This window comes from Artemia sp. Qi Xiang Cuo, unplaced genomic scaffold (assembly GCF_049724085.1).
Source record: "Artemia sp. Qi Xiang Cuo unplaced genomic scaffold, ASM4972408v1 HiC_scaffold_3078, whole genome shotgun sequence".
In the NCBI taxonomy this organism is placed as follows: Eukaryota; Metazoa; Arthropoda; class Branchiopoda; order Anostraca; family Artemiidae; genus Artemia; species Artemia sp. Qi Xiang Cuo.
In genome coordinates, this window is record NW_028300473.1 from 77,694 (window position 1) to 149,782 (window position 72,089).

At 33.4% G+C, this 72,089-nt stretch overlaps 1 protein-coding gene across 1 annotated transcript; it reads right to left on the reverse strand.

Annotated features, from left to right (window-relative positions):
* Window positions 1-13,224: 13,224 nt before the first annotated feature.
* Window positions 13,225-48,864, reverse strand: LOC148938617 (uncharacterized). The gene is made up of 3 exons (XM_089107660.1): window positions 48,743-48,864; window positions 43,782-43,943; window positions 13,225-13,493 (listed from the first exon to the last, which is right to left on the reverse strand). Exons 1-3 carry the CDS (start codon window positions 48,789-48,791, stop codon window positions 13,327-13,329), a joined length of 378 nt encoding a protein of 125 aa, XP_088963786.1. The 5' UTR covers window positions 48,792-48,864; the 3' UTR covers window positions 13,225-13,326.
* Between the last annotated feature and the right edge of the window lie 23,225 nt (window positions 48,865-72,089).

Consider the following 72,089-nt stretch of genomic DNA (forward strand, 5'->3'; position numbering starts at 1 on the left):
TTCAAATGGCATTTCAGAACCAGTTCCTTTCTTAGTAACCGTCCTAAATCCATTTTACAAGTTGAAGTTCCCATCCTTTTCACCCACAACTTTACTTTACTTCTTTTTGAATGCCACAACACCACTAACTTAAATGCAAAAGGCTTTTCAGAACAAGCTCGTTTATTTATATCCATTCATAAAACGGTTTCAAAAATGTCGTACCTATTCTTCTTAAACGCGACTTTACCTCACAATTATTTAATGATCTAATATCGAGACATGATGTTCAAAGGACATTTCAGAACCAGTTCTTTTCATAATGTCCATCCTAAACCCATTTTACAAGTTGAAGTCCCCATCATTTTCACCCACAACTTTACTTTACAGCTTTTTTAATGCCCAACACCAAGCAATACTTTTCAAAAGACATTTCAGAGCAAGTTCTTTTCTTAGTGACCGTCCTAAACCCATTTTCCAACTTGAAGTACCCATCCGTTTCACCCACAACCTAACCTGACATCTTTTTGGATACCTCAACACCAAGTAATAACTTTTAAAAAGATATTTCAGAGAAAGTTCCTTTCTTAATGTCCCTTCTAAATCCATTTTCCAACTTGAATTACCCATTCGTTTCACCCACAACTTTACTTTACAGCTTTTTGTATACCTCAGCACCAAGAAATACTTTTCAAAAGACATTTCAGATCAAGTTCCTTACTGAATGTCCCTGCTAAACCCATTTTACAACTTGAAGTACCCATCCTTTTCACCCACAACTTTACTTTACAGCTTTTTTGATACCTCAACACCAAGAAATACTTTTCAAAAGACATTTCAGAGCAAGTACCTTTCTTAATACCTCTTCTAAACCCATTTTCCAAGTTGAAGCATCAATACGTTTCACCCACAAAACTATACTTTACACCATTTTGGTTGCCTCAACACCAAGAAATACCTTTCAAAAGACATTTCAGAGCAAGTTCCTTTCTTAATGACCCTTCTAAACCCATTTTCCAAGTTGAAGCATACATCCTTTTCACCCACAAATTTACATTACAGCTTTTTGGATACCTCAACACCAAGAAATACTTTTCAAAAGACATTTCAGAGCAAGTTCCTTTCTTAATGACCCTTCTAAACCCATTTTCCAAGTTGAAGCATCCATCCTTTTCACCCACAACTTTACATTACAGCTTTTTGAATATCTCAACACCAAGCAATACTTTTCAAATGTCATTTCAGAGCACGTTCCTTTCTTAATGTCTCTTCTAAACCCATTTTACAAGTTAAAGTACACCTCCTCTTCACCCCCCCAACTTTACATTACAGCTTTTTGGATACCTCAACACCAAGAAATAATTTTGAAAAGGCATTTCAGAACAAGTTCCTTTCTTAATGTCCCTTCTAAACCCATTTTACAAGTTGAAGCATTCATCCTTTTCACCCACAACTTTACTTTACAGCTTTTTGGATACCTCAACACCAAGAAATAATTTTCAAAAGGCATTTCAGAGCAAGTTCCTTTCTTAATGTCCCTTCTAAACCCATTTTACAAGTTGAAATCCTTATCTTTTTCACCACAACTTTACATTACAGCTTTTTTGGATACCTCAACACAAAAAAATACTTTTCAAAGGCATTTCAGAGCAACTTTTTTTTCTTAATGTCCTTCCTAAACCAATTTTACAAGTTGAAGTACTTATCTTTTTCAACACAACTTTACATTACAGCTTTTGGATACCTCAACACCAAGAAACACTTTTCAAAAGGCATTTCAGAGCAAGGAATTTTCATTAGATCCCTCCTAAACACCATTCACAAATAGACTACGCCATCATTTCCACCCCCAACTATAATTTACTCATTTTAGTGTAACTAAACACAAGCCCATAAATTTCAAAGACAAATTCAGAATACGATCTTTTATTAATGCCCCTCCAAAACCCGTTTTCAAACTTGACTGCCTTATATTTTTCACACACAACTATAAATTACAGCTTTTACGATAGCTCAACACCTATGAAATACTGTTCATAAACCTTTTCAGAACAGGTTAATTTCTTAATGTCCCCCCTAAACTCATTTTCCAAGTTGAAGTACTTATCTTTTTCACCCACAACTATACTTTACAGCTTTTAGGATACCACAACACCAAGAAATACATTAAAAAGACCATTTCAGATCTAGTTACTATCTTATGGTAAATAAAAATCAAATTTAGAGGTTGACTAAAAAAAATATTTAACAACCAAATATACTGAACAGAAAAAGTGATAAAAAAAAAAACTTAACTAATTTAAAAAGACCAGTTCAGAGCAAGTTACTTTCTTAATGTCCCTCCTAAATCCATTTTGCAAGTTAAAGTACTAATCTTTTTCATCCAAAATCATACTTAACAGCTTTTAGGATACCTCAACATCAAAAAATATTTTTCAAAGCCAATTTCAGAACAAGTTACTTTCTTATTGTCCCTCCTAAACCCATTTTACAAGTTGAAGTACTTATCTTTTTCACCCAAAACTATACTTTACAGCTTTTAGGATACCCCAACACCAAGAAATACTTTTCAAAGACCATTTCAGAGTAAGTTATGTTCTTATTGTCCCTCCTAAACCCATTTTACAAGTTGAAGTACCCATCTTTTTCACACACAACTTTACTTTACAGCTTTTTGAATGCGCCAACATCAAGAAATACTTTTCAAAAGGCATTTCAGAGCAAGTTACCTTCTTAAAATCCCGTCTAAACCCATTTTCCAAGTTTAATTACCCATCACTTAAACCCACACCTTTACTTTACAGCTTTTTTGATACCTCAACAAAACTAAATACAGATCAAAAGGCATTTCAGAACAATTTATTTTCTTAATATCCCTCCTAAACACATTTTACAAGTTGAAGAAGTCCTCCTTTTCAACCACACCTTTACTTTGCAGCTTTTTGTATAAATCAACCCCAAGAAATACCTTTCAAAAGTCATTTCAGAGCAAGCTACTTTCTTATAGACCCTTCTATACCCTTTTTATAAGTTAAAGTAGCCATCCGTTTCACCCGCAACTTTACTTTAAAGCTTTTTGGATACCTCAACACCAAGAAATACCTTTCAAAAGGCATTTCAGAGCAAGTTCCTTTCTTAATGTCCCTTCTAAACCCATTTTCCAACTTGAAGTACCCATCCTTTTCACCCACAACTTTACATTACAGTTTTTTGGACACCTCAAAACCAAGAAATAGTTTAAAAAGACATTTCAGAGCAAGTTACTTCTTAATGATCCTTCTAAACCCATTTTACAAGTTGATGTACTTATCTTTTTCACCCACAACTATTCTTTACAGCTTTTAGGTTACCTCAACACCAAGAAATACTTTTCAAAGACAATTTCAGAGCAAGTTACTTTCTTAATGTCCCTCCTAAACTCATTTTACAAGTTGAAGTACTTATCTTTTTCACCCACAACTATACTTTACAGCTTTTAGGATACCTCAACACCAAGAAATAATTTTAAAAGACCATTTCAGATAATGTTACTTTCTTATTGTCCCTCCTAAACCCATTTTACAAGTTGAAGTACTTATATTTTTCACCCAAAACTATACTTTACAGATTTTAGGATACCCCAACACCAAGAAGTACTTTTCAAAGACCATTTAAGAGTAAGGTACTGTCTTAATGTCCCTCCTAAACCCATTTTACAAGTTAAAGTACTTATCTTTTTCACCAAAAACTATACTTTACAGCGTTTAGGATACCTCAACACCGAGAAATACTTTTCAAAGTCCATTTCAGAGTAAGTTGCTTTCTGAATGTCCCTCCTAAACCCATTTTATAACTTGAAGTACATATTTTTTTCACCAACAACTATACTTTACAGCTTTTAGGATACCTCAACACCGAGAAATACTTTCCAAAGACCATTTAAGAGCAAGTTGTTTTATTAATAACCCTCCTAAACCCATATTCCAACATGAATTACATATATCTCTCACCAACAACTATACTTTACAGCTTTTAGCATACCTCAACACCAAGAAATACTTTTCAAAGACCATGTAAGAGCAAGTTGTTTTCTTAATATCCCTCCTAAACCCATTGTAAAACGTGAAGTACATATCTTTCTCACACACAACTAAACATTACAGGTTTTAGGATACCTCAACACCAATAAATACTTTTAAAAGACCATTTCAGAGCAACTTATTTTATTACTGTCACTACACCGCCAATTTTACAAGCGGAATTACATATCAATTTAACCCAAAACTATGCCTAAAAGCTTATTCGATACAGCAACACCAATGAAATATTCTTAAAAGACCATTTCACGTGAAAGTACATTCCCTATATTCCTCATAAAACCTTTTAACCCTTATTTGTACTTATTTTTTTAACCAACAACATTAAATTAAATCTTTTAGTAAAAATCAACAAAAAGACCTACATTTCATAGACCAAATAATAGCACATTAAATTCTTATTGTCCCATCAAAGCCCATTTTAAAAGTTGAAGTACTTATCTTTTTTCATCAGAAAATATACTTTACAGCTTTGGTAATACCTAAACACCAAGAAATACTTCTCAAAGATTATTTCAAAGCAAGTTACTTTCTTAATGTTCCCTCCTAAACCCATTTTCCAACTTGAAGTACCTATCTTTTTCACCCACAACTATACTTTACAGCTTTTAGGATACCTCAACACCAAGAAATACTTAGGTTAGGATATGTTAAGTTAGTGTGGATTAGGTTAGGTTATCCTACGTACGCTTCACTTAGGTTAGGTTAGGTGAAAGTCAGGTAAAAAGTTAGGTGAATGGTTAGGTTAGGATAGACTAGATTAAGTTAGGTTAGGTTAAGTTAGGTTAGGCTAGGTTAGCCTACGTACGGATGCGTACGTAGTCATTCACCTAACTTTGTGTCTGTCTTTCACCTAACCTAACCTAGGGTAAGCGTAGTTCGAACAACATGAGCTAATCGCAACTAACTTAATATAGCCTAATCTAAGAATTTATTAGTGTCGAGATTACCAAAAAGCTGTCCAGGATAGTGGTGGGTGAAAAAGATAGGTACTTCAAGTTGGAAAATGGCTTTAGGAGGATCATTAAGAAGTAACTTGCTCTGAAATGTCTTTTGAAAGTATTTCTTGGTGTTGAGGTATCCAAAAAGCTGTAATGTAAAGTTGTGGGTGAAAAGGATGGATGCTTCAACTTGTAAAATGAGTTTAGGAGGGACATTAAGAAAAAATTGCTCTGAAATGCCTTTTGAAAGGTATTTCATGGTGTTGAGGCATCCAAAAAGGTGTAAAGTAAAGTTGGGGGGTGAAAAGGATTGATACTTCAACTTGTAAAATGGGTTTAGAAGAGGTATTAATAAAGGAACTTGCTCTGAAATGTCTTTTGAAAAGTATTTCTTGGTGTTGAGGTATCCAAAAAGCTGTAAAGTAAAGTTGTGGGTGAGAAGGAAGGGTACTTCAAGTTGGAAAATGAGTTTAGAAGGGACATTAAGAAAGGAACTTGCTCTGAAATGTCTTTTGAAAAGTATTTCTTGGTGTTGAGGTATACAAAAAGCTGTAAAGTAAAGTTGTGGGTGAAAAGAATGGGTACTTCAAGTTGGAAAATAGGCTTAGAAGGGACATTAAGAAAATAACTTGTTCTGAAATGCCTTTTTAAAAGTATTGCTTGGTGTTGGCCATTCAAAAATCTGTAAAATAAAGTTGTGGGTGAAAAGGATGGGAACTTCAACTTGTAAAATGGGTTTAGGATGGATATTAAGAGAGGAACTTGTTCTGAAATGCCATTTGAAAAGTATTGCTTGGTGTTGGAGCATTCAAAAAGCTGTAAAGTAAAGTGGTGGGTGTAAAGGATGGGTACTTCAATTTGTAAAATGGTTTTAGTAGGTAAATTAATAAATTAAAACTTGTTCTTAAATGCCTTTGAAAAGTATTTCCTGGTTTTTGAGCATTCAAAAATCAGTATAGTAAAGTTGTGGGTGAAAAGGATGGGTACTTTAACATGTAAAATGGGTTTAGGATGTACATTAAGAAAATAACTTGTTCTGAAAAGATATAATAAAGCCCTAAAAAAGTATTAAAAAATGGGGGCTCAGGGGCCTTTGGGGCGCCGGGGGTCCTTTGGGGGCCCTGTGGACCCTTGGGGACTGGGGGAGAGCCTTTGGGGGCCCGGGAAGGGCCTTTGGGGGTCTGAGGAGGGCCTTTGGGGGGCTGGGGGGCACTTGAGGGCCGATTGGTCCTTTGGGAGCCCAGTGGAACTTTGGGGACCGGGGGAGGGCCGTTGGGGGTCCGGGGGGCCCTTTGGGAGCTCGGTGGTCTTTTGGGAGCCCGGTGGGCCTTTAGGGGCCCGGGGAGGGCCTTTGGGGGTCTGGGGGCCCTTTGGGAGCTTGGGGGACCTTTGAGTACCGGGGGCTTCCTTCGGGGTTGGGGTAGGGGGATTGAAACCCTTTGGGGTTGGGGTCGGGGGATCGTAACCCTTTGGGGTTGGGGTTGGGGACCTCACGACGCTGTTAAAATACAACTGGTGTATTATAACGACCACAGAGTTTCACCCTTAAATTCTCTTCTAAAATCATATTTTAAATCATCTTTTAAAATGTCTCTAACTGTTTCGCCGAAATAATTCCATAAAATGGCTAAAACGGCTTCGCCCAAATAATCCCTAAACGTAATTTCAGCGTGTTCCTTTTGTTTGGCATCTCTGTGCTGACTCATTTCAAATTATTTGGAAACCCTTTCGCGCGCGAAGATCAAAATATTCGCTCGGAAACGATTCTCTTTAGAAACAACAAATTAATTCCCCTTTCATGCCAATCAATCAATCATGACATCATCTGTCATGTGTGATCTAAACTTTGCCTCGGAAATATTTTCTTGGTAGAACTCCTAAGACATTAATTAACTTGACTTCATCTGTCAGACATTAATTAACTTCCTCGGAGACAATTTGATAAATGACTCAATAATCCATGAAAGTGAAAAAGTTCCTGTTTTTTCATTCTCACTGACAAAAACAATAAATTACTGTTGAAATCCATGAAAAACATCAAATAAATAGACCAACACACATAACCATCCAAGAAAACAGTCATCAATGTGACAAAGTTCCTGTTTTTTCATTCTCACTGACAACAAACAGACATAAATTATGTAAAAAAAAGTTGTAGGTTGCAGCAGGGGTGCGTGATTGGACCTCCTGAGGCATCTCTACTCATTTTGTCCTTTTAATAATAAATGAGATATTTTTGTTTCCTTTACCAAGCAAAATATTTAAACAAGCATACACTATTATGTTTGAAGACACTAATTTGTATGTTATTTATTTGAAATTGTCCATGCGTCTACTGCTAGTGGCTGAACTTTGCGAACTTTCTTGAAAAAATTAAACAAAGTTCCTTTTTTTCCCGACAGCAATAAAGTCAACAAAGTTATCCGAGGAAACCCGTTTATTAACTTTATGGACTGCTTTATTAACTTTATTGACGAGATGAGGGTACAAAATAGGGTGAGGGCATACATTGAGGGGGAAGGGCAATGGTGCCCCTCGTATAAAGAACCATTTACGTTCATTTTGAGTTTTAATGTCAATCTTTATAATAATTTTAATTTTTTTAGTGATTTAAATGTTCTCTTTTAAGCAAGACAAGAAAAAGCTAAAGGCAAAAGAGACGCTACCGACAGAAGCAAGACTGAAAGGGGTGACGAAGAAAGCAACATTGATGCTGCACAATCAGAAAACAAATGAACACACATAAGAACTTGGCGTCAGAGACCTTCAGACCAAAAATAACAAAACAAATCACACGATTATATTGTAATATTTCCTAAGTTATTTTCTTAGTCTATGTCTTAATCAAGAAAAAAACAGGCTGTTCGTTTTAGAACCTGACTGGTTTAGTAACTTTACAGCAACGTATATAACCTTTGTATTCACATTTCCAGTGTAGGACTCAAAATGAGTTGTAGCTGGTATAAGCAAACTTTTAGCAAATCTTGGAAAAGTTGTATTAAATTTTAATTTATTAGTAAAATTTGGGTAATAATTATTACATGTTGTAAATAGGATAATTTATAGATCAGAGTATCATTTTAGTTTTGAGCCAAGGCCCAAGAAGGCTAATTAGCATAGGAGAGGGGCAATTAATGCTCTTTCCCAAAGGATTTGTGCCCTGATTATCTTGAATTTTATTGTTTTACACCCCCCCGTCCCCACCAGGATTTCACTTTGTCTTCATGCATAAAAAAAAACATGCCACACTCCCTACTTTTTTGCGCCACCGTTCGTATAGGATGGAAATCGGTAAAAAAAAAATCGGTATTTAAAAACGAAATTGGTATCAAAGAATACCGATTCTCAGAATATTCTTATCAGAGAATACCAACAGAGGCTAATCCAAACATACGTCATACTTCATTGCAAAGGAACTAGCCTAATGTTAAACGGCTAGTTTTAAATTGCTTATATGTGTCATCAGAGCCAACACACCAGCGCTGACTTATTAATGAACGAACTAGTGACTTCTTACAGAAATAGTAATCTTATACGTCTGTCTATATTAATTAAAAAAACTTTTCCCACAAAATAAGTTTTTCAAAGAAAAGTAAAGAACTCCATTAAACAAAAAATGAGCAAAAATAAAATCAAATAATCTACCAAGCGTGAAACTACCACAAATCAGCATCGATAAATAAATGAAACCAAAAACGACCAGAAATTACAGCAAATAACCGAGTCAAACTCAAAACGAGCAGAAATTAACATAAGTTGGGTGCAAAACCCCTATACTTGCCCAAGGCCAGAACAAAATTTGCACTTTACTGAAAAAATATAAATGTTTTTACTTTTATAACTTCAATAAATCAAATAATATTAACATTTTGATTACTAAATATTAGTATTTGTATATTAAACTGTCAATGCACATTCATTTGTATTTTTTCACTAAAATTTGAATGTTTGGGGGAATAATGGGCGTGAGGAGGGGGGCTAGTTGCCCTCCAATCACTTTTGACTATTAAAAATGGCACTAGCCACTCTAATTTCCAATCGAATGAGCCCTATTCGAAGTTTCTACTACAACTCCTTCGATACGAAGTGACCTGGTATGAAAAAAATATATTGTGCCAACATCGTTCTTTACTTAGGCCTATGATTTATACAACAACTTTCTATATAAACCTTATATGCCCCCAGGGCATAACTTACAACCCTTGCACTGAGGGCTCTGAGGGGGTTATCATACTAAAAGACCTAATTTCCAGAACTTTCAACTGCATTGAACAAAATAGATATGTCAAAATTTTGATTAGATGTGTTTGGGAAAATGGTTGTCGTGTGAGGGCCGTTAGTTGCTATCCAATCAGTTTCAACTATTAAGAAAGGCACTAGGCCTTTCAATTTTCAGTTGAATGAGCCCTTTTGAAGTTTCTACGACAGCGCTTTCAATAAAAACTTCATTTTCCCCCCGGGCATAACTTACAACCCTTGCCCTGAGGGCTGTGGGGGAGGGGCTGTCATCCTTAAAGACATAATTTCCAAAGTTTTCAACTACGTTGAAAAAAAATGACTATCTAAAAATTTGAATTGGATGTGTTTGGGGAAAAGGTGAGCGTGAGAGGGGGGTTAGTTGCCCTCAAATCACTTTCAACTCTTAAAACGGGTACTAGCCCTTTGAATTTTAAATCAAATGAGCCCTTTTTCAAGATTCTAAGACAAAGATTTCAATAAAAACCTTATATGCTCCAAGGATATAACTTATAACCCTTGCCCTGAAGACTGTGGGGGGAGTGTTCTGCTCAAAGGTATAATTTCCCGAACTTTGAATGTCGTGGGAAAAATTGGCAATCTCAAAATTTTAATTGGATGTGTTTGGGGAAATGGTGGGCGCGAAGGGGTGTTAGTTGCCTTTCAATCACTTTCGACTATTAAAAAGGGCACTAGCCATTTCAATTTCCAATCGAGTGAGCCCTTTTTGAAGTATCTACGACAAAACATTCTATAAAAACCTTATATGCTCCCAGGGCATAACTTATAACCCTTGCCCCCAAGGTTGTGGGGGAGTGTCCTCCTCAGAAACGTATTTTCTATTCGGAAATCAACTACGCTGAACAAAATGGCTATCTCAAAAATTTGATTGGATGTGCTTGGGCGATTGAAGGGCGTGGGAGGGGGGGGGGGCTAGTTGCCCTCCAATCACTTTCGACTATTAAAAAGGGCACTAGCCCTTTGAATTTCCAATCGAATGTGCCTTTTTTGAAGTTCCTACGATAACGCCATTTATAAAAACATTACATACCGCCAGGGCATAACTTAAAAACATTGCCCTGAGGGGTGTGGGGGAGTCTGATTGTCAGAAATATAATTTACATACGGAAATCAAACATGTTGAGCATAATGGCTATCTAAAAGTTTTTTTTTAATATGTTTTGGGAAATGGTGGGCGTAAAAGGGGTGTTATTTGCCTTCCAATCACTTTCGACTATTAAAAAGGGCACAAGCCACTCCAATTTATAATTGAATGAACCCTTTTTGAAGTTTCTACGACAACTTCTTCGATAAGAAGTGCCCTGCTAAAGGAAAAGAATAATAAATAATACATTGTGCCAACATCGTTCTTATATACCCTCAGGGCAGAACTTAAAACCCTTGCCCCGAGAGTTGTGGGGGAGTGCCCTCCTCAAAAATATATTTTCTATCTGGAAATCAAATACGCTGAACAGTATGTTTGGGGAATGATGGGCGTGGGGGGGGGGCTAGTTGCCGTCCAATCACTTTCGACTATTAAAAAGGGTACTAGCCACTCCAATTTCCAATCGAGTGAGCCCTTTTCGAAGTTTCTACGACAACTTCTTCGATACGAAGTGCCCGGTTATGGAGAAAAAAAAATTACACATTGTGCCAACATTGCTCTTTACTTAGGCAGCGCTATTGTGCTGCATATGATACACATTCATAGCAAATAGTCTTCCTCTTAATTCTATGTATGACTTTGGAGTCGTCAACATAAATAGAGGTTAACTCATATAATTTGAAAATATTAGTGCAAATAGTCCCATATATGCAGACATTAATTTGTTTAAACAAAGTGTGTAAGTTGATTTTTTTAGGACAGACCTTCTAGAGCTTTGAGGGGTCCATTATTAGAACTATTGGGTATTAAATTTAAATTTACTAGATATTATAAAGCAATGAAATAATTTTATTGGAAAATATCTTAAAATGGACACTTTCGAACGGGAGTTGCTGCATATAAAATTATTCATAGTAGCCGTGTTTTATACTTACATCAACATTTTGGGCATTGAAATACATTTAAACAGGAACTAATTAATGGGCGTGACCGAGGAGAAAATATCTCTCTGTGACCTAACAATCTTCCTCTTTTTATTTTGGTTATTTACTGTCACGTCTTTTGCTTTAGTCCTGGGAAAAGACTGACGAGTGAATGACTACAATGTTCCCATTTCAAACCTTATCCACTTAGACACGAACGTTCAACGTTCTTGTTTAACTTTTTTTTGACAAAAGACGTTTTGAGGGCGGATGGACGAGTCAAAGATCCCAAACTAAGTGGAGCAATAGCAACCACGATGGCGCCAACTCGAAAAGAGACCGAGAAATGCACTCTGGTGCGTGCACAACAGTGATCTTCGATATGCACATACATCAATAGGACCCCAATAGGAGGATTTCCCAGCCAGTGCAACTATGGAAGATGTCCACCAAAGCTTCGTTTATACCCAATTCACCACAGAGGGTCTAGGAAGAACTAAATTACTTCAAGTTTTAATGGAGTTGCTATACATTACAAAAAAAAATATTAGAACATTTTTGTATTTGTAACCGCTGAAAATATGGTCCTTGACAGTTTTCATACTCTTTCCAATACATGATGCTAGAAAATTAAGCTGTGATTATGTACATAAAAGACAAAACTTTCTATTATATCCACTCAAATTAAGATATTTTTCATGAGCTGGACTGTGAAATAGACTGATTTTTATTGTTTGCCTCCGTCATTTGAAACTAGCGAAAAACTACTAGATTGGCCTAATTTGGAAAGTAAATTCCCCCACTAGTAACTGTTCCTGGCTAGTTGTTTTTGGCGATAAATTTAAATACGCATATAACTTTAGTAAAACTTTGGGTTTTGGCTTTTTCTTAAATTTACTGTCAAATATTTTGTGAAATAAAAACCATTTTTGAAAATCTGGTCAAATAATGACTTAGACCCATTGTTAACACTGGCCTATGCATTAAAATTGATTATGAAAATGGAAGCGTTGTCAAATTTTAAATAACTTCCTTTTCCACTGCTTACGGAAAAGCATTATTCGATACGTTTTATTCTTTTCCAGAAAAAACGCATATATTTTTTTTTTTAATCATAGGCACAAGAAAGAAAAATCACACCGACCTAAATTCTTTTAGATATGACTCTATCTTACAGATATGGGTTTCAATCCACCTTCAAAATTTAGTACAGCTTTAAAGAGTTACAGAAATTTCATTCCTGGCACGCCATGCTAGTCAATTTTTAATCCCAAGATAAAGATTGCATTATTTCAAAAACCTGCTCAATGTTATTAAATTCTTTTGACTGTGAATTCAATTGGGCAAGGCCGTATCCAGAGGAGGGATTTGGGGGGTTTGAACCCCACCCGAATTTTTTTTACCCGTAAAAACGTAACTAAAATGGATATAAACAAATTTTGTATGCGTTTTTTTTAGATTTTTTTGTGTAACCCCCCCCCCTCCGAAAACAATCTTTAAGTAAAACCCCCTCAGAAAAAAAATACTGGGGACAGCCTGGCAATTGGGTAACAGTATGCTGGCAACAATATGTTTGATTGTGCATACGCTACATTGTTAGTGTTACAATGCAAAACGAAAATTACCAAAGATGCATGTTTTCATGTGATTTACTGAGCAATTTAAATGTCGGAATAGAGACAACCTTAATAGAGACAACCGCATAAGCAAAAATTTTTTGGTTAACTTAATCTGCTCTATATTAACACAAATACTAAAAAATTAACTTAATAATAGTTAAGAATTATCACTAAAAAACTATATGATAACAATAGAATAAACATTAACCAATATTTTTGTTTTAGATAAAAAATACCGTTGCTTAAAGACGAAAAAATATAAATATGCTAAGATGAAAACAAAATAAACTACTTCATTGACTTTCTTCATCAGCTATATAAGACAAATACTTTCCAAGATTGATATAAAAATCATTTTCTTTTATTGAAAAAATGTTATAAGTGAAGTTTGAATACATGTTTCATATTTTTAGTGAAAATTCAAAATACGAAATCAGAAAATGCAGGCTAACGACCAAATCCATAGCCCGGCCGACCTCCATTATTATATCCATAGGATGGGCTTCCATTACTATTGCCGTTATAGCCATAATTTCCTTGTGGCCGTTGGCCTGTTGGCCTGTTACTTTGTGGCCGTTGGCCTGATGGCCTGTTACGACGTTGATTTTTTTTTCCTGAAAAATAGAAAACATGAGAGAAAACAATCGTTTTGCGCCAATATTTTTTGCAAAAGTAAAAATATTATAATTGCACAGGAATATTTGAGAAGCAAAGAAGAACCACATGGAAGTGCACTAGCTAAAATGCGTACGTCTTTACTATTTTTACTGTTTATCATTTATTCCAATAACCCAGATTCTATTTTTCATTCCAGAAAATTGAGAAATTATTTACGGATTGCTTTGGGTACCCGACTGACTGACCGTATTTAAAACAGTAGGCTGTACAAAAAGTGCGGTTCAATCCTGCTTTCTAGGGCTGTAATGAGGAAAAGGTCAAGATGGTTAGAGCACGTTCTCCGGATGATGGATGACAGTTTGCCGAAGCTTTTCTTTTTTGGGCAACCATATATGGCTAATCAGAAAGCAGGTCGTTTTCAGTGTTAATTTTTTTCTGAACGTTCATTTAATGCTTATTCTTTCTTTAGAAACCGTTGTCCTACAACTATTTCCAACACTTATGGGCTATAATGAATTTGCTTTATGTTTGGGGGGATCATACACCAGCTTAAAAATCCTTTTTTACAAAAGGCTCTTCTTGACTCAGGGATTTAAGGATGCATGAATCAAACCGATAAAACAAAGTTTTTTAGTCCTTTTTGGGCCCCCTTTTCTGATTAACAATATTTTTTCTCGTGAAGTTTGGGCTCTCATATTTTTATTTTTCTTGTAGGACGTCTTTTAAGTTGTTTTATTTTCTAATTAGGGTGTCTTACGTTTACAGACTGATGGGTATAAATTTTGAACTGATCAGTGCCTGGGAAATTTAGTTACTTGATTTGATAGATGGAACTGCTACTAGCCTCCCTCCCCAAAAATTATAAAGGTTCTATTGAGCCAGATACCAACCTATTAAAATTTCAAGCTGATTGGACATTATGTCTTCCCAGCATATTTTTAGCCCCATTTATGGGGGCCTATACCTCCAAACCTATCGTTTTCACACTAGCGTTTTCTTAGGCCAGTTATTTAGGTGTGTAGTGTTCAAGCCATTAAAAAGCAATTGACTTTCGAGTCCATAAAAAGCTATTCGGCCAATTTTTGGGTCCTGTTTTCAGGGGATCTCCAACATTTTTTTTGTGTATTAGGTTATCTTTGCTCTAGAACTTACGGAAGGCAATAGGAAATGAAAGTTCTAGTTTATTTTTCAAGAGTCAAGAGATTTAAGGGCAACTAGCCCCCCACCGCACCCTTTTTTCCCAAACCCATCCGCTACAAATTCTGAGATAGCCAGGTTTTTAAAAATTTGTTCAAAAATTAGGTAACAATATTTCCGGTATCAACACAACCCCCCAGGGTCCGGGGGGTTGGCGTTGTAAGTGTTGTCCTGGGGGGAAACATAGTTTCACTACAAACAAGAGTTTGGATACTGTCCCTTTCCTTAACTGTAAAAACCAAAAAACTACTGCGTCGTTGGAGCTTCACTGAAAATGAATTATATCACAAATATTTTCTTTTCCAGTTCTTACAACTTTGAAAATAAAAATAAAATAACAGTAAAATAAATTCTTGAGTAGAGTAGTACCTTCCATTTTGCGCACTTTATGTTCCATCCTGTTTATTGCGGCCTTTACGTTCCTTCCGGTTTTTCTGGTAATTCTATTCTATAGAAGCTCTACACCTTTTCAAAGAGTGTGAGTAGCCCCTCGCATCTAGGTAATACTTCTATAGAAGCTCTACACCTTTTCAAAGAGATTCAAGTTTCAAAGTTCACTGTCTTTTTGGTGATAAGCTCAAAAAACCAGCACGTCTTGTTTCATTGTTATGCAATTATTTTTGTAATGAAAAGGGTAATTACTTCTTTAGTTTACGAGATTTGCGAATTTTTTGCGAAAAGATATTTGCGTAGACGCTTACAAGGGACATTGCTAGAAAGTATTCAATAGCTTAATTGAAAAGTAACAATAGAATGACATTGTGACTTGACCTAGCTTTACCTCGCCGATGTGGTCTGCATAATACGTAATTAACGTTTTAAAAATATTTTAAATTTAAACATAAAGGGCTTACAATGTGTAGGAGGGTGGGGGGTGGCCGAGCGGGGTGTGGGGCACGCGGGTGCTGTTACCGAGGCTCCACGTGCACGGAGTGATTTCTTTTAGCCCCTGTTTCTGTTCCACGGCGCGTTCAGGTGACTGGGGCCTCTCACTTTTTCTTGTTCGTACATCGGGCTCCCTGTTTTCAAAATCCATTTTTCTTCTGAGGCTTGGAGCATTTGGTGACTAGATATTAAACATAATGAAATTTAGCACGGAGGTTCAGTTGTACAGGTGTTTCAGTTATACAGGGGTTCAGTTACATGGGGGTTCTATTTGTTAAATAATTAGTTTTTTTATATTTTAAAAGAACTTTACGGGGATTGAGAGACTCAGGTGCCTAATTCCGGGTGATTTTTATTTCCGTGACTCTAATTAAAAAATAAATGTGTGTGTGAAATAATTAGTTTTTTTATATTTTAAAAGTTCTTTAAGTGGAGTGAGAGACTCAGGTGCCTTATTCCTTGTTATTTTTATTTACTTGATGGTAAATAAAATCGAACTTTTTGTTTTAAAGTATTAGTTATTGTATCTTTTAAATGATCTTTAAGGGGATTGAGAGACTCAGTTGCTTAATTCCTTGTGATTTATATTGCCTTTATTGTAATTAAAAAATAAATTTTTCTGTTAATTAAGTAGTGTTTGTATCTTGTAATTTATATTTACTGGGTTTGAGAGAGTCAGTTGCCTAAGTCCGTGTGATTTTTATTTACGTGAAGTTCATTAAAAACGATATTTTATTGTTAAATAATTTTTTTTTGTGTCTTTTAAAAGATCTTTATGGGGATTGAGAGACTCAGGTTCCTAAACCGGTGTGATTTTTAGTTAATTGTTTTTAATTAAAACCTAAATTTTAATTGTAATTATTTAGTTTTTTTATATTTGAATAGATCTTTAAGGGTAGTGAGAGACCCAGGTGCCTAATTCCGTGTGATTTTTATTTACTTGATTGTAAATAAAAAAGAAATTGTCTTGTTTTATTAGTATAGTTTTTATATTATATATGAAATTTAATTGGATTTAGAGAATAAGGAAAATAATTAGGTGTGATGTTTGTTTACGTGTTTGTCATTAAAATCTATATTTTTTTGTTAAATTATGAGTTGTTTTATATGTTAAATGATCATGACGTTGATTGAGATACTCAGTTGACTATGTCCGTTTGATTTTTATTTACTTGATGGTCATTAAAAACGACTTTTTTGTGTTTTATATTTATTTTGTTTTTCTTTTAAATTAGATATTAGTGGATTGTGATAGTAATTCGCAAAAGACCGTTTGATTTTTAGTTAATTGATGGTCATTAAAAACTAAATTTTTGTGTTAATTATGTAGTTTTGTATATTTTAAAATAGATTTAAGGATATTGAGAGTCCGTTGCAAAAGTACGGGTTATTTTTCTTTAATTGATTCTCGTTAAAAAATAAATTTTTGTGTTAAAAACTTATTTGTTTTACCTTTTACATTAGCTTTAATTTGATTGAGAGACTCATTTTAAATAGTACTTGTGATGTTTATTTTCTTTTTATTAATTAAAAAAGTTATTTTTTTGTTAATAATTATTTGATTTTTTCAATTAAATTAGATGTAAGAGAATTGAGAGACACATGTGCAATAGTCAGTGTGTTTTTTCTTTACGGTATTGTATTTAAAATCTTACTTTGGGTGTGAAATTATTATTGGTTTTATATTTTAATATAGCTTGAAGTGTATTGAGCGACTCATTGTACTTTGTCTATGAGTTTTTTCCTTCCGTGGTTGTCAATAAAAAAGAACGTTGTGTGTGACAGACTAAGTTTTTCTATATTTTAAAAGAGCTTTCATTTGTTTTATAGCCCCTGTGGACATGGTCATAGTGGAGTATCTGTACTGTTATGTATATATTCTATTAATAGTATTTTGTAATATTTATTGTTATCAAATTTTAAAATAGATTTAAGCGTATTGAGAGACTAATTGTAATCAGTAATTTTTTATATTATAAAAGTTGGACTATTAAAATAAAAATAATCCGTTTTTTAGAATTAGTTTTTGTATCTTTTATAATATGTGTAAGTGGTGTGAGAGACTCAGATGACGTTGAACGTGTGGTGTTTATGTAATTTATTGTAATTAAAAAATACATGTTTGTGTTAAAAAATTATTTTTTTTATATTTTAAAATATCTTTAAGTGGTTTGAGAGACTCTTTAATTAACTATTTTTTAATTAAATACACTCAATATCCTAAAAGTGTTTAATTCAAACTTTTTAAAACTTCGAAATTTTTCAACTTTATTTATTTCTTTCTTTCTGTACATAACTCAAAATGTCAAAATATGCTTACAGTTGTAACTCTTGCGCTCTATGATTTGTCAAAGACACGATTTGACTTTCCCACTGACATTCTATGATAGTTTATTGACAGCACTAGTCGATTGGTCGGATACACGCTGTGACTTTCACACTTGTAATCTATGACTGGTTATTGACACAACCTAATCTGTTGCATGTATTAAATCAGTATTTTTTTACGCAGTGGAACGATAAACACATAAGTCATATCTTTTAAAAAAAAGGTGAAGACGGAACATTTTAATACAGTGTGTTTACATAACAATGTTATTGTAGCATTTAATGCCGACAAAAAGAAATATTTAAACTTTGAAAAAAGAACATGTGGTAGCACTATTGGAAATGTATGCATTTAGTGTCATGACAGTAAGGAATTAAATTTCTTTGGAATACCGAAAAAATTCAACTCTTATGTTGGGGGTTATGCGAGATTGAGATCTCCAGAGATGATTGCACTCAAAGAGAATGCCAACATAAAAATAATCATTGATGATAGAGTACAACTCCTTGCTACTATTGCAGGTAACACAGTACCTACTGATACATCCACTGGTCATCTTTCATGTATTAGCATTCAACGGGAGATCAATAAAAGAAAGGCCTACTCTCCTACTAATATCGTAATCCATATCTTGTCTACGTGCCGAAACTGTTAACTGTGTAAAAATGATGTGATAATAGACGGTGAAATTGCCAGAAAAATAAAAAGAGCATTGTCAGAAAATATCACGAAGGACTATAAAGATGAATAGATTAAAAAAAAAACACCAGCAAACTTTACTGCCATTGTTAAAACATTCATTTAACAACATAATACAAAAGATTAAAATCATATTGAGCATTTTGATGAAACAACAGTAAATATTTTGTATGACTCAAAATTTACTAATAATTATTCTACTGATTACGAACTAAGAGAAGACAATAGCTATAATATCAAGAGGTAATATGGTGAACTATTTTATGGAACAGATTCAAAATGTCAAAAGTTAATTGCTGATATTAATAATGTATCATAATATATTTATTGTATTAAAATTCTACAGAGCATTATTTCATTATAAATATATTTCGCATTAAATTGTTATGTGATCATTATTTTTAGAGTACGCTAGCATATCAAACGTTTATAATGTCTAATAAAACGTTTAAGATTTAAGAAAAGGAATGTTCATACATCTATTGTCATACACAGGTTGACAAATTTTTTATTTAATTCATCTCTTTTATAAATAAAAAAAGACATTTCATTCAATAAATTATGACTAAACTATAAGAAAACTATAAACTCTTTCTTGAAGTTACATCATGGATACACAATGCAGAAATTTCATTTAAGAAATTATCAAAAAATTGTAAGTAAGTAGCAAATTCTGTCAAAAATATGTTAATACGCTTAAGCAATAAATATCTTTATGCCTAACCCGTCTTTATTCTTTATAATAGTTTTATTCATTTCATTAAATTATTAAGAAATTGTAAGTTAGTAACAATAGCTTTCTTGAATCTTCTTCCTGGACCCAACGCATATATTTAGGTCAAGAAATAGTAATAAAATCGTAATTAAGTAATAAAGTCTTTATTGATTCCCCCTATTGGATACACACTACATAAATGTCATTCAAGAAATTATGAAGGAATTATTAATAGGTAACACACTCATTTTACATCATGTATACACAATTCATAAATTTCATTTAATAAATTATCAAAAATTTTAAGTAAGTAGCAAATTCTTTCTTGAATTCGCCTCCTGGGTAAATAAAAAAGACAGTTCATTAAAGAAATTATGAAAAAATTTTAAGCAAGTAGCAAACTCTTTCTTGAATTAGACGGCAGAATAAACAAAAAAGAAATTCCGTTCGAGAAATTATGACAAAAGTCAAAGTAATTAAAAAACTATTTATTGTTTTCATGAATTAGATACACGTTGTATAAATTTAAGTAGATAAATTATGAAAAAATTCTAAGTAATTAGCAATATATTTATTGAAGTCAACTCTTGTATAAACACTACGGAAATTTAATTTAATAATTTATTAAAAAAAAATTAATATTTATCTAATTAATCTCTTTGATAAACAATACAGAAATATAATTCAATTGATTATTTAATTATTTGTAATTAATTAACAAACTCTTATCGTTTTCACCTCATTTCTATACAGTACATATACTTAATTCAATAAATTATTAAAAAATCGCAAGTAATTAACTATTTTTTATCTTTATAAAAAACAATTATAAATTAGATAAATGATTTATAAATTTGATAACTTACATTATGAAAAAAAATTCTCAATACGTAACATTGTCTTTCTTGAATTCAACTCATAGATAAACAATACTGAAATTCCAGTCAAGAAGATAAAGACTTAGCTAGTCGAGGCATAAATTATATTCAGTAAATTAAGGAAAAATTATTAGCAATTAACAATATCTTTCATGAAGACGTGTCTCGGATGCAAACTGATGAAATTTAATTAAAGAAATTATTAAAATATTTGTAAGTAAGTAACAAAATCTTTATTTTTTCAAAGTTCATTTTGAATTTCTTTCGTTGAAATGCAACAGTTTGAATATTTCGGTAGTGTTAGGTTTTGTTTTACCTTGTCACAGTTACATCTTCTTTATTTTTCAAAGTTCATTTTGAAATTGTTTCGTTGAAATGCAAGAGTTGGAACATTTCAGTAGTGTTTGATTGTGATTTACCTTGTCACAGTTACATTTTCTTGATTTTTCAAAGTTCACTTTGAATTTCTGTCATTGAAATGCAAGAGTTGGAATATTTCAGTAGTGTTTGGTTGTGGTTTACCTTGTCACAGGTACATTTTATTGATTTTTCAAAGTTCATTTTGAATTTCTTTCACTGAAATGCAAGAGTTGGTATATTTCAGTCGGTTGTGTGTTTGTTTTTCAATGTGACTGGTCAAGTTTAGAGATTTTTAATTTTTGAATTCGAAATTCTTTAGATGAATTTCTAGTGTTGGATTATTTAAGTAGTGTTTGGTTGTGGTTAACCTTTTCAAACTTACATTTTCATGATTTTATAATGATCATTCTGAATTACTCTTGTTGAGATGCAAGAGATCAAAAATATTTGTAGTTTCTGGTTGGTGTTTAACTATTCAGAGATAAAAATTCTTGATTTTTCAAAGTTCATATATTATAAAATTATTTGAAATTCAAGAGTTTGAATATGTCAGTTGGTGTTTTTTGGGCTTTTACGTTTAAAATTTTAATTTTAATTTATATTATCATTTCCTTATTTATTTTTTTTCGTTGAATTTAAATTTTCGTACTATTAATTAGTATAGTGTTTTTGTTTTAAAGTTTAAAATATAAAGATTCTTTATTTTTTTCACTTTTCACTATTCTTTTATTTATTATAATTGAAATAGTTGTAATATTTCAGTAGTGTTTGCTTGTGGTTTACCCTGTCACAGTTACATTTTCTTGATTTTTCAAAGTTCATTTTGAATCATTCAAGAAACGTGATTAAACACGTTTTTAAAATATATTCGATGGTTAGGCCTGTCATGGGTTCAAATACAAACGATTAATGATCACCCGATTGGTCAGCCCACGTGATTACAAGTGAGCTTTTAGACAACTACTCATGTTAATAAAGTCTTGTTTTTTAGAAAACACACCCACAGATACGGCACCAGCAACTTGAACCGGCACATACACAGACACGAAAAACACACATTCCGATTGAGAGAGATCTACAAAAAGTTGGGTTGACCTAGGTTCACTTAGAGTGGCGCGCCACTCTAAGTGAACCTAGGTCAACCCAACTTTTGGATATCTCTCTCACTATGACTCTGTTTGTGTGTCGTGTCTGTGCGTGTCTCGTTTCTATGTTGTGTGTCATCTCTGTGGGTGTGTTGTCTAAAAAACCAGTCTGGTTGAAAATGTGGAGTTTTCGTACTGCTCACTTTTTTTGCAATGTGTAGGAACCAGCAGGGAATCCCCGCTCGTTTGGAAAGGTGCCAAGGAGAGGCATGCAAATAGCATGTAGTTTAAAAACGTGTTTAATCACGTTTCTTGAATGATTCAAAATGAACTTTGAAAAATCAAGAAAATGTAACTGTGACAGGGTAAACCACAAGCAAACACTACTGAAATATTCCAACTCTTCCATTTCAAGGAAAGAAATTCAAAATGAACTTTGAAAAATCAAGAAAATATAACTTTGACAAGGTAAACAACATCCAAACACTACTGAAATCTTCCAACTCTTTCATTTTAACGACATAAATTCAAAATGAACTTTGAAAAATCAAGGAAATGTAGCTGTGACAAGGTAAACCACAAGCGAACACTACTAAATATTCCAAATCTAGCATTTCAACGACATAAATTCAAAATGAACTTTGAAAAATCAAGAAAATGTAACCGTGTCACTCAAAACCCAGCTCATCCACTATAGATCTCGACAAAAACTTGCTTTAACACGAATGAAATAAAGAATGAACAAAGAAAAAACAAGAAAATGTAACTGAGACAAGGTCCACACCAACAAACAACTACAGAAATATATCAAAACCTACTTTACAGCATAAGCAATACAGAATGAACTAAGGCATTACATAAGAAATTAAATGTGTCAAGGTAATAACCTACCCAACTCTACTGAAATATTCCAACTCTTGAATTTCAAATAAATAAATACAAAATTAAATTTGAAAAATAAAGAAAATGTAATTTTGAAAATGTAAAAAACAACCATACAAAAATTAAATTCTACAACTCGTTAATTTAAAAGAAAGAAATTCGAAATCAACTTTGAAAAATCAAGAAAATGTAACTGTTAAACGGTAAACCATAACTAAACACTACTGAAATATTCCAACTCTTGCATTTCAACGAAAGAAATTCAAAGTGAACTTTGAAAAATCAAGAAAATGAAACTGTGACAAGGTAAATCACAATCAAACACTACTTAAATATTCCAGCTATTAAATTTCAAAGAAAGAAATTCAAAATGAACTTTGAAAAATCAAGAAGATGTAACTGTGACAAGGTAAAACATAAGCTAACACTACCGAAATATTCCAACTCTTACATTTCAACGAAAGAAATTCAAAATGAACTTTGAAAAAAAAAAGAGTTTGTTACTTACTTAAAAATATTTTCATAATTTCTTGAATGAAATTTATGCATTGTGCATCCGTGAGACTACTTCAAGAAATAAATTGTTAGTTACTGATAATCTTTTCATAATTTACTTAATAAATTATATTCATCGATTCGCTAATTAGGGAAATTATTTAAGGAAATTTCATTCTTGTTTATAACTGAGTTTATTTAGATACAGAAAATTATAATGTCAGGTGATTTTTTTTCCTACTGTCTTTTGTTAAATGTATAAATCGTTGCTATAATTTAGATGATTTGAGGTTAATGTGAAAAAAAAAAGTTAAGTACTTTCGATTTTTTAAAATTTTATTTAATTACTTCTATTTACTTGCGATCAAATATTTTGAAAAGAAATTAGTTTTTTAAACAATTACAAAGATTTTAATAAATTATTTAATTAAATTTATGTATTTTGTATAAATTATTTTACTTAAATAAATAAATTTTTTTTTTCAATAATTTATTTTATTAAATTTCCTTAGTTTTTATAAAATATTTTACTTAAATAAAGAAATTTATAATTAATTATAATTATTTAATAATATATTTAATTAAATTTAAACAAAGTTTATATAAGACATGAAAAAAAAATAGAGTGTGTTACTGAATTTTACTTTTGTCATAATTTCTCTATTGGAATGTTTTTTTTGTTTATTCAGAGGGTTAATTCAAGAGAGACTTTGCTACTTACTTACAATTTTTTCATAATTTCTTTAGTTAACTGTCTTTTTTATCTTCACCGGAGGCTACCTCAAGACAGAATTAGCTAAGTACTTAAATTTTCTGAGAATTTATTAAATTAAATTTATGCATTGTGTATACATGAGGTAACATGATTGTGCTAAATATTTAGAAGTAAGTCATATTTTATTTAATGAAATTTAAGTAATGTTTATCAACTAGGGGAAAACAATAAAGACTTTATTACTTACTAGAGATTTAATTACTATTTATTTAATTAAATACATGTGTTGTGTCCAGGACGCGAATTCAAGAAAGCTATTGTTACTTACTTAAAATTTATTCATAATTTAATGAAATGAATAAAACTATTCTAAAGAATAAAGACGGGTTAGGCTTAAAGATATTTATTGCTTAATAGTATTAACATATTTTTGAAAGAATTTTCTACTTACTTACAATTTTTGACAATTTCTTGAATGAAATTTCTGCATTGTGTATCACTGATTTAAATTCAATACAGATTTTGTATCTTAATTAGAGTTTAGTTATAATTTCTTTAATGAAATGTCTTTTTTTTATTTATCCATTAGTTGAATTAAATAAAAAATTTGTCACCATGTGTATGACAATAGATGTATTAAGAGTCCTTTTCTTACATATCCGACGTTTTATTAGACATTCTCAACGTTTGATATGGTATCGGGCTCTAAAAATAATGATCACATAACAATGTAATGAAACATATATTTTTAATGAAATAATGCTCTGTAGAATATTAATACAATAAATATATTATGATACATTATTAATATCAGCACTTAACTTTGTACATTTTTAATATGTTCAATAAAATAGTTCACCCTGTTCTCTCTGGATCTTATAGCTAGTGTCTTATCTTAGTTAGTACTCAGTAGAATAATCATTATTAAATATTAAGTCATAAACAATTTTTACTGGTGTCTCATCAACAGGTTAAATATGCTTTTCGTCTTTGGTATTATTTGTTTCAATAACTGTTTGACCACTGTCAGTAACGTTTGCTGGTGTTTTGTTTTTCATCGATTCATCTTTATATTCCATAGTGATAATTTCTGACAATGACCTTTTTATTTTTCTGGCAATTTCACTGTCTATTATCACATTATTTTTACACAGGTAACAGTTTCGACACGTAGACAAGATATGGTTTACGATATTAGTAGAAGAGTAGGCCTTTCTTTTATTGATCTTCCGTTTAATGCTAATACCTGAAATGTGACGATTGGATGTATCAGTAGGTAATGCGTTAACTGTAATAGTAGCAAGGAGTTGGCCTCTATCGTCAATGATTATTTTTATGTTGGCATTCTCTTTGAGTGCAATCATCTCTGGAGATCTCAATCTCGCATAACCAACAAAAGAAGAGTTGAATTTTTTCGGTATTCCAAAGAAATTCAATTACTTACTGTCATGACACTGCATGCAGACATTTTCAATCGTGCTACCAGCTGTAATTGTTTCATTGTTTAAATATTTATCTTTGTCTGCATTAAATGCTACAATAAACTTTTTATGTAAACAAACTCTATTAAAATGTTCCATCTTCACTTTTTTTTAAAAGATATTACTTATGTGTTTATAGTTCCACTGCGTAAAAAATGCTGATTTAATACATTCCATAGAGAAGGTTGTGTCAATAACCAGTCATAGAATACAAGTGTTAAAGTCAGATCGTGTCTCCGATCAATCACATGGCGCTCTCAATACCCGATCAGAGAATTCCAGTGGGAAAGTCAAATCGTGTCTCTGACCAATCACCGAGTATAATTGTTACAACTGTAAGCATACTTTGACATTTTGAGTTATGTATGGAAAGAAAGAAATAAATAAAGTTGAAAAATTTCGAAGTTTTAAAAAGTTTGAATTAAACACTTTTAGGATATTGAGTGTCTTTACTGAAAAACTAGTGCATTACAGAGTCTCTCAAACCAATTAAAGCTATTTTAAAATATAAAAAAAATAATGATTTAAAAAGATACATTATTTTTTATTTACCACACCTTAAAGAAAATAAACACTTAAAACTTAAACTGAGACACTAACTCACCTTACATAAATATAAAAGTAAGCAAAAACTAATAATTAAACACGAAAAGTTATTTTTTAATGAATACACTTTCTATAAAATCCACAATGACTTATTAACCAGAGTATCACAATCCCCTGAAAGATACTTAAAATTATGAAATATCTAATAATATAAAAACCACATAAATATTTACACTAAACACACTAACTCAACCACCACCCGGAACAAGTCAAATGGGTCTATCTCTCCAATAACAGATATTTTAAAATATAGAAAAAACTTATAATTTACCTAAATTTGATCTATTTTATTTAAGACAAACTCATGACTACAATCACGGACAAAGGAACCTGAGTCTCTCAATCCCCTTAATGCTCCTTTAAAATATACACAAACTCATAATTAAACAAAAAAATTTCGATTTTCAATAGAACCAAGGACCGAAAAAACAAACTGAAGAGTGCACATGTCTCTCTCAAACCCATTACACAAAAATTAAAAGTTAACAACAAAAAGAATAAAAAAAAATATGTAATTTTTTTATTAAAAAAACGTACATAAAAATAACAATCACTCATTCAAATGAGGCACTAAAACCACGGAACTCTATTTTAAAATATTAATAAAAAAATATTTTTAAAAAAAAATTTCTTTTTTAATTACACTATATTAAATAAAAATAACGCGTAATTTTTCAAATGACTCTCAAACCCATAAAAGATATATTAAAATAAAAAAAACTAATTATTTAAAAAACCATTTTCGTTTTTATTTAACAACAAGGAATTAAAAATAACACGGAATTTTGCGAATGAGACTCACAATCCATTCAAAGCTAATTTAAAATATAAAAAAACTAATTCTATAAAACACAAAGTTATTTTTTAATGACAATAAATTAAAGAAAAATCACACTTACTTAGGCAACTGCGTCTCTCAAGCCTAGTCCATCAAATTTAAAATATAAAAACACAACTTATTTAACAAAAAAATTTCGTTTTTAATGTCTCACAAGTAAAGAAAAATCACACGGACTTATGCACCTGAGTCTCTCAATCCCCGTAAAGATCTTTTAAAATATAAAAAAACTACTTATATAACAAGAAAAATTAGTTTTTTAATGACAAACAATTAAATAAACATCACTCGGTATTCTGCCCCCTGCTCTCTCACTACCCTTTAAGATATTTTAAAAGATAAAAAAAATACTAATTTAAAATTAAAAGATATTTTTTAATTTACCCCACTTAAATAAACATCACCCTGAATTATGCAACTGCGTCTCTCAATCACCTTACAGATATTTTAAAAGACACAAAAACTAATTATATAAAAATAAAATTTCTTTTTTAATGAACTTAAATTAAGTATAACTCACACGGACTTAGGCAACTGAGTCTCTCAATCCCCGAAAAGCTATTTTAAAAGATACAAACAATACTTATATAACATATAAAATTCTATTTTAATGAGCATCAAGTCCATAAAAATAACAAGTACTTAAGCAACTGAGTCTCTCAATCCCAGAAAAGATCTGTTAAAAGATACAAAAACTAATAATTTAACACAAAAATTTCGTTTTTAATGAACATCAAGTAAAAAAAATCACAAGGAATTAGGCAACTGAGTCTCTCAATCACCTTAAATCTCTATTAAAAGATACACAAACTAATTAATTAAAACAAAATTTTCTTTTTTAATGATAATCAAGTAAATAAAAATCACACGGAATTAGGCAACTGAGTCTCTCAATCCCATTAAAGTTCTTTTAAAAGATACAAAAACTACTTGTTTAACACACAGAACCCCCATGTAACTGAACCCCTGTATAACTGAAACCCCTGTACAACTGAACCTCCGTTCTAAATTTCATTATGTTTAATATATAGTCACCCACTGCTCCAAGCCTCAGAATAAAAAGGGATTTTGAAAACAGGGAGCCAGATTTAAGAAAAGGAAATAGGGCGAGGGACCAGGCACCTGAACCCCCCGTGGCCGTGTCCACGGGGAGAACCGGCCTACCGCCGGGCACGGGGCTGCTCTTTGTCTGAACACGCGGGGCACTCCCCCCTCTCTGCACCCCCCCCCCCGCCTAACCCTTTTAAGCCCGTTATTTTTAAATTGACAATATTTTTCAAACGTTACTTACGTATTATGCAGACCACATCGGCGAGGTAAAGCTAGGTCAAGTCACAATGTCATTCTATTGTTACTTTTCAATTAAGCTATTGAATACTTTCTAGCAATGTCCCTTGTAAGCGTCTACGCAAATATCTTTTCGCAAAAAATTCGCAAATCTCGTAAACTAAAGAAGTAATTACCCTTTTCATTACAAAAATAATTGCATAACAATGAAACAAGACGTGTTGGTTTTTTGGGCTTATCACCAAAAAGACAGTGAACTTTGAAACCTGAATCTCTTTGAAAAGGTGTATAGCTTCTATTGAAGTATTACCTAGATGCGAGGGGCTACTCACACTCTTTGAAAGGGTGTAGAGCTTCTATAGAATAGAATTACCAGAAAAAACCGGAAGGAACGTAAAGGCCGCAATAAACAGGATGGAACATAAAGTGGGCAAAATGGAAGGTACTACTCTACTTTCTTGAACTGATGGATCTTTCAACAATTAAAATCATTATATATCAGATATTCAATTTGATGTTGTTCACACTTTCCATGACAGTTCGAAACGCATATAGTTTTCAGTAAAGCGCTAATGACGCAGTAGGTTTTAGACTTGTACAGTGAGAGAAGGAGGCGATACCCAAACTCTTGTTTGTAGTGAAACTATATTCGTCTTTAACAATTTTAGAAAGAACTAATAAATTAAACAGAATGTTTGATGTGATATTAATTGCTGAAACCTCATCAGTTCAAAATTTTACAATAATTTTAATGTTTATTTTCAATATTAAGTACAAAAGCAAACATTTGTAATATAATCCGTTTTTAGTAAAGTGCCAATAACGCAATAGGTTTTAGACTTTTACAGTGAGAGAAGTAGGCGATACCCAAACTGTTATCTGTTGTGATTTTTGTTTGTTTCAAGCTTGATATGCATATTCAATTTAAGTTTCACTCGTATTAAGATTTATTTGTTCATTTACATTAATATCTATTGTATGTTTGTTTGATTGATTGTTTATTTAATTGTTATTCGTTTTAAGTTTCATTTATGCTTCAATAGCAAAATATTTTTTCGTCTTTAGCTTGATTTTCATATTCAATCTAAGCATTACTCGCTTTAAGATCTATTTATTGATTTATATTATTACTTGTTTTATGTTTTTTGCTATGATTGTTTGTTTAATTTCTTTTCGTTTTGAGTTTCATTTACTCCTTACTAGTAATTTCTGGTTCTTTTGGGTTTGAATTTTAACAGGTATTTGTATCAGCCGATCTTAAGTTTAAAATGGCCTTTACTTTTCTTTGAAAAACATCTTTTACGGAAAGTTTTTTTTAATTAATTCAGAGAAAAAAAGGGATATCTATAAATTTGATGTAATTGAGGATCATGGATGTACATCTGGGAAAAAATGGATCAGAAGGGTCTGGTCATCCCCCATTCTCTTTTGATCTTTAAATCCTACTGGAAATTTTTACTTCCATGAACATTATGTAATTACAATTACCATTTAGTACAGGCAAACTAGCCAAAAATATGGCTCGACCCCAAACAAAATGCAACTGAAATGATTTTTATACTATATTGCAGAGAAAAAAAGCTAAACAACATATTCAAATTGCACATTCTAGGTTGACGCAAAACTAGTTTTTATTTTTTTGCTTTACGTGTCAACTTTTTCAGTTTTTTCTAAAAAAAACTGAACTATCGGTAAATCTTCGTTTTTCTGTATACGAAGTACCATCCTGATATAAAATGAAGAGCTGAGCCGGAAAATGAAAGTAAATTTGATGTAGAATGTACGAGAAAAAAGTGTCATAATCATCAATATGTAATTCTACCCTTCTCATCGTTGCGACTTCTTTTTCACCATAATATCAGAAGGCTACTATTCTGACTTAAAATGATTAGCTGAGCCCCTAAATCAAATTAACCTGATGTAATGTCTGCTAGAGAACCCGTTTCATATTCATCAATATGCACTATTTTATTTTCATTTGACATGTTTGTTTTAGCAATTACTGTCCACCAATTCGTTTATTGTTGGTAAAAAAAAAAATAATAAGTAGGCTAATAAATTATGGTTGGCTCGTTTAAAAGACCAGTTAATGCACAGAAGGCAACTACGTCACTTTCATAACCTTCGTTTGCAAGAAATAATATCAACGTTTCATCCCGCGCTTTGTCGAAGCGATTTCTCGGATAAAACCGTAAGCTAAGAAGTCACAGTTTAAAATTACACCGAGTAATCATTTATTAAGTCGCGTTAATGCCCGTGTTTGATATCTTGCCATCTATAGATACAAAAAAACAATCATTCGATGTATCTGTCACCTAACAAGCTAAAAAAAATTTCACTGCGTCTTATCTCCTTTCCCAGTGACTGGATATTTAAAGATAAGAGATCATTTTTGTTTGCGTCATCATTTCAATCAAAGATCTACAGTCTGAAATGGTAAACTAAAGTATCCAACCGCAAGTAGTAAATTTTTTGGACATTAATATCAAAGAACTGTTTTATAAAAAATAGTGGCATTCATCGATAGAAAGATACTGGAACTGCTCCAGTACAGAACCTTGAAACTGTGGTTCCAATGCTCCGATATGGTATCCGTACTGCGAAATTTCTTAGGAGCCGAACGATCTGGGTCATGGGATCTCCACTTAAAATCTGGTGAGATCTCCACTACCTTATCTGGTGGCATCTGGGCACAACAATTACACAAAATCCTACCAGTTTTACATACAGCGAATGGTCAAGCTCCAAGAAACCCATCCTGCCGTTTATCAAGCCTTCCACAATGATATGCATGTGATCAAACGTTCTGATAGATTCTGGGCTGGGCTCTCCACGGATCTTGTCATTGAGCAAGAGCTCATGCGTTGTCTCAAAACGGCTGGTGGTCTTACCCATGAAAGTGGTATGACAGAGGTTCAAAGGTCTTTTTGGGTTCTGTCTTGATCAGTCTGCTCTACACTAAATCTTCTGAAGGAGGGTATGTCACTGGTTTTCTATGGAACTAGTGAACAACACAAGGACACGTCCGAGCTGAGGCAGCTAAGAAACTGTAAAGACAACCAGATCCTTATCGATTTTACAGGCAGCGCAATCGCGCTGCCTAAGAAAAGAACGATGTTGGCACAATATATTATTATTTTTTTTTCCATACCAGGGCACTTCGTATCGAAGGAGTTGCTGTAGAATCTTCGAAAAGGGCTCATTCGATTGGAAATTGGAATGGCCAGTGCCCTTTTTAATAGTCGAAAGTAATTGGAAGGCAACTAATATCCCTTCCACGCCCACCATTTACCCAAACACATCCAATCAAAATTTTGAGATAGCCATTTTTGTCAGCGTAGTTGATTTCCAGATTGAAAATATGATTTTGAGGAGGTCACTCCCCACAACCCTCAGGGCAAGAGTTTTAAGTTATGCCCTGGGGTCATATAAGAACGATATTGGGACAATACATTATTTATCATTTTTTTTTTTAGGCCAGGGCACTTCGTTACGAAGAAGTTGTCGTAGAAGCTTCGAAAAGGGCCATTCAATTGGAAATTGGAGTGGCTTGTGCCCATTTTAATAGTCGAAAGTGATTGGAAGGCAACTAACACCCCTTCCACGCCCACCATTTCCTGAAACACATCCAATCAAAATTCTGGGATAGCCATTTTGTTCAACGTAGTTAATTTCCAGATAGAAATTATGTTTTTGAGGAGGACAGTCCCCCACAGCCCTCAGGGCAAGGGTTAAAAGTTATCCCTGGGGGCATGTAAGGTTTTTATAGAAAGCTGTGTTGTAGATACTTCAAAAAAGGCTCATTCGGTTGGAAATTCAAAGGGCTAGTGCCCTTTTTAATTGTCGAAAGTGATAGGAGGGCAACTAGCCCCCTTCTCATGCCCACCTTTCCCCCAAAAACATTCAATCAAAATTTTAAGATAGTCATTTTGTTCAACGTAGTTAAAATTTCTGGAAATTAGGTCTTTGAGGATGACAACCTCCCCCCCCCCACAATCCTCAGGGCAAGGGTTGTAAGTAATGCCCTGGGGGCATATGAGGTTTTTATAGAACGCGTGGACATAGAAACTTCAAAAAAGGCTCATTCGATTGGAAATATAAATGGCTATTGCCCTTTTTAATAGTCGAAAGTAATTGGAAGGCAACTAAAACCCCCTCCTCGCCCACCATTTCCCATAAAACACTCAATCAAAGTTTAGAGATAGCCATTTTGTTCAACGTAGTTGAAAAGCATGGAAATTATGTATTTAAGGACGACAAACACCCCAGAGCCCCCAGAGCATAGGTTGTAATTTAGGCCCTAGGGGCATATAAGGTTTTTATAGATAGAGTTGTCGTATTACTTCAAAAGGAGCTCATTCAGTTGGAAATTGAGAGGGCTAGTGCCCTTTTTAATAGTAGAAAGTGATTGGAGGGTAACTAACCCCCCTATCACGCCCACCTTTCCTCTAAACACATCCAATCAAAATTTTCAGATAGCCATTTTGTTCAACGTAGTAGAAGGTTCTGGGAATTAGGTCTTTGAGAATGAACCCCCCCCCCCTCCCAAAGCCCTCAGGGCAAGGGTTGTAAGTTATGCCCTGGGGGTATATAAAGTTTTTACTGAAAGTGTTGTCGTAAAAACTTCGAAAGGGCTCATTTGACTAGAAATTGAAAGGGCTAGCGCGATTTTTAATAGTTGAAAGTGTTTGGAGAGCGAATAACGCCCTTCTGAGGCCCACCATATCCCCAAACACATCAAATCACAATTTTGAGATTGCCATTTTGTTTAACGTAGTTGAAAGTTCTGGAAATTAGGTCTTAGAGGATGACAACCATCCTAGCAGCCCTTAAGGTAAGGGTTGTAATTTATGCCTCGGGGGCATATAAGGTGCTTATATAAAGCGTTGTCGTAGAAACTCAAAAAGGGCTCATTCGATTGGAAATCGAAAGGCTTATTGCCCCTTTTAGTAGTCAAAAGTGATTGGAAAGCTTGACATTTTTATAGTAAAGATCGATGTGGGTATAATGTATTATTTTTTTTTATTGTTGCTGTTTAGACCAGGGCACCTAGTATCGAAGGAGTTGACGTGGGAACTTTGAAAAGGGCTCATTCGATTGAAAATAGAAAGGGCTGATGCCCTTTTTAATAGTCGAAAGACTGGAGGGCAACTAATCGCCCTCCCACGCCCACCATCCATTTGCCCATTATGTTTAAAAACTAAATGTTGTCTTAAAATTAAAGCAAAATGCACTGTTTTAATGCTACTTCCCAATAAGGCATCTCAGCAGTACCCCAAAAACTAGATTAGTTGATAGTGCCTTTATCCGGAATCCCAGGTTTCAAATAGCAGGCCAAACTATAAGGTCTTAAAAAATGAAAAGGTTTAAAGTATTATTTTCTTGTTCACTGAAAAGACTATGTTAATATAAAACCAACAGAAATTAATAAAAAAAAAAAATTTTCCACAAAATAAGTTTTTCAAAGAAAAGTAAAGAACTCCATTAAACAAAAAATGAGCAAAAATAAAATCAAATAATCTACCAAGCGTGAAACTACCGCAAATCAGCATCGATAAATAAATAAAACCCAAAACGAACAGAAATTACAATAAATAACCGAGTAAAAATCAAAACGAGCGGAAAATAACACAAGTTGAGTTCAAACCCCTATGCCTTCCCAAGGCCAGAACATAATTTGCACTTTACTGAAAAAAAATACAACTTAATATACATTGTCAGTTTAATATACATAGGCCTATACTGATATTTAGTAGTCAAAATGTTAACATTATTTGATTTAATGAAGTTATAAAAGTAAAAACGTTTATATTTTTTCAGTAAAGTGCAAATTTTTTGACCTTGGGAAGGCAAATGACAGATGCCAATTTTCGTACATCAGCTGCAGTTTTCATGCTGAAGTCAGCTTCGAAGGAGGAAGTAAGGGTTACTGGAGAAGACGCTCTGATCATGATATATGGCTCATCAAAAGGGGAAAATCTGAATGAACTCGGCAGAGAATTTTTTAAAAAGAAGGTGACTACTACTAGCACGCTCGTCCACCCAGGACAGTTACCACCAGTTTCTGATGTGGCTAAATTCCACAGTTACAGGGTTTTCTACCAAATTCAGGTATGGAGTAGAGATCCTGATTCTGAACTTAAAACCAAGGAATGGGGTTGGAAAAATAAAGATGACTTCTTGTATCCATTGACTAATGACGTCCTACCAGCCCCTCGTCTGCTTCTGAAAAACATGAAGTGCTCCTGTCAACTGGAATTTAGCTCAACGAGATGTAGCTGCTTTAAAAACGGCTTAGCTTGCACTGCAGCATGTAAAAAGTGCAAAGGGACAATAAGTTCTAACTCTCCAAGAATTGGAAGTTATACCAATGAGGAGAACCTCGAAGTTTAGATATCTGAATTAAAAGAATATGTTTTGAATACTAGTCGGAGTTTGATTCTGTCTTTCATATGTTCATGACGTTGATTCGATAATTTTATCAGATGTGAAGACTAGTCAGTGTGTTGACAATAGTTTATTCTAAGAGGGATTTTAAATGTCGGCCGCTGAAAACAAGTTTCATTGATAATTTCTATTTTCTAAATATTTTTAATGTTTTAATAAACATCTTGCAATCACTTTTTTTTAGGGCGACCCATCAGGTGATGGAGCCAGTGACGATCAGATTAAGGCTAATTATTAGATCTCAAAACCGACAATTTAGACAGCGAAAGATGTTCTGGTAAAAAAAATAGGCGTCACGACGACGAGAAGCGTAACAAACTCATATTGATGACTATGAAACTTTTTATATACCGTACAGCAAATTTGACTCCATTTCCGCACTTATCTCGTCTTTTTACATCGGAGTAATAATTCAGTTCAAGAAAAACGAACAATTACCGGAACTTTTTTTTTTTGGAAAGTGAGAAAACTGACACGATACGCAAAAAAAACTTGTTTTTGCGTCGACCTAGAATATGCCACTTTGGATATGTTGTTCAGGTTTTTTCCTCTACAACATGGTGTAAAAATCATTTCTATTGCAATTTGTTTTTGCCAACAATCGACGAATTGGTGGACAAAAAGTGCTGAAAGAAATATGTAAAATGAAAATAAAAAAGTGATATTGATCAATATGAAACGGGTTTTCTAGTAGACATTACATCAGGTTAATTTGTTTTTCGGGTTGAGATCATCATTTCATGTCAGAATTGTTGCCTTCTGATAGTATGGTGAAAAAGATGTCACAACGATGAGAAGGGTAAAATCACATATTGATGATAATGAAACTTTTTCTGGTACATTGTACATCAAATTTGCTTTCATTTTCAGGCTCAAATCTTCATTTTACATCGGGATGATACTTCACATAAAGAAAAATGAACATTTACCGACAGTTCATTTTTTTTTAAAAACTGAAAAAATTGACACGAAAAGGAAAGAAAAAACTAGTTTTCATCGACCTAGAATGTGCAACTTTGGATATGTTGTTCAACTTTTTTTTCTCTACAACATGGTGTAAAAATCATTTATGTTGCAATATGTTTGGGGTCAAACTCTAGTTTACCTGTACTAATTCCTAAGATTACCATTTCCGTAATAACCCGTTGGATTTTTTCTTTACTAAGTCAGCGCTAGTGAGCTTGCTTTGGTCACACATTATAGCAATTTAATAGCCAGATGTTTAAAAGTAGGGTTCTATCTTTTGAAGTAACTATGAGAAACATTTGGAAAGATATTGGTATTCTTTGATTATCGTTTATAGTGTTTTCAGGAAAATAGCGTGCAAAAAGAGCCTTGACATAGGACGATAAATTTACCTTGTTCTTCATTCAGACATAATATCCATCAGTTTGTTACTTACAAAAGTGTCTATGCAGCAAGTTAGCATCGGATGCTATACCAAGCTAAATTTGCTTCAACTTAATTCTAAATAGTCTTTTTAATTCACTTGTGATGCACAGTTTGTCATCAGAACAAGTTTTCACCTCTCTTTCAGAGAAAGAGTTTATGTGTTTTTTTTATAAGATTTTGAAATTAGAGACCTTACCTTTAATGTTTCTTAATTGCTTATGCTTTTTCTTTATATTTGCCAATAATTAGATTTGCTGTGTTTAAAGTTTGGTGTTTTAATCTCTGTTATTTGATTTGTCTGTTTATAAAAGAAAGTCCTTAGAGACCCAATCTTCAAAGTTTTTAAGAGATTCTGGGATTCTAAAACATAAATTACTCCAAAACACAAGCCGAAAAACCAAAAAAACAACAAAAGCTGTGTTATAGGGATTCTAAAAAAAAACACAAACACAGAGATTATAAAAACAAAGCGTAAGAAACACAAACTATTAAGAAGTATCTATCAAACGAGGAAAGAAAACAAGCAAAAGACATAGGAGCAGAGAGAGAGAGAGATATTATGAAGGGAGAGAGAGAGGGGGAAGGAGAGAGAGAAAGAGAAAGTAAAAATGCTGAACACCTTTGTTTTTCGCTTTATTGCAATCTATTTTGGTCTTTGAATGAAATTTTATAAGCCTTTCTCTTCTCCCCTTGAAAGATTTCCCAAGCACTACTTGTAAAAACAATAAAATCAAAGGGTTTTTAGTATTTAATCTCCAAATCCACCAAAATATGATAAAGGTATTTTATGGCAAATGGATCGTATATCAGAGGCAACGCTGTAGCGTTGCCTATAGTAAAGGCCATACGGCTCCAATGTTTTATCCTCCTTCCTCCTTTAATGTTTTATTATTATTTATGATTTTTTTCTTTCCCAGAGGCACTTTATATCGAATGAGTCATTGTAGAAACTTCAAAGAGGGCTCATTCAATTGGAAATCGAGAGATCTAGTGCCCTTTTTAATAGTCGAAAATGATTGGAGGGCAACTAGCCCCCCCACGCCCATCCTTGCCTCAAAAACATCCAATAAAAATTTCGAGATAGCCATTTTATTCAGCGTAGTTAATTTACAGATAGAAAATATATTTTTGAGGAGGATACTCCCCCCCAACCCTCAGGGCAAGGGTTTTAAGTTATGCCCTGGGGGCATATAAGGTTTTTATAGAAGGCGTTGTCAACTTCAAAACAGGCTCATTCGATTGGAAATTCAAATGCTAGTGCCCTTTTTAATAGTCGAAAGTGATTGGAGTGTAACTAGCACCCTCCCCCCCACGCCCATCATTTCCCCAAACACATCCAGTCAAAATTTTCAGATAGCCATTTTGTTCAGGGTTGTTGATTTATAGAGTGAAAATATGTTTTTGAGGTGGACACTCCTCCACAAACCACGTGGCAAGGGTTTAAGTTATGATAAGCGGGCATATATCGTTATTATAGAAGGAGTTGTTGTAGAATATTTAAAAAAGGATCTTTCGATTGGAAATTAAATGGCTAGTGCCCTTTTTAATAGTCGAAAATGATTGGGGGGCAACTAGCCCCCACCCCACGCCCATCATTCCCCCAAACACATCAAATCAAAATTTAGAGATTGCCATTTTGTTCGGCGTAGTTGATATTCAGGTAGAAAATACATTTTTGGGGAGAACACTCCCAAACAACCCTCAGGGCAAGGGTTTTAAGTTATGCCCTGGGGGCACATAAGGTTTTTATAGAAGGCGTTGTCGTAGAAACTTCAAAACAGGGTCATTCGATTGGAAATTAAAGGGCTAGTGCCCTTTATAATAGTCGAAAGTGATGTGAGTGCAACTAGCCCCCCCCCCCCGACGCCCATTTTTTCCCCAAACACATCTAATCAAAATTTTGAGATAGCAATTTTGTTCAGCGTAGTTGATTTCCAGATAGAAAAGATGTTTTTGAGGAGGACACTCCCCCACCACCTTTATGGTCAGGGTTTTAAGATTTGACCTGGGGGCATATACAGTTTTTATAGAAGTGTTGTCGTAGAAACTTTAAAAAAAGCTCATTCGATTGGAAATTCAAAGGGATAGTGCCATTTTTAATAGTCGAAAGTGATTGGAGGGCAACTAACCCACCTCTCACGCCCACCTTTCCCCAAACACATCCAATCAAAATTTTGATACAGTCATTTTATTAAACGTAGTTTTAAGCTCTGGAAATTAGGTCTTTAGGGATGACAACTCCCCCACAGCCCTCAGGGCAAGAGTTGTAATTTAAGGATTCTCCAAATCCTTCCAATTATTTCTTATGGAAGGGATGCTCGTATAAACTCTGGAGACGTCTCATTTGACTGAAAATTGAAAGTTCTTGTTCACTTTTTAAGAGTCAAAAGAGATTGGGGGGTGACTAGCCCCTCCTCCTCCACGCCCTAAATGCATCAGATAAAAATTTTGAGACAGACATTTTGTTAGAATAGTTCAAAGTTCTGATAACAAAAAACTCCAGTGTCGACACAGCCCACCAGGGCCCGGGGATAGGCGTCGTAAGTTTTGCCCTGGGGCATGACTTATTAAAGGAGGTTTATAACTTATGAGAAGGGGTTTTGTATGGGAAGCACACATAGGAAATCTATTATAATTATCCAATTATAAGGTTAAAATACATACTCTGAGATAGATGTAAAATTGCTTTGGCACACAAAATCCTATTAGGGTCAATTCCAAACAGTCGTGATCCCTTTGTGTCAGCAAGTGAAATGGTCTAAACCCCCTTATTGGAGCTATTTTTTCAATCCATTCATTGTTGTTAATCGCTGTCCACAATTTTATGCAAGCTTTCTATTGTTAATATATAAGGTTTTTATAAAAGTGGTAATGGTTTATACTTTGAAAAAAGACTCATTCTTTTTTAACTTAATGTTATAGATCCTTTTTTTAATGTAAATAATAATCGGACATTAAGCACCCCCCCCCCCCCATCCCATAAAAACTTAAAACTTTTTGCAATAAAAAACGAAAAAAAATTAATTAAAAAAAACTTTCCTAAAAATAATTTTTTCAAATAAAATTAAAGGCCATTTTAAACTTAAGCTCAGGATATACAAATACATGTTAAAATTCAAACTAAAAACGACCAGAAATTACTATTAAAGAATAAATGAAACCCAAAACGAACAGAAATTAAATAAACAATCATAGCAAAAAACATACAACAAGTAATAATATAAACGAATAAATAAATCTTAAAACAAGTTAAAAATAAATTGAATATTCATATCAAGTTTGAACCTAATTGAGATAACCATAAACAACAATGTCTATATCGTCTCACTGCGTAAGCTTAAAACCTACTGTGTCACTGGCTCTTCACTGAAAGTGAATCATGTTATAAATATTCCCTTTTTTACTTAATAAAGAAGATAAATATTAAAGTTTTGAACTGATGAGCTTTCAGCAATTAATATCATTATACATCAAATATTCAGTTTAATTTATTAGTTCTTTTCAAGATTAGTCAAGACAAATATAGTTTCACTACAAACAAAATTTGGATACCACTTCTTTAACTGTAAAAACCTATAGCCTTCTGCGTCATTGGTGCTTCACTGAAAACGAATTACTATTATATTACAAATTTATTGTTTTCCAGTTCTTACAGCATTGAGAATGAAAATAAAATTAAAGTAAAAAAAAAAAAATCTTGAACTGATGGATCTTTCAACAATTAATATCATTATATATCTAATATTCAATTTGATTTTGTTTATACTTTCTAAGACTGTTCAAGACTCATATAGTTTTGCCTTTTTTTTTAACTCTGCCATTTTTTCTAACTAATCGTGTTGGTTGGTTATATTCTATGGCTTCTAGGCTTTTCTATTTGAGCGGAAAACTGCACCTCAAACTTTGTGGAACATGCATTTTCTTGCATGAAACACCAAAATATAATAAAATGTCAAGTTTCGGAGTGTTCCACCACTCGCAAGCAGGTGCCATTGGTATTTTTGAGTCCGTATGGTCAATTTAGGGGGTGGAGGGTAGGCTAATTCTCATAGCAGCCCCATTCCGTCTTGGTATGATTCACACTTTCAACACCTGGCGTCCGGACTATCATATAATCTACCAAGCATACAACTACCCCAAATCAGTATCAAGAAATAAATGAAACCCAAAACGAACAAATATTAAAATAAATATTAGAGTCAAACTCAAAACGAGCATAAATTAATAAGAGTAGGGTTCAAAACCCCTATGCTTTCTAAAAGCCAGAATATAATTTGTACTTTACTGAAAAAAATTCAAATGAGTTTACTGAAAAAAACATGCGCATTGTCAATTTAATATACATATGCTGATATTTATTCCCTAAAATCTTAATTAATGAAAGAATTATTTTCAGTAAAGCGCCAATGACGCAGTAGGTTTTAGGCTTCTGCAGTGGGGCGATACCCAGACTCTTGTTTGTAGTTACTTTTATTCGATTCAAACTTTATTTGCATATTCAATTAAAGTCTTACTTGTTTTAAGATTTATGTATTCATTTACATTAATATATATTGTATGTTTGTTCGCATTGATTGTTCTTTAATTTATGTTCGTTTTAAGTTTCATTTATACTTTAATAACAAAATATTTGTTTTTGTTTTAAGCTTGATTTTCTTATTCAATCCAAGCATTTCTCGCTTTAAGATCTATTTATTCATTTATATTATTACCTGTTCTATGTTTTTTGCTATGATTGTTTATTTAATTTCTGTTCGTTTTGGGTTTCATTTATTCTTCGATAGTAATTTCTGGTCGTTTTGAGTTTGTATTTTAACAGGTATTTGTATCTCCTGAGCTTAAGTTTAAAATGGCCTTTACTTTTCTTTGAAAAACTTATTTTTCGGAACGTTTTTTTTTAATTAATAATATCAAAGGTTATTTTGATACAAGTGAGAACAGAAATTGGTGCTAGATTCAAAAAGTAAGAAATTTCAGCCCCATCGAACTTTCAATTTTTTTTTAGTGACGTAATTTGCTTTTAACTTGAAATTAGTATCTCTGGGTGTAATTTGACTTTAAATATATTATTTTAAGTTGAATCTAGTTTCGAACATTTGACAATCGTAAGAATTAAATTTGAAATGATTTACTTTAAAATCTTTAAATGACCAAAAACTAAAAGCAGTAAAATAAATTATACAGAAGTTAAAAAAAAACTGATGTGAAATTTCAAATCAGAAGACCAAACATTATAGGACCAAGGTAGTTTTGAAATATTCTATTCACAACAAATTTCTGTGTAATAACTGACCAAGACTTTGAAATTTAAGTCTAAAACTTACATTTTACAGCAGAAAATGCAATTAGTAACACCGTAGTGGCATTTAGCACAATTCATAAAACTATTTTGGAAATAAGTTCAACAACACAGATGGATTTTGAAATATATGAAATAAAAAAAAAAGAAGTTTTTTTTAACTGAAAGTAAGAAGCGACATTAAAACTTAAAACGAACAGAAATTATTGCGTATATGAAAGGGGCTGTCCCCTCCTCAACGCCTCGCTCTTTACGCTAAAGTTGTTTATATTGTTTTAAAAAATAAAGTTGTGTGACAGAGTCAAACTTTAGCGTAAAGAGCAAGGCGTTGAGGAGGGGACAGCCCCTTTTATATACGGAATAAATTCTGTTCGTTTTAAGTTTTAATGTCGCTCCTTACTTTCAGTTGAAAAAACTTGTTTTTTTTATTTAATTTCTGAACGTTTTTGAATTAATGGAGCTTTGATTTTGGCTCACCGTAGATGAATAATCAGAATGAAACTTGTAAATTAATTTTACTTGTTTTGGGTAAATGGCTTTCTCGAAATTTTGTTCTGACGTAACTTTCGAATTAACTTACGTAACGAACTTTTATATTTGTACGTTTTTATTACGATTATTAGGGAGTTTACCCCTAGTCAATACCTCGAGCTTTACGCTAAAGTTCGAATTTTGTTCGGATCATAAACCCTGAATCACAAAGGCTGGTTAATTAGAATAGATAGCTCTTTTGAAAGTACTAAAAAAACTTTAGCCTAAAGGGCAAGGTATTGAATAGGGGGCAAATCCCTCATATATATAATCATTTCTGTTTGTTATAAGTTTCAATGTTACTCCTTATTTTCAGTTGAAAAAACTTGTTTTTTTTATTTAATTTCTGATCTTTTTTTGAATAATGCCGGGAAATCTGGCGCCCCTTTCATAGAAAATTCCCTTCCCCCAAAGAAATATCCTACATGGAAAGATCCTCCCCCGTAAACCTCTCCTGTGACCCCCCCCCACCTGAAAAAATCTCTCTTGAAACGTCTGTATACTTCCCATTAACCAATACTATATGTAAACAATGGGCAAAGTTCATAACTTGCAGCCCTTCCCCCAGGAACTGTGGGGGATTAAGTCATCCTCAAAGACATATTTATTAGATTTTCGGCTATGCCGCACAAAATGGCCATCTCAAAATTTTGATTGGGTGGCTTCGGTAAAAAAAATGAGCGTGGGAGGGGGTCTAGTTGCCCTCCAATTATTTTGGTCACTTAAAAAGGGCACTAAAACTTTTAATTGCCATTCAGATGAGCCCTGTCACGATATTCTAGGACTACTGGATCGATACGATCACCCCTGGGAAAATAAAAAAAAAAAAAAAAAAAACATACAAACACGCATCCGTGATCTTCCTTCTGGCAAAAAATACAAAATTCTACATTTTTGCAGATAGGAGCTTAAAACTTCTATAGTAGGATTCTCTAGTACGCTGAATCTGATGGTGTGATTTTCATTAAAGTTCTATGACTTTTAGGGGCTGTTTCCTTCTTTTTTCGAAAATAAGACAAGTTTTCTCAGGCGCGTAACTTTTGATGGGTAAAATTAAACTTAATGAAACTTATATATTTGAAATCAGCATAAAAATTTGATTCTAGTGATGTATCTATTGGTATTAAAATAACGGTTTTTAGGGTTTTGGTTACTATTGAGCCGGGTCGCTCCTTACTTACAGTTCGTTACCACGAACTGTTTGAAAATGGTATCTTCTACTACTTACGAAAAGAAAGGTTGACGCCTTAAAGTTCAGAACAAGAGCATAGAAATTATTGTAAAAGAAGGGATGGATTCACAAGTTTTATTTCTATGTACCTTAAAGTTTGAACAATCTAAACAAAGTAAGCTATTAAAATGAAGAATCAAAATTTTATATAGTATTAGTCTACAATTGTGTCAACTTACAAGTGTAGCAGGGGGACGAGAATACTTAAAAAAATCATAAATAATTAAATTCTGATGGGGCGGTGATTATTTTTTCTGGTGAGAAAAACAACTAAGTATATTACAAAATGTATGGGGGGGGGACCTGCATATAAACATTCTTGATTCCTGATCCAACAAAACTGTTGCTTTAATTGGTAACTTATGCGGTTTGTATTTAACTCCTAATATTGGTTATCCAAAGTGTATAAAAAAAATCAGCATTTCTAGTATTTGCTAAGAATTGAGAATAAAAAAGCGTTATATACGATACCCAAAATTATCAAACCAGTCATGTTGTCAAACGTAGTTTCTTATTCATTTTCTGTTCGTTCTTTTGCTATTGAGACCCGCTGCATGAAACTATCTTAAATACCTGAACTTTTAAAAATGGATCTACCGCCCAAGTTTGGTCTAATATGACATAAAGAAAAATTATGCATTTTTGTATGCTAATTTTAAATAGGTAAGCCTCATTAATTTTGAATTTGCTTATCAAAAGTTAGGTTTATATTTAGACTAATCAAATTCCAATATTTGGTCATATAGAAAAATTTTGTGACATGACTGAATAAATAGTTTTATTATTTTAATGAGATATATTAACCAAAAGACATATCTAACCAACATCCCATTGCATTCCATCCCCCCATTACACTTTCTGGCTGAAGGACCTTTAGACGGCGATCAGCACCACCGGTTCGGACCTTAAGCGTCTAGTGCCACATTCTTTACCTTTTTTTTTACCATTACCAAAAGAAGGTCTCTGACGCCTAATTCTTATGTGGGTATGTTCATTGTCTGACGGTACCGTAGCAACCTTTATTTCTTCACCACTGACTTCCAACTTGCGTGCATCAGAAGCCAACCTTTTGTCTCTAGCTGATTCTGGTCTTGCTGAAAAGAGAGACTTTTTAAAATGACATTAAATTAAAAAAAAATTGTTTCAATTGAAAGCGTAGACTGAATTACTAAAATCCCTAAACGAACATAAATTATCCTCTATATAGGCGACACAGCTGCCTCCTCGGCCCTTACCCTTTATACTAATGTTGAACTAATCCCTAAGGGAAAGACAAGCCGAGGTGGTTAGTGCGTTAGACTTGTAACCCTTTGTCCTTGAAGACAGGGGATCCATTCCACGTTTCGCTGGTTATTTGGCTTCGAACTCGGGTCAGTGGCGTGACTCTGTAAGCTTAGGCAGAGTCAACCCAGCTCTAAATGGGTACTTGGAAAAAATATAAGGGCTGGTAAAGAGGAAGGCAGTGTGAAAGCACAGAATTGCTGGCCCCAGCCCCCAATTGCGCCTCCTGGCTGAAGGGTAATGAAAATGAAATCAGCACCACCAGTAAGGATTGTAAAATCCAGTATCGAATTCTTTACCTTTAATTGAAAGCATTTCGATGTGCAAGAAATGTAGGCAGCAAACAATTGCAAGTATTGATCATACTTCTCTTTCATTGTCGCATTTGTTCTTGAAGTATGATGGAGAAAAGTAAAACCCAGCATAGCGAGTGGGGATGAACTTCTCATATATAAGATAATTTCTGTCCGTTCTTAGTTCTAATGTTACTCTTTACTACCATTATATATGCATAAACATGTTTTACCAAATGATAGTAAAGAATGACATGACAACTTAAAATAAACAGAAATTGTTCTGTACATCCAGGGGCTAAGATAAGATGTTTATTCCTGAGAAATCAAACAGTTCGTGGTAACGAACTGTAAGTAAGGAGCGACCCGGCTCAATGGTAACCAAAACTCTAGAAAACGGGTTTTTGATACCAACAGATACATCAAAAGAATCAGATTTCAATGCTGATTTCAAATACATAACTTTCATTAAGTTTAGTGCTACCTATTAAAAGTTACGCGCCTGAGAAAATTTGCCTGATTTTCAAAAAAAAGGGGAAAGACTCCCTAAAAGTTACAGAACCTTAATGAAAATCACACCATCATATTCAGCGTATCAGAGAACCCTACTGTAGAGTTTTCAAGCTCCTATCTACAAAAATTTTGAATTTTGTATTTTTTGCCAGAAGAAAGATAACGGTGCGTGTTTATTTGTTTTTTGTTTTTTTTTTTCCCAGGGGTGATCGTATCGACCCACTGGTCCTAGTATATCGAGGGATGGATCATTTGAATGGAAATTAAAAGTTCTAGTGCCATTTTTAAGTGACAAAAAAATGGAGGGCAACTAGGCCCCCTCCCACGTTCATTTTTTTCCTAAAATCACCCGATCAAAATTTTGAGATAGCCATTTTGTTCAGCATGGTCTAAAATATGATAATTATGTCTTTTAGGATGACTTAATCCCCCGAAGCCCCCGGGGGGAGGGCTAAAAGTTATCAAATTTACCCAATGTTAACATATAGTATTGGTTATTGGGAAGCATACAGAAGTTTTCAGGAGGTTTTTTTTCTGGTAGTGGGGGGGGGGTAGGGGGTTATGTTGGAAGATCTGTCCATGAAGGAAGTTTTCATGGGGGAAGGAAAGTTGCCATGAACGGGGCGCCGGACTTGCCAGCATTATTTATTGGTTATTGGGAAATATACAGACATTTTCAGGAAGGATTTTTTTTGGAGGGTGGGGCTGGAGGAGAGGGTTACTCGGGAGAATCTTTCTGTGGAGGATGTTTCTTTGGGGTAAGGGACATTTCTATGAAGGGGGCGCCGGATTTCCAAGCATTATTTAAAAAACGATCAGAAATTGAATTTAAAAAAAACAAATTTTTTTTTCAACTGAAAGTAAGAAGCAACATTAGAACTTAAAACGAACTGAAATAACTATATATATGAGGGGGTTCTTCCCCTAGTCAATACCTCGCTCTCTACACTGCAGTTTTTTTTAGGGCTTTCAAAAGAGCTTTCTAATTAAAAGGTCTTAGTGATTCAGGGGTTTGTTAATTATTTTTTTTTTAACTTTTAAAATAAAAAGCGTGGTATTGACTAAGGAGAGAACCCCCTCATATACGTAACAACATATACGTAATAAAAAAAACATTAAAAAAAACAAGGGATACGGCTCAATAGTAATCGAAACTTTTAAAAACAGAATTTTGATGTCAATAAATGTATCAAAAGAATGGGTTTATAATGCTGATTCTAAATATATAAATTTTATTAAGTTTAGTATTACTCATCAAAGGCTACGAGCCTGAGAAAATTTACCCGATTTTTTAAAGACGGGGGAAACATCCCCTACAAGTAAAATTTTTTTAATGAAAATCACACCGTCAGATTCAGCGTATCAGAAAACCCTATTACATAGGTTTCAAGCTCATATCTGCAAAAATCTGCAACTTTGTATTTTTTGCCAGAAGAAAAATATACGAATATATAAGTTAGTTGCGTAAGTTAATTTGTAAATTACGTCATAACCAAATTTAGAGACATCCATTTAGCAAAAGAAAAGTACAATTTTTATTCAAATTTTGTTTACTTATTTAATGACGGTGGGCCAAAATAAAAGCTGCATTAACTGAAAACGATAAGAAATTAAATAAAAAAATAAGTTTTTTAAACTGAAAGTAAGAAGCGACATTAAAACTTAAAACGAACAGAAATTATTCCGTATATGAAAGGGGCTGTCCCCTCCTAAACGCCTCGCTCTTTACGCTAAAGTTTGACTGTCTCACAACTTTATTTTTTAAAACAAAAAAAAACTTTAGCTTAAAGAGCGAAGCGTTGAGGCGGGGCCACCCCCTTACATATACGGAATAATTTCTGTTCGTTTTAAGTTTTAATGTCGCTCCTTACTTTCAGTTTAAAAAACTTTTTTTTTATTTAATCTATATCAAGTGCCCTGATCAGCCTAATCTGCACTTTAGATTAAAAGAACACACAGACACACACACACACTCACACAAAAAAAAAAAACAAGCAAATATAACAATTAGAAACAATTATCAAAATTAAAATATCGTAAGTAAAGATCTGAAGTAAATTAATTGTTAATATTGTTGACTTTTAAAGGTTGACTGTCATCCTTATCCGACGCTCCAGCAGCGTCAAAAAAGCTGTCCACAAAATCAATTTACCGTTTTCCTCATACAACTTAGTTGACTTTATGCCGTAAGAAAAAAGTTGAACTTTATTTAACCTTTTCAAAAGAGTCCGCAGAGTTTAGCCAAAAACAGAAGACTTGTGGAAAATTCCCAATAAACCAAACAGAAACAAGGGTCTGCATATATAATTGTGTATATTTGTTAAAATAATTTGCTTGGTAAAAGAATAAGAGTTAAACCAAATAAATTTCATCCAAGCCTTGCTTATTAAAAAGAAGAAAATGCTTAAGAAGATGGTGTTTTCAGATCCATGTCTGGTTAATTCAGTTACTTGCTATGAAAAATTGCAGTAAAGTCAAAAAGGTGAAGTTCTTGTGTAAGCGGGACCAACTTTACAGTGCTCAATTTCATGATAAACTTAATTAACATTGATGATACCGGACGAGCCCTGCATTAGTCACAGTTTCATCTGATACTTCCTCCATGGTATGTGTTATTTTTTCTATTCTTCTGTTGAAAGATGTCTCTAAGACTGTTAAATCTTCACCAAAATTCTCTTTTATCAGATAAATCGACACCAAGGCTATTTATCTTTGCGAGAAATTAAATTGGCTCTAAAAAGGCTCCCTGGTGTACAACGTTATAAATTTGGAAGGGATCAAAATATGCATTAAGGTATTAGACAACTTGCGATGTATCAAAGTGAAAAAAACACAATTATTCTAATTAAAAAGGGTCCAACTTGAAGTTGATTTAGTAGTTTTTTCACTAATGATTTGCGGTTAATTAAATAAAAAGTTTTTTGTGAATCAAAAGCATTTTTAGTTAGGTATTTGCTTTTTTCAAGCCAGTTACATATTTTGTCTTTAAGGTGAACAGAATAGCGGGTGGCCGACATAGAGTGTAAGCATCAGGATTGCCTCTGGTCAGTATTTGAGATTATTTTTATTTTCAACCAGTCAGTTAAAAAGCTTCTATATAATTTGGAGAAAATTAGAGTAAGTGTAACGAGTTGGAAATGATGAAAATCTTACCTGTTACCTTTCTTTTTTACGGGAGCAATAAAACCTAATTTCCAACAGTTTGAGAATTTATATTTAGGGGTATTTTCAATAAATATACATTTTTAAATATTGTCAATAAAGGTTGAATCGGAATGTCAAGCGGACAAGTGCTTGATTTTTAAATGTTCTTTTTTTTCCCTCGCATCTAAGGGCAAAATAAATGGGAATTAAGAGAGTTCAAGTTAAAAAAAAGTGTCTAAAGCAGAGCAGGGAATCCTTATAAAAGAAAATGTATTCAGGTTTTGGCTGACCACATATATCATCCGCCAAGTATGACCGCGGGAATCTCAATGGTGAATTTTCAATTTCAATATCGTTTGATTTGCAAGAAATTTTCAGCTATTTTCCGAAATTCCCATCAAAACATTTTTGGAATAGGCTTTACTATTAAAATGAAACAAACTAATAGTTACCATTCCCGATTTAACATTTAAATCAATTTTTCAGTTGGCAGTTCTTTTTAATATCCGTTTTTCATTTTTCTGTTAAAATATCTCGAGTTCGCTCTTTACTGGGTTGCTCCTACGAGGACACCCATGATCAGGTAACCTGAACCCTTAGCTGACATCTATGGGCTCAACGTTTACAAGAAAAACTACCGAATTACTAAACAAAGTACTTACCAATAGCAGCAGCTATTGAAACAACTAAAATCAGTAGAATCAATTTCATTATCACTTTTACTTACTAAATAATATTTTAGTAGCTTTCTTGTTCTCTTTATAGTAGTGAAGGTATGTAAATATACTCTAGAGTAAGACAACAGCGCAAAAGGATGGGCAAACCCAAGACGGGTTGATCCATACAAAAGTTGTTAACAAAGTAAATATGGAAATCTCAAGTTTTTTGGTTAGCTTTGTTCTTTCAGCTGAATCATTAAGTTTCCATAGCCATTACAATCTAGTTTAGAGGCTTTAATGATGTCAACTGTTATATTTGTTGACAAAATAGTATGAACTTGTGATGGGGCAATTGTTAATATTAATTGGTGAAAAGGTTGTTGTAAAAGATACTGTTATGTAAAAAGTTTTTCTAAGCAGGTCCTCTGCAGAAATCTTTTATAGATTGTAGATAGCATAATTCACTCAATGAAGCACGTATTCATTTTGCAGATTCTGTAAACCTACAACGCCAATTTTCAAATTTAAATTCAAAAGAGGTATGCTTACAGGTATGGTAACGATTAGTTCTATAATTAAGAGTAGAGACAGTTGGATAGCTCAAAATGATATTGGGCTTTATTTAAATTAAAGATTATGGAATGAAACTTAGTCATTTTTAGAGAAATAAAAAACAAGTTTTTCAAGCAAAAATAAAGAGCAGCATTAAAACTAAAAACGAACATTTATTCTATTAATGAGCAGGGAACTGCCACCTCCTAAATCCTCGCATTTTGCACTACAAATTGGCTTTTTGTTCCTTTTCATTAGGAATGTCAGCTCAAAACAAGAGCCGTTTAATTGGAATAAGAAGTATTTGTAAAGCACTATGAGACTTTAGCGTAAATAATGGGGATAATTAACGGTTATTTTCGGTAACCCATATCCAAACGTATATTCGGTAAATATATATATATATATATATATATATATATATATATATATATATATATATATATATATATATATATATATATATATATATATATATATATACACGTTTTTGAATTAATGCAGGTTTTGAATTTGGCTCAAAGTACATGAATAATGAAAACGAAATTTGCATATTAATTTTCCTATTTTTAAACTAGTAATAACCTTATAACAACCTAAGTTTGATTTTTGTTCCAGTTGTTTAAGAATGACTCCACAATCACAAAGTCTGTCTAATTAGAATAATAACCTCTTTTAAAAGTTAAAAAAGAAACTTTAGCGTAAGAGCGAGCTATTGAGGAGAGGCAACCCATCTCCTATACGTAATATTTTCTGTTCCTGTTAATCTTTAATGTTGTATCTCACTTTCATATGAAAAGGCTTGTTTTTATCTAAATACTGATCGTTTTTTGAATAATGTACGGAAATTCAGATCCCCCTCCATGGAAAATTCCCTTGCCCCTACGAGAAATTATCTCGATAAAAACAAGTTGATTGAGCATGTATCAACTTAATTAAGTTGAAATTCTAGGACCACTGGGTCGGTACGAGGACCCCTGGAAAAAAAAACACGCATCCGTGATCTTTCTTCTGACAAAAAAAAAAAAATTTCACATTTGTGCAGATAGGAGCTTGAAATCTCTACAGTAAGGTTCTCTAAAATGCTGAATCTGATGGTGTGATTTTTATTATGATTCTATGACTTTTAGAGGGTGTTTTCCTCTTTTTCAAAACTTGGGCAACAATTCTCAGGCTCTTAACTTTTTATGGTTTTGAATAAGCTTGATTAAACTTATATATTTAAAATCAACATAAAAATCCTCTTCTTTTAATGTATCTATTTGTATCAAAATTCTGTTTTTTAGAGTTTCGACTACTGTTAAGCCGGATCGCTCCTTACTTACAGTTCATTACCAGGAACTGTTTGATAGGCTTAGAGGGCAAACTCCTGTTTGTGGTAGTTTCTTTTCAATTAAATTTTACCAGATTATTTATTGTAGTTACTAATCTTTGTGGCGTTCACTAATTTATTGATATTGATTAAAGTTTATTTTGCAATTGAATTGCTATTTGACTTTATTTCCACTCGTCATAGGTTTAATATAACTCTTTTTTTTTTTTGAAAAACTGCTTTTGTGAAAAAAGATTTCCAAATTAATTTGCCAAAAATATTTTCAAATTAATTTCTGTTTAATTTTAGTTAAACTGGTTTTTTTGGTTAACGTAGGGAATATTTGATAATGGTAATAAGACATCCATAGCTAAGGTAAGCTTATTACCATTATCATGTATAAGAGTCAGGTTGGCCTCAGAGAATATAGTAGGGAATATTAGTAAAGTCTTTTTTTGTTTTCCTCTTAAGAATCTTATATAGAAAATTCACATATTCCTTGGGCTTCTATTGGGCAGAATTCATACTGTCTACCATCATGTCAATTCCTTGAGTATAGACATTAATCGACCTTTCTCTCAGCAATCCCTGGAAGTTTCAAACTAACTCATTTAACTGTTCCTGAGATATCGTATATACACTCTTTTGACAACCTTGGGTGCACATAATACTTTTTGATTCAGTTTTACGACCCCTCAACATACCCTTAGAACCTCTCAAGGGAATTCAGATACGTCCTTTGGAAAAACTGAATGTACATATTTTCTTCTGAGTTAGTTTAAAATCCCAATTTACATGACCTGAATGTATCAACTTAATGAGCCTAGCTGTTACTTAGATATTACAGATACGCCTTTTTGAAAGACATTGGATCACCCAGCGACTTTTGATTTAATTCGACATCTCCAAAAACATTCCCAAAAGTTCCGATGGAGTACCCTTATCTGCTCCTGAGATACTGTGCTGCTGTTGCCAGCTCCACTATCAACTTCTAATAGTGTAAACAAACAACTCATTTTTGCTAGTATGCCTAGACAAATAAAAAGGGGATAATAAAGATATATTCAAACTGTCCTCTTTGAATTCTACTTTCTTAGTAGTATATAACAGGGTTACCAACTTTTCGGTTCGCGAATATGTCCCCTCAGCATCCAAAAATATGTCATTTGTAGTCAAAATATGCCCACAATGTGTCCATCTTGACATCTCAGAAGCTAAAGGATATTTTTCTTACCACTTGGGGTATTGACCAAAAGACGCTTTTTAAACCTTTTTCAAAGCGCCCAATTAACATAAAATATAATGAAAAAGAATCATTTACTTGAGAAATTAAACGAAAACTTACCAAGTTTGAAGTTTGATTGTAATTCTACTACAAAGAAGGAGCGCCAGCGCAACTGAGAGTTCAACTGAGATAGACCTGTGCAATCGCCTCGATTGACCAAAACAACACTAGTATTTTAATGTCATTGTAATATGCGGTGGTTAAGCTCATGATGAAACGCTCAGAGTTCAACGGGAACGGACATTCGGAGGGCGGTTGAATTCTCAGCTATGCTGGTGTTCCTTCTTTGGAGTAGAATTACAATCAAACCTCAAACTTGGTAAGTTCTCGTTTAATTTATCAATTCTACTCCAAAAGGAGCGCCTTAGCTGCGCTTCGAGTTAAACTGAGGTTTTAAAGTTCATTAGGAGCTAAACTAGCGCGAATTATCAATAATAGCCTACGTAAAAAGAGGCTACTGTACAAAAATTAATTTATATTAAGGAAATTCAAATATAACAAAAAAAAATGAGTAATTTCAAAAAAAAATAACTGTTGTCCACTTTCAATTGGTTTATCGTTGAGCCTTGCTAACGTTTTCTCACTTGTCCTGCGTACATATCCTACAATTTGATCCACACCAACTACTCTTGCTTTAAGGTGGGACGTTGAGCCAGATCTTGTGCTATGAGCACCTTATCTGAGATCTATGAGCGCAACACTGAGATCTATTCCTGCAAGAAATAACACTTCTTTGATTCTTCTAGAAAAGGATTACTTGGATGCAGCAGTATGAGGCTTACGGTAAGTAAGAAAAAATGCGTCGTCTCTATTCAGATATGATGTAATTCTAATATAACTTGCTAGATGTGTCAGCAGACACAGGGAAGACTTTTCGAAAAGCATGTTAACGATTAATTTGTGGTTTCACGTTTCTTTGTTTTTAACAACACAAGGATCTAAAAAGCAAAAAAGCTTTCATCGTCATTGTGTATAGTATTGTTAATTGATGAATTAGCCAGACAACTAAACTCTTTCAAAATCCGATAAAACCAATAAAATTGCTAATTTTTGTGCTTGTGTCTTTGGTTGAAGAATTTCGATATACGAAGCTGGTAATGTAAAGATATCGAATATGTGTTTTACATCCCGGATACTAGAAAGCTGAGGAAGACCAAGCCTTCTATTAAAGACACCGCTCATGAACTTCTTGTGATTTGAATACTGCCCAACTGAAGCCTTGGTAAAATCGCCGATAAAGTATCGCTTGCAGTATTAATAGCGCTGTATACAACACCTGAGAAAAAAAGGTTCCGTAAAAAAGGTCAAGGTCTCCAGTAGAGTTGCCTCCAGGGGATGGATCCCGTTTCTTCCACAAAAAACGATCCCTTTTTAATATGAACCCCGTTATAAGTCGAATCCTACCCTCCATCCATGATGATATCGAATATGGAATGAGAATTTCCATGGTGAAAAAAAAACCTTGCCAGAGACAACACACGCTTCTAGACGTAAACGCTTTGAACAATGGATGGTGCAAGGTCAGTTTTTCTTAAGGGAGAGACAAAGTAGAATTATAGCCTGGTAGATGTTTGAGAATTCATACTATAAGCCTTAATAGTAAAAGATAAAGGACTCGTTTGGTCCAGTTTCGAAAGATAAAAATATTCGTTGCTTTATCCGTTTCTACCTTCTGAAGGTAATTCAGAATCAAGCCAAAGAGGGGGGGGGATACGTAAAAGAAATGAGGCTTCCAACTCATTGCAAATTCATTTACAAAAGAATATTCCAGATCTGCTTTACAAGAAACAAATGGTTTAATCTGAAAATTTTAACTTGTTGACCACATATAAATGTCTATCCATTGAGATACCAAAGAGTTTACATATCAAATATTCCAGAATCCAATTCCCATTACTTTCATTATCAAATTTTCGTGATCTGTTATCAGCGATATTAAGCCACTTCGGGCAAATATTTTGCAGATATCCACCCTTTTCCCTGCAATACTAGCTGTCAGACCTTATTTGCAAAATAACTACTAAACTCAGGTTTTGATCTCTTTTTATTTTTGTATGCCACTGTGGTTGCATTTTCTAAACTTAGCCCAACATGCTTGCGTTTGCTATCCTGGGCAAACTTTTTAATCCCAGATAAACAGCTTTTATTTCTAAAGCATTGATGCACAATCACTTTTCTTCTGAGAAACATTTATCTTTGGCTGTTTTCATGGAATATTCCTCCACAAGTACCTAGCCTAGTTTCCATGCATCACTACACAAATGTGTGTCAACGGATTTAGTCAATTGTTTTAGAAGAATGATTGGCAATATTAAGTCACCGCTGCAGCTCCAAACTTACATCGGATATTTAAGTAAGCTTGGCCCCAAAATCACCCCGTGTGTATTTTAGTGCTCGAACTTTCCACAACTTTGCTTTCCGGTAAAACAGGGATCCTAATTTCTGCAATAGTTTGGACAAGGGGCTCGTTCTGTCAGCGGCATAACAGTTGGCCCCCTTGCACGTTTTTTGGTCTTCCAAGTGACAGGAAGACATTCGTCACTTTGGCTTCAGGAGCGCATAAAGCTAATGCTACCGTGGGATCTGAACTCACTTGAATTTCAACGAATAATGTATTTTTAGACTGAGATCTTAAACGGTGAGGCCAAGCATGTGAGCTGTATCTGTTAGGTTTTTGACGACCCTTTCTTTAATGTCACGATTTCCAAGCTGAAGAATCGCATTTACTACCTCTAAAATACAAAAGGTTGAGTGGACAATAGTTCGCTGCACATGAAGGGCCTTAGCATTTTTCTGTTTAGACTGTGATGAAAAAGTAGCCCTAATTTCTCAATTTGCCTTGGGAACAACAATTTCATTGGTATTCGTAGGCCTAGGATGGCGCTCAAATAAATCCTTTAGCTTCCCTATTTCCAGGGCCTGAGAAAAAACTATGTTTACAATTTTGGCAAGTTTCTATGGGTCTTGGACCCCCTCCTTCTTACCAAAACGCTCTTCAGAAACCTGTTAAATATACGGGCATTTGACATGCTTTCTTTTAATCTTTTGCTTTTGGGCCTGTCTGGAGAAGCCTTCTGCTTTCTGTCATGTTTTTGTTATGAATGTTCTTGTGGCACGCCGAGCCATTTCTGGTGGTTCTAAAACCTATTTTTGGGCTCCGAGAGCTAGATCTAACGTTCCTAGAACTAATTTCAGGGCTTCGAGAGCAATATCGAGCACGTGTTTGAAACCTAGGGCTCCGAGAGCCAAGATTCGCTCTTCGATCAGTATCCACTGCTGGAAAGGTTTAGAAACCTTTTTCAAGAACGCCTGGAGTTTCGGCCAATTCTCTAATCGTAGTCAATTCTCAACTAATAAACTTTGAAACCATATCTTAGACTTTTTTAATTTTTATTTCCGACAAGAAAACACGCATTGATCATGAATCTAACAGTATTTTGACTTAAAATAAGAACTGACTTTTTCGGGCGAATCACAAACCCCAACTCTGACAGTAATTTCACTGTTTCGGAAGTTGTATTGACATTCTAAAAGTAACCTTTCCAGAATGAGTAAGTCATCCATGTAAACAACTGATAAATAACCCCTTTGTCAGAGTTGGTAGAACTGAGAAGCGGGTTTAAAGAGTTTCATTAGAACCCTTGGGGTGTTGATAACCCATTTGGCAAAAATGTGTAAGCATAGCACCAATATATTTCAGAACAAAACCATATGCGAATATATACGATCATAAAATCAGCAGGGCATGAATAATATAAATCGATAAGGTCTACAGAAGCCAGGTAACAATTTTTTGTCATTAATTAAACAGTAGATTGTACACCCCATTTTAAAATGGTCGTATTTAACGCTTTTTAAAATTTAGCTTAAATCATGAAGAACCATTTTCCTTCTGGACCGTCAAAACATGAGAAATACAAAGTATTTCCTTTGTTCTAAACTCGGTACATTAACAACAAGACCTTTGTGCCATCAAATATACCCTTCTTTTCTTATAACCTGTAGGTCTTCAAAAGTAAAACTTGTGTTCTTTATTTTTAAAAATTTCAATTTAGTTCTCTCACATTCAGTCTTATAACCTGAAACTACAATATTCCAATACTGCCATATTGACTGCCATTTTGAGACAAAACAACCAAGTCTCCCCATTTTAAAGTTATCAGCCAAATGTTGTAACTGGCTATTAATTGAGGGCAATGTATGTTAAATAATACATACCAGCTATTGCGATCCCCTTTTCTTGAGTTTGGGCTTCTCTTAACGGTCCTGGCCCTGAGTCCGCGCTATATATTACCTTCTACATTTCTCAAGATCATAATATCCACTATTTTGTCCAATAATCTGGTCACTTTTGTATCATAACTACTCATTATTTAGTTTGGTGTTAATCCAAGCGAAAGCAAACGTCGACTGGTGTTGTTTTGGTCAATCGAGGCGATTTCAAAGGTCTATCTCTCAGTTTAACTCGAAGCGTAGCTAATTAATAAGGCGCTCCTTTTGGAGTAGAATATGAGCACAAAACACATAAAAACGTGTAAACACTAAAAGATAACTTGTGGGGGCTTAAGGCTAATCTTCCAACGAGAAACCCTCTTGAAAGGCATAGTCAGCATGAGAGTCAACATTCTCTCTTCCTTTGCTAGCTTTTTGCCAATCGATTTTGCGTTGTTTTAAAATTGAGTGTTTTCAAAATTTACCATGTTTACTAGATACAGGTGCATCTAAATCATTAGTTCGAGAGGAAGTTTTTAAGAGGTTTCCTCCTAGTGTAAAAAATCGCGTAAGCAGATGCCAGAATACCCTGACATCAGTAAAAGGGCACAGGCTGACAATCTTGGGAGAATGTCCATTAAAATTTAGCACAGGAGATACAGAAATAACTGTAACAGTGATAATATGCAAGCAGCTACCATTTCCTTGTATTCTAGGAGTAGATGCCAGAAGAAAATATGGGATCGTATGGGAACCCATATCTGATACAATAACCATAAACAAGACAAATGAAAATTATAGGCAAATTTGCGTAACAACAGATAACGAAAGTGACGATTCGAATTATAACCTAAAAATAAGCGTAAAAATCACAATAGAAGGGGGAAGGACAGCTCAAGTTCTAGCGACATTATATAAAAAAGAAGGAAAGGTTAAAACAATGGACTCCATGATAGGTGGATACACCATAAAAGAGTACCTCATGATTTTTGTTAAAAATCAAGTTATAAAAATTTAAAATGGTATAACATACTTAAAACTATCAAATCCAAGTAATAATAAAGCAAGGCTGAACCAGATAGAACTTTGATCAGTGGAAAAGATTTCAAGTTCAGAAATAAAATCTCTAACAAGTCCAGAATTAAGCGTAAATTTCACTAGCCACGAACAATTATCCTCATTAAAACCACAACCACAAAAAAAGTATGGAATGTCGAAAACGGATTTTTTGCAACAATTTGATTTAAAACATTTACCGGAAAATGTAAAAAATCGGGTGGAAAATATTCTTTGGGATTTCAAATGGACTTTTGCTAGACACAAAGCGGATTACGGATTAACTCACTAAATCATTCACAAGACATCAACAGAGGGCCCTCCAATCAGAAAATCACCGTATAAAACACCTTATCATTTAAAACCATGGCTAGAAAGCCGAATAAAGGAAATGGAAGATCAGGGAATAATTAAAGAAAGTGTTAGCGATTGGTGTTTTACACTAGTAATAGTCAGAAAAAAAGATAACACCTGGAGATTATGTATAGATTTACGAGCACTAAATGCCGTCACGGTAAAAGACGTGATGAAGTTACCAAGAATTGATATGATTTGAGATTCGCTAGGAGGTAAAAAATATTACACTAGTTTTGACTTAATAGCAGGATATTGGCAAATCGCTTTAGATGCAGAAACAAAGCATAAAGCTACAGTAATCTTAGACGATGGAAGAACGTTCACATTTGAACATATGCCTTTTGGCTTATCATTTAGTCCAAATTATTTTAGTCGACTAGTGAATTTGGTGTTAAAAGATAACGAACTAAGAAGGAAAAAAGATACCTTGGCTTATTTAGATAACGTAATTTTGTTTAATGAAAACTTGAAAGACCACTTGGTCGGACGTAAAAAAATACTTTAAAAGTTTAAAAAAGCAGACTAAGAATTAAAACAAGAAAAGCTAAAAATAGTAGTAGCAAGATTAGTTTTTCTTGGACACCTGATAAACCAATGTAATATTTCACCAAATCCAGAAAAATTTACAGTCATAGAAAATTTACAGCCTCCTAAAGATAAAAAAAAGCTGCAGATCAGTTTGTGCTTTGTTGAGCTATTTCAGACGATATATTAAAAATTATGCAACAATAGCACAACCTTTGACAAACCTTTTGAAAAAATCAGGTAAATTCGAATGTCCAGTGGACGCAAAACAAGCGCTAAATGAAATAAAAAGGCAACTATTACAGGCACCAATACTTAAACTACCAGATTTGTCACAAGACTTCTGTTTACAAACAGATGCTTTGGGGTACGGTATTAGAGCCATATTATTAAACATAAATTCTGAAGGAGTGGAATCAATAGTCCATTACGCCAGTAGGTCACTGTCGGAGGCAGAAAGAAAATATTCGACAGTTGAAAGGGAATGTATAGCAGTTGTAGTTTTTACAGAATATTTTCGACAATTTTTACTTGGAAAAACATTCATTTTACGCGTAGACGAAAAATAATTAGTTTGGCTACATAGGATGCAAAATACTTCAGCCCGGCTGACACGGTAGACACTATGTTTGCAAGTATATTCATATACCCCAATATATATAAAGGGCCGTACAAACATTTTACCAGACTATTTGTCACGAAATCCAGATACGGAATTAAATTTGATAACAACCATCCAGAACGAACTGGAAGGCCTAGAAATACTGTTTAATTAAAAGGTTTCGAATCATCAGGATAAAGATAATTTTTATTTAGCGATGGAACCCTTTTCATAAAAAGGATCGGAACTTCCAGAGCATTTCAAACATTTTTTGAAGGACTTAGATAATTTTGATCTTGACGAAAGTAAAAATCTTTTGGTAAGATATCATAGAACATCGCAAGAATATAGAAAAAATAACTTGAAAATTATTCCAGTAATTCCAAAATCACTGGAAGGAGAAATTTTACAGATGGCACATGCAACGATTGGCTGTCACATGGGAGAAGCAAAAACTGTGGGGAGGCTAAAAGGAAATTTTTGATTTACAAAACTGTACTCAAAAGTAAAAGCTTTCATACAAAGCTGCCAAGAGTGTGCCAAACAAAAGTCGCAACCAAAGACCCCTAGGTCCGAATTAGGTCTCTACCCCACCCCTTCAGGGGTAGGAGAATTAATTTCAATAGACATTTGGGGAACAGGAGGAAGTTTACCAGTTTCCAGGATAGGAAACAGGTGTGTACTACCCGTAGTTGACCATTTTAACTCATACTTATACGCTTTTTCAATTAAAGACGAAAAGACAAAAACCATTGCGAAAGTTTTGGTCAATCGCCTATTTTTGGAACACGGAATTTTTACTAGAGTGTTACTTAGCGACAATGAGCCATGGTTTAGAGCCAAATTATTAGACGAAATTACAGAATATCTGGGTGTGAAACGATGGTTTAAATCGTCTTATATGGCAGCCGCTAATGAAAAGGTTGAACGTAAACATAGGGAATTAGCCTACATGCTGGGAATACATGCAAGAGAGGAAAATGAAAATTGGGATGAACATTTACCATTTGTAGTCTTTGCAATAAATACGACTTTTTCACGTTCCTTAAAAGAAACACCATTGTTTCTGCAACATCTAAGAGATCCCAGAATTTGTTTAGATGAAATACAAAATGATAGAATATATTACAACCTAGACCAATATAAGTAAGAAATGGTGATACGAATAAAAAAAGCTATTAAACAAGTTAAAGACAATCTGGAAGATACGAAAACAGAACAAAAAGAAAATATGACCAAACAAGCAAAAATAAAACAAGTTACTGTTTAGGAGACTTGGTTTACGTGTACAAAACCAACCTGGAAGGGAAAAAAAAGTTAAAACCGAAATGGGATGGACCCTACAGGACTGCAAAAATTCTACCAAATAACTTAACATATGTTCTAAAGCATCAGTATAAGGAAAAGGAAGAAGTAGTACAACCATAATAGAATAAAAAAGGGATATTTTTCAAAACCGTTGAAAAGAAAGCCTATTCTTTCAGACGAAGAAAAAGAGGAAACAATTTCACCAGTATATATCAGAAGACCATATGAATTTTATGACCTTTTTAATGACCAAAAAGGTTGGGAGGAGTGAAAGGAGTATTTAGCCCAGTCTTGGCTACAAAATTTCCAAAACAAACAAGAGAAAAAGGGAAATATTCGATACTCATCGAATACTAGCGATGAAGAACATCACCACAACATAAGGTTTTAAAAAGTGATAAACCAAAGGTAAAATCCACAGAAGAAGAAAAATTGGAAGGAACCAATGAATTATCTGATTTTTATACATTAGACTCACCTACAGTCTTAACAAAAAATGGGTTTTGGAACAAACGCCATCTACCAGACGCGAGCTAACAGAATGTGACTCCGATAATTCTTCTAAAGAAACAGATAACACCAAACCTGGGCCATCGTTAAGAAAACCCTCCTTAAGAGAGAAATTATGGAGAAAAGTAAAGACACCAGAAGGACAGCAACAAGTTCCTTCGTCAGCAGCACAAGTAGCTATATCACTTATGAAAAAGGCCAACCATCAGGAGAAACAAAGATTAAAAGTATTTGACGAGGCAACAAAACCGCGCTCGAATTCAGAGCCTATTAAACCACACTCTAGAGACCACGGAAAAACCTGCAAATATTATAAAGAAGAGAAGCAAAAATTTAGAGTCCAAAATTCGGACCAGGAAACGGAGAAAGGCAGAACAGTCGTAGCCCTGAGCAGATTAATATTTGAATAAAACAATTATAACGGAAAAAAATAATAAATAAAAATAAAACGAGTAAAAAGCCTCTATAAAACTATCTATATTTTCCTTTCTTTAATCGGTATGTAAATATCATCAAAATTTTCATTCAACTATGTTTTGCAAGTAAAAATTATTACCGTCAGATAGAAAAAAAACTCAAAAATTTTTAGCCTAAATACTCGTAAGTTCTCAGACAGTAAATAAGATACGATCTGAAGTGACATCACAGCTTCCTGCAAAATTTTGTTTCCAAGAAGAGATAAAACTTCGCGAATGGTGTAATGACAAGACTTGACAAAACGCATTAGGCTACGTTTCATAAAAGAAATTAAGTAAGGCCACGTAACTTTTAAAAAGGTGTAGTGAAACTAATTAAATTACACATATTTAGAATCAACATTAAAAGGAAATTCTTTTGATATGTATATAAAAAAATATATTTTGATTGGATAATTAAAAAAAACGAAGGAGGTTAGTCTACTGAAATAGGGTCATTGGAAGCTATGCTGGTCTCTCGTTGTTAAGTAAATGCGAAGCATCTACTAACCTTTGACCCTCTGAGGTGGCACCTCCAGTCAAATTTGGAAAAAAATTGTTTTTGGAATAATTTTAAAATTATATAATGGGAAAAACAGCAAGAGTTTACATTAAGTCGCGACATGTATAAGCTAGCTGTAATCTTCTTATAAATAGTAGAAGATATAATAAATTAAACACTTACCAATAAGGACGGTATATATAAACAAGAAGCCGTAGATAAAATGAGTCACAATTTAAAAAGTATAACACAGTAGAAAACAAAGTTTTTCTCAGGTATAAATAATCTCACATATTAAATAAATTCACGACGCACCATTAACAGAAATAACCAGGGCGAGGACATTGCAGGTGAAAGACACCAATGACAGGACAATTGGCATTTAAAAAAAACTACTAAACGTCTTTTCATCGGGGGCGATCCACCAAGCTAACCAAATTGATATTAGAATTATCGGTCGAACTGGAGAAGGTTTGGGCTGAGTGTTCCGGTAAGGTCCCAAGTCCTATGAAAAATTAAATAAATGGGATGTTGTGACATTACCGGGGCACTAAACCCATAAACCTTTAGAACATGGTAATAGTCAAAATATCATGAATGGGACAAATGGCACTCAATGACTACATAAAACGAAGGCGCAAATTAAAATGAGGATAAATACCAGACGCGAATAAAATAAAAGATTAAAGGAAAACCACAGTGGGTACTGATAAGCCCTATCACTAAACAAAATTTAGCACGAACTAGGCATTATTTTTTGTAAAGTACCGTAGATAAAGAATATGAGTTTGCGATGAAAACCACACATTTTTGCGGAAATCAGGATATCGTAAAAACGTAAATTCTTAAGAAGAAATGAAAACTAGCAAAAGTAGGGCAAAACTTAATTAAAAATATTCTATGAAAATCAGCTGAAAAAATACAGTACTTTTTTAACACAAACACTTTTACAGAACAATTTTAATAATTTAAAAAATACAGGTTGCAAAAATTATACAACCCCCCCCCCCCACCTCTTAAAAATAAGGAGATAATGAATTTGACCATAGAAGGGCAACTAGCATAAAAACTTGTAATAGTTATTGAATAAAACAAGATATATATAAATATATGTTTAGAAAAGACCTATCTTACTGAAAAAACGGAATAAAAACTTGAAAAAAACCCCTAGGCTTCATTAAAGTAAATAGTCAAAAAAAGAGAAGGGTTCAACTTGAAAATATAGCAAGACGAAATTAAAAGGAAAAGAAACTGAATGAAGTCAGTTAAACTCTGTTATACGCACTTATTGAACTTGCCGAACGAAACTAGTATGGAAATTGTACTAAATAAGTACATAAGTAGCATTAATACTACGGAGCCACCGTTACAGTGGTTAACGTGGGCCGAGATTAATAGAAATATTGGAAAAATGCTCCAAGTAGACAGGAAAAAATTTTTTGCTCTTTTATGTGGGAGTAAATACTATTTTTACTAAATTCATAATTAACTAAATTAGAAAGCTTTGCCACAATACTCCCCATTTAAAGAAGAATTGTCCCAATTCTCAATATTTTACTTTTAAAACAACTTAAATTTGTTTACAGCTATTATGCTGCCATCTCAGGGTCATTATGTTCATATACCCCCAATGGGTTTCCTTAGGGTCATGTTTCTGCTCCAATATAGGCCAAGGCCATGTTTTTCTTTTTATTTCTTTTTTTCGAAGGATTTCAATTTGAAATTCATCCTTTTTTCTCTTTTTCTCTGTCTCTAGGACTGAAAAATACTCTTTTTACCCTTCTTCATACGCATCTTCTGTTTTAACTTGACCCCAAGCAGCTTAAGCATTATATTATTGGTTCTGCTTAAATTAGATTTTAAGTTATATTAGAAAAGTTTATGAATTATTTGAGTTTAAATTTAATTCCCATTAATAATTTAATTTATCTTTGTGATGTGGTTGATATACCGTTTATTTTTTGGTTTAGAAATGCCTTGGATAAATTACACATAACATTTTTGGTTTTTAAATTTTCATATATTTTTCAAGTACAAAGCATTTTCACATATTAGAATAATATAAGCCATTTGGCCTATGTAGCACATTCTCTAGGCCTAAATTAAGTTCTGATTTTATCTCACTTTCTGATGAACTTGTTATAAAGTCTGTAATACTGCTATAGTTTCCAAAATATCAGTTGATCAGGTATGATTTGGTTTCTGATGTTATGAGATGTTAGTATCAGGATATATTTGAAGTGGTTTCAAAATTTGTTACTTTCCATAAGTGAGTCAAAAAAAGATTGAAAAAAAAATGGATCCGAAAGGATGCTACGAAAAATTTGATTTCCAAAAAAAGCTAAGGCTGTATCTAAAATAAATATTCACATTAGAACACATATAAAGCATAAAGTTTTACATATATATTAGAAATGAAACACTAAATTTCGTAAAGTTTAATTATTTTTATTTACTTTTCTCTCTTTTAACTACTCCAAAAATAATATCCCGCTTAAATCGAAACATTATGTTTCTTGCTGGATTATTCTTTCAAACTTAATACTTAACGGATTATTTCACAATAAAAATTATTTATACGTTGACTCGAAGTCAAACCTTTACATATACATTAAATCACTAGTTAAAATTTAAAGTAAATTAAAACATAGCATATATATATATATATATATATATATATATATATATATATATATATATATATATATATATATATATACAAGCATTGTGTAATTACTTACGCAAGTATTTTTTTAATTCAAAAACTAGATAGGATATTTAACTACTGGTTAAAACTTAAAGCATTTGAAAAAATAAAACACGGTATAGACTAGCATTGGAATTATTTCCAATTAGTGTTTTGTTATTTGCTTATAAAGGATTAAAGTAGAATACTTCTTGAATGCTAAAAAAAGCAAAAAAAAAAAAAAACTACTCGACATATTAATTCACTATATTTACATGGATAGTTTAGGATATATATATATATATATATATATATATATATATATATATATATATATATATATATATATATATATATATATATATATATATATATATATATATATATATATATATATATATATATATATATATATATATATACATATTAACAGAAGTTATGTTGATACATAACTTAATTGTTAAAAACAAATAATAATTATGTACTCTAATAATTTATTTAATCACTGCAATATTTATTCTTTGTACAACTTTTAAATAAGCCCGTCAAAACTTCTATCTGATAAGTCTTAACTGCAATTTAAATATTTACAAAAAAATCCACTCTAACAAATAGATTTATACGCTATAACTGATAGTATAATTAGCCTCTATAAACGGGTATAAAGACGCAAATACGAATAGTAATAAGACGCAGATACAAAGTTCAGAAATACCACTTTTTATTAAGATAAGGAATACATCCTGCCAAGTTTCTGCTTAACGGGAAATTGAGAAATCACCACTTCCTAGCTATTGCGTCGGTTGGTTAAAGGAAGGTGTTGTTGATAAAAATGTATAAAAGGTATATTTAATGGGAAGCGGGAGACTGATACTAACTTTATGCCGGACTGACCTCTGGTCCGTTGTTCTTAGAAATACCTTGGAATTTTTTCGGATCATTGTAAGTGTCTAAGTATCCTATTATATATTATTGTAGTTTTACGAGACTTATGGTCTACTTAGGACAGCCAGTCCAAGTAGAAAATATATATCTAGTATTATTATATGTTAATTGAATAAAAGTATTGTATTATAGACAACCTCTATACGATATACCTTTAGCCCCTCGAAAATACCCAGCTGGTACGCCTCATTACTTTGGTCATAGCCTAAGGCACGCTACCGAAGTTTAATTGCCTTAGGGTCATAGTTTATCTCCCCTGTAATGGAAGAATAAAGGCATCTGCAACAACATCACCCAAATACCATAAATAACACCTTACAACAAAATAACCATTACAATAATAAACCATACAATCTATTTATTACAATAAATAAACTCAGAACGAGCAGAAATTAACATAAGTTGGGCTTAAAACCCCTATGCCTTCCCAAGGCCAGAACATAATTTGCACTTTACTGAAAAAAATATAAATGTTTTTACTCTTATTACTTTTGTAAATCAAATGCTATTAACATTTTGATTACTAAATATCAGTGTATGTATATTAAACTGACAATGCACACTCATTTTATTTTATTCAGTAAAGTGCAAATTATGTTCTGGCATTAGGAAGGCATAGGGATTTCGAGCCCAACTTATGTTAATTTCTGCTCGTTTTGAAATTTAATCAGTTATTTATTGTAATTTCTGTTCGATTTGGGTTTTATTTATTTATCAAAACTGCTTTGTGGTAGTTTCAAGTTTGGTAAGTTATTTTATTTTATTTTTGCTCATTTTCATTTAATGGAGTTCTTTACTGTTCTTAGCAAAGCTTATTTTGCGGAAACAGTTTTTTTAATTAATTTCTGTTCGTTTTATACTGACCTAGACTTTTCAGAGAGAAAGAAAGTAATACTTTAAATTTTTTAGTTTTTTAAGAATTTATAGTTTGGCCTGCTATTTGTATACCGGAGAAAAATTTTCAGCCATTTTTACAATATACACCCTCTTAAAAATCTGGACACAAAGAGTAATGTTTAATTTAGTTTCATACCTCCTTTAGTTGACCTGAAATGGAAAACTTGATACCATTTGCAAAAAATCGGTTTACTTCCTTTGAAAACTTGGATACACTTACGCTATTTTGATTTAGTTTAATTTTAAGAGCAGAAGCAGCCCCGAAAGTTTGAACATAATACCCTCAGTCGTTCTTGGGATACTGCTGAGATACCTTATTCGGAATTAGCATTAACACAGGGCATCTTGATTTAATCTTATTGCAACATTTAGTTTTTAAACATAATAGTCAAATGGGAGGGTGGGCATTGGAGAGAGATTAGTTTCCCTCCAATCACTTTCGACTATTAAAAAGGGCATCAACCTTTTCTATTTTCAAACGAATGGGCCCTTTTTGAAATTCCTATGACAATTTCTTCGATACAAAGTGCCCTGATCCAAACAACGAAAACAAGAAAAAACTAATACATTATACCCATATGGATCTTTACTATGAATATGTCAAGCTTTCCAATCACTTTTGACAACTAAAAAGGGCACTAGGCCTTTTGATTTCCAATCGAATGAGCCCTTTTTGAGTTTCTACGAAAACATTTCCTATAAACACCTTATATGCCCCAGGACATAAATTACAATCCTTACCCTAAGGGCTGTAAGGGTGATTGTCATCTTCTAAGACCTAAATTCCAGAATTTTCAACTACCTTAAATAAAATAGCTATCTCAAATTTTGATTGGATGTGTCTGGGAAAATGGTGGGCGTGAGAGGGGCGTTAGTCTTTCTCCAATCATTTTCAATAATTCAAAAAGGCACTAGCCTTTTCAATTTCAAATCAAATGAGCCTTTTTGAAGTTTTTACGACAACTCTTTCAATAAAAACCTTGTTATGCCCCCAGGGGATAACTTACAACCCTCGCCCTGAGGGCTGGGGGCTGGGGGTTGTCATCCTCAAAGACCTAATTTCCAGAACTTTCCACTATGTTGAACAAAATGGCTATCTGAAAATTTTGATTGGATGTGTTTGGGGGAATGGTGGACGTGAGAGGGGGGTTAGCTACCCTATAATTACTTTCAACTATTAAAAAGGGCACTAGCCCTCTCAATTTCCAATTTAATCACCCCTTTTGAAGTTTATACGACAACTCTATAATTAAAAACCTTATATGCCCCCAGGGCATAACTTACAACCTTTCCCCTGGGGACTCTGGGGAGTTTGTCATCCTTAAATACATAACTTCTAGAACTTTCAACTAGGTTGAACAAAATGGTTATCTCTAAACTTTGATTGAACATGTTTGGGAAAACTGTGGGCGTGAGAGGAGGGTTAATTACTCTCCACTCACTTTTGACCACAAAAAAGGCCAATTTCAATTTCCAATCAAATGAGCCCCTTTTGAAATGTCTACAACACCTTTCTATATAAACCTTATATGCCCCCAGGGTATAACTTACAACCCTTGCACTGAGGGCTCTGATAGGGTTATCATTCATAAAGACTAATTTCCAGAACTTTCGACTACGTTGAACAAAATGGATATCTCAAAATTTTAATTGGATGTGTTTGGGGAAATGGTGAGCGTTAGAGGCGGGTTAGTTGCCCTTCAATCAATTTCGACTATTAAAAGGGCACTAGCCCTTTCAATTTTCAATTGAATGAGCCCTTTTGATGTTTTTACAACATCGCTTTCTATAATAACCTTACATGCTCCCAGTGCATAACTTACAAACCTTGCCCTGAGGGTTGTGGGGGGGGGGTGGGTTTTCATTCTTAAAAACCTAATTTCCAAAACTTTAAACTGTGTTGAATAAAATGGCTGTCTAAAAATTTTGATAGGATGTGTTTTGGGAAAAGGTGGGCGTGAGAGGGGGGTTAGTTACCCTCAAATCATTTTCGACTATTAAAAAGGGCACTAGCCCTTTGAATTTCAAGTGGTACAAGCCCTTTTTCAAGTTTCTACGACAAAGGTTTCATTAAAAACCTTATATGCCCCCAGGGCATAACTTATAACCCTTGCCGTGAAGACTGTGGGGGGAGTGTCCTGCTCAAAGGTATAATTTCCTGAACTTTAAACTGTGTGGAACAAAATGGCTATCTAAAAATTTAGATTGGATATGTTAGGGGAAGTGATGATCGTGGAAGGTGTGTTAGTTGCCTTCCAATCCCTTTTGACTATTAAAAAGATCACTAGCCATTTCAATTTCTAATCGAATGAGCCCTTTTTGAAGTTTCTACGACGAAGCGTTCTATAAAAACCTTATATGCCCCCAGAGCATAACTTACAACCCTTGACCTAAGGGCTGGGGAGGAGTGTCCTCCTCAAAAACATAATTTCTATCTGGAAATCAACAACACTGAACAAAATGGCTATCTAAAAATTTTGATTGGATATATTTGGGGAAAAGGTGGGTGAAAGAGGGGGGCTAGTTGCCCTCAAATACCTTTCGACTGTTAAAAAGGACACTAGACCTTTGAATTTCAAATCGAATGAGCCCTTTATAATTTTCTACGACAAAGATTTCAATAAAAACTTATAAGCCCCCAGGGCATAACTTATAACCCTTGCCCAGAAGACTGTGGGGGGAGTCTCCTGCTCAAAGGTATAATTTCCTGAACTTTAACTGCGTGGAACAAAATGGCTATCTCAAAATTTTGATTGGATGTGTTGGGGGAAATGATGGATTTGGAAGGGGTGTTAGTTGCCATTTCAATTTCTATATATCTGTACTTGGATTTTGTTTTGATTCCAGACCATCCAGAATCCAAAGTTTCCACTTTGTTTCTTCTCATTTCCAGCTGATAAGCAAGAATGCCTGATATATGTAGGTTGAGGTTTTTGCCTGAATCTCAGAAGCTGGGCTGGTTGCCACAGGCTCATGGCTATATGTAAATGAAGTTCTCATGGAATTATGCAAAAGAGATGTACCCTCTGTAGCATAGTCATTCTGGTTGCTGGGGAAGGTCCATTACCGGATCTGGTTTCTAGGTAAACCGGTTCTTCAAATTATTTGCTAAAATGGTTATTCTAATGAGGTTTGTCTGGGAGTATTGTATCGCAAACTAGAGCCTCAGGCTGTCAGCTTTGGACTATTGACCTTGTCATTAGAGCCTCAGGGGTCTTATCTGTGGAACCATCTATAGGCATCTAGTACTAGTAGTAACAGTAGTAGCAGTAGTAGTAGTGGTTGTAGTAGTAGTACTAGCAGCAATGGAAGTAGTAGAAGTAGCAGTAGTTGTTGATGTAGTAGTAGCAGTAATAGTAGTAGTAGTAGTAGTAGCTGTAGGCTGTAGTAGTAGCAGTAGCAGTTGGAGTAGCAATAGTAGTAATAGTTTTAGTAGTAGTAAAAGTAGTAGTACTGGCAGTTGTAACAGTATTAGTAGCGTTAGTACTACTGAAACTTCACTGTGCCTACAAGTGCCAAACCCTCAGCCATGTTGGGGATACATATCTGTTGGCCAATTTCCTCTGCCTCTATACACAAAATTAGAAGTTCCTTTTCCTTCTTTTCCAATATTATGAGAACTTGTATAATATATTCAGCCCTTATGTGCTTTCCCATCAATATTAAAATTTGAGATTTACAGTCCTCCCTAAAAAATCCCTTGGCAGTTTCAAGTTCTTCTTTAAACTGTTCTAAAGACATTTCAGGAAAATCTCTCTCCACAACCCATTTACAGATAATCTCTTTTGATATTCCTTGCTCTTAAACCGTGTACGATTTTCAAATTAGATAAGTTCAAGTTGTTATAGCTTTCACAGTAAGTGATGGGTGAAGTCACTTTCCTTGCACTTTTGACCTCTAAAAGAGGACTAAAACTTTCAGTTGTCGTCTAGTTGAGCTCCCTTAAAAGTTTGGCAGTGACTCCTTCCTTTCAAAATTTCCGCCGGAAAAAAAACTCCATGTGGCTCTCTGCTTTGGCAGAGTTACAACGCTGCCTCTGATAAGCGTACCATATGGTACACTTAAACAAGAGTAAGCTGAGCCCTTCGGTAGCAGAGTAGATTGATATTCTAAGCTTGATTTGAACTGCCGTAAAGGTTAGCCACAGGCTTGCAGCCTATCCTTGTAAAAAAAAAAAAAAATACCCAGCAAATGAAATATTGTTTAAAAATTTCATTCCCCTGTGCAATCAATGGCTCCTAAGGATCTTTGTTCGATCTCTTTGTAACAAGAGTTACAGCTAACACAGCTACACTATTAGATAATATATTTTTATTTCCTGTTTTATTTGATGCTGAAAAATCGTCAGTAATTCTGTCTGATATGTTAGATCATTTTCCGGTGTATGTTCTTTTAAATTTAAATAATAGTAATAAACAACATCGAGATTCAAGAATACATAATTCAAAAAAGCGATATACATGGATTTATTGTAATGTCCTACATCGGTTAATTGGTGACCATGATTGGAGTTTGGTTTATGGATCAGATGACGCAAATGCTGCGTTTTCAGATTTTATTGATCAAATGATGTGACTGCGGGATCGGGCTTCTTCAACACGAGTTTCGTGTGGAACGTTTACGCAGAAATTTGACCCATGGATTACTGAAGGTATTTTGACTTCGTTAAAACATAAAAATAAAAAAATTAAGAATTATTTAAAATTATAGACACCTGAGTCGTTTGAATAATTCAAAGTTTATAGGAAAAAGCAAAATTCAATTATAAGAAATGAGAAGAGAAAATATTATAGAGAAATTTTTTGGGTATAAATCAGATATGAGAAAGACATGGCAATTGATAAATGAAAAGATACGTCCTCCTAGTCGTAAAAGTACTAGTGTTAATTGCCTTGTTTTAAATGGAGAAAATGTTACAGAGGCAAATGAAATTTTATATACTTTTGGAGGTTATTTCAGTAATATTGGTTCTAAACTTGCATCGACTATGAAAATGCAACTGATTCCCCTTTTGTTCCAATTAATGAGCAACATGCAGAAAATTCGTTTTCTTTTTCTGAGATTCTGCCTTATGAGATTGAAAATGTTATTCTAAAGCTTAAACGGAGTTTTTCTAAGGACGAATTTGGATTTTCGGCTCAAACCATAAAGCAAATAGCGTCAAGCATTTCACCTTTGTTGGCACATATTTTTAATCTATCACTTAAGCATGGGGTTTTTCCTGAGCTTTTAAAAAAAGCAAATGTTATAGCATTACCTAAATCTGGGAGTTCAACTGACTTTTCAGATTATAGAGGCTTTTCTCTACTTTCGATGTTCAGCCAAATTTTGGATAAACTTGCTAACAGTCAACTACAAAAATATTTATTTGATAGTAAGATTTTACACACGTCTCAATATGGTCTTATAAAAGGAAAGTCAGCTGAACTGGCAATTCATAAGCTTTTACTAAATATTAATGATTCACTAGATGAAGTCAACACGCTTTGGCGATTTTTCTTGATGTCGCCAAGGCGTTTGACACCGTAAATCATTCGTTGTTTCTTTCTAAACTTAAGTCTTATGGGTTTTCAACAGAAGCTGTTAATTTTTTTGCATCTTACCTTTGTGGGAGACGACTAGATTGTATTGATAAGTCTCGTGATCTCCGTTCCAAAAATTTTCCGATTAATTACGGAGTGCCTCAGGACTCTGTCCTTGGGCCTATTCTATTTCTTCTTCTTATAAATGATTTGCCTCTTTGTAAAATTATAATGTTTGCTGATGATGTAGTAATTTTTGCTCCTCATCGGGACCTGTCAGTTCTTTTCCAGAACCTCAAAAGAACGTTACTAACTGTATCTGATTGGTATTCAAGGAATTTACTAGCTCTTAATGGAAAAAAATGACAATATATGATATTTTCGCGAAATGAATCAGTAGCGTCAGATAGCTTCTCTCTTTTCTTGAATGGTCTTGAATTCAAACGGGTAGATTAGTTAAAATATCTTTGGATTATTTTAGATGAAAATTTGTCGTTTCATAAATATGTAAAAACACTATCGTTAAAAACTTCCCAAAATATTGACATGCTAGCTCGTCTTCGTCATTTCTTTCCTAAAGCTATTCTAAAATCTATTTATTATTCTTTCGTCCAGTCGTATTTTC

Excerpts from the sequence above, each read along its gene's own strand:
- LOC148938617 (XM_089107660.1), bottom strand. The coding sequence starts at position 48,791 with ATGAAATTGATTCTACTGATTTTAGTTGTTTCAATAGCTGCTGCTATT. Across the intron at positions 43,944-48,742 it reads TTCAATAGCTGCTGCTATTG|CAAGACCAGAATCAGCTAGA; the intron begins GTAAGTACTTTG and ends CTCTCTTTTCAG. Across the intron at positions 13,494-43,781 it reads TGGTAATGGTAAAAAAAAAG|GAAAAAAAAATCAACGTCGT; the intron begins GTAAAGAATGTG and ends TCTATTTTTCAG.